At 48.2% G+C, this 71,633-nt stretch overlaps 1 protein-coding gene across 3 annotated transcripts; it reads left to right on the top strand.

Moving 5' to 3' along the window:
• The first annotated feature begins 9,289 nt into the window (after positions 1-9,289).
• zfand4 (zinc finger, AN1-type domain 4) lies at positions 9,290-51,131 on the top strand. Of its 3 annotated transcripts, XM_038782898.1 has the most exons (10): positions 9,290-9,403; positions 11,775-12,096; positions 22,010-22,085; positions 22,631-22,698; positions 32,340-32,526; positions 34,181-34,328; positions 36,825-38,012; positions 45,457-45,511; positions 47,779-47,896; positions 49,998-51,131. In XM_038782898.1, exons 2-10 carry the CDS (start codon positions 11,913-11,915, stop codon positions 50,131-50,133), a joined length of 2,160 nt encoding a protein of 719 aa, XP_038638826.1. In that variant the 5' UTR covers positions 9,290-9,403; positions 11,775-11,912; the 3' UTR covers positions 50,134-51,131. The 3 variants fall into 3 exon arrangements, with proteins under 3 accessions (XP_038638826.1, XP_038638827.1, XP_038638825.1); XM_038782899.1 differs by lacking the exon at positions 11,775-12,096 and having other exon boundaries at positions 9,302-9,403; XM_038782897.1 differs by lacking the exons at positions 9,290-9,403; positions 47,779-47,896 and having other exon boundaries at positions 11,874-12,096.
• Positions 51,132-71,633: the final 20,502 nt, after the last annotated feature.

The raw sequence follows: 71,633 nt of genomic DNA on the forward strand, positions 1-71,633 counted from the left end.
GTCATCAAACTGCTGTTGTGTCTGTCCCCTTCGCACTGATGCCTTTTGGGGTCCTGACGGATCCTGTTGAGTTTACTTAAACTTCGAGAGCGACCAAGCCTGGTAATAAATATAATTCACGTCCAGCATCTTCCAGGACGTCTTCGCTCGATCTTGGATTTATCATCTTGCCTGTGAGCGGAGTAATAACCAGCTGCCTCAGCGATAGCAAAACTGTGGCCGTTTTTTGATGGGCCTTTGAGTACTTCTGGACCAGAAGATGCGGATAAGGGAACTATGGTAGAATAATGAAGGGGGCGAGTGTGAGATAGATGGTGTTTTTTTTACTGTTGAACACAGGAAGCGTTGCTTTGCACCAGATGATGAAATATCTGAGTAACGTTGTGGCTAAGCCGTAAACGAGCGTGTTTCTTTCACCGTGAGCACTGCCTGCTAATGTGGACGCTAGTAAGTAATTGTGTGGACTGTGATTGGGTCTCTCGGGTGCAGAAATGTCGAGTTCAGTCCCCTGTCTGTGCTGCACTTCTTGTTCGCAATCCTTTGTCAGATTACTGCCTGTTAACCCTCTGCGGGAGGTCTACCTGTGAACGTTGGTTGAGGGCAGCCTGGTCAAGAAATGGAACTCCCCGACCCGAGAACGGAGGAAGTAGGTGACGGAGAAAGTGATGAAAAGGGTACGGTGATGGGAGCAGATCAGGTGGACGTGCGTATAAATAGACCAGCTGGGTCAAACGGTCTGCTTCTGAACTATTAGTTCCATGTCGATCGGGATTAGCTGTGGTTCTCCCATCCACCGGTTAGGAATGTATCAAAATGACTGCCTTTGAAATAAAAGCAGGGGAGTTTCAGAAATGGAGTTGGAATTAAATTGCAGAGGTTTATTGGTAACGGCGTTTTCACGTGGCAGTTGAATGGAACAAGCCGGCCAACAACAATTCATTTATTTCCTGGTATTAGAACCAATAAATAGTAGTCGTCCTCGTTCCCAGAATCAACCTGGCCGATTTGAATTGGAATAAAGCTGAGCAGTTAACCAATCCATTGCTGCAATCTCCATGGCAACACCTCCACCAATCAGAGTCCACTTGCCAATCTATCTGCATGCTCTCCTCATGCAGTATGAATTGTTGTTTCCCCTGTTACTGATGGTAATTTCTTGTGAGCTTTCCTGATAAGTGCAAGAGCGAAACCTTTGATCGCATGTCGCTATCGCTCTTCTCTTTGCCCCCCCCCCCCCCCCCCTCCCCCCCCCCCCCCCCCCCCACCCAGTGATGTCTATTAGCTGGGTATTAACGTGGTCCAGTCAGATCTGTAAGAAGTCTTACAACACCAGGTTAAAGTCCAACAGGTTTGTTTCAAACACGAGCTTTCGGAGCACGGCTCCTTCTTCAGGTGAATGCCGTGCTCAGGTGAAGGAGCCGTGCTCCGAAAGCTCGTGTTTGAAACAAACCTGTTGGACTTTAACCTGGTGTTGTAAGACTTCTTACTGTGCTCACCCCAGTCCAACGCCGGCATCTCCACATCATGGCAGTCAGATCTGGTCATGGACAAATAGACTGGTTGAGTGTTGAGCAACAGTTTTCAGACAGAGATAGAGGTGGAAAATGTTGGTGGGGATGGGAGAGACTCTAAAGGACTTGTCACCAGCAAACGAACGTGTCGACGAGGGCAAGGCAAACAGTTAGGATGTTGAGTACATTTTGGGGGAGGTAGATTGTGGGGACGAAAGTTGGGGGTGGAAACAATGAAGTTTGGATATTAGAAATGAGTGCGCGACGGGGCTTGTTGAGAATTAAAATCTTTTTTAAAAATGTTCCCTTCCTCCTTCCCCCTCCCACTTCAATTGGCAACATTAATTTTGTTTGAGATTCTGGATTGTGGTTCTTTTGGGGGGGGGGGGGGGGGGGGAGATTTGTTGGACCAGGTGGGAGACCATTCAGCCCATTGAGCCTGTTCCTTCATTCAATTGGATGTTTGTTGATCTCAATCTTGAATCCATTTACCTGCCTTCGATCCAAGCTCTTTTTATATCGGTAGCCATCTAGAATGGCCACTTTCAGTATATAAAATGGACACTCGCAGAGCCTGTAGGGCATATATGTCAAACTCAAGGCCCGCGGGCCAAATCCGGCCCGCGGTGGAATTATCTTTGGCCCGCCAGATAATATCTAATTACTTTTTTTTAAAATTTCGATTAGCCAATTATTTTTTTCCAATTAAGGGGCAATTTAGCGTGGCCAATCCACCTACTCTGCACATTTTTGGGTTGTGGGGGCGAAACCCACGCAGACACTGGGAGAACGTGCAAACTCCACACGGACAGTGACCCAGAGCCGGGATCGAACCTGGGACCTCAGCGCCGTGAGGCGGTTGTGCTAACCACTAGGCCACCGTGCTGCCCTAATAATATCTAATTACTATTAAAGCTGGCCCCAGCAATTGAAGCGCCTATGGCGTATGATATGGCTGATGCCGAGTTTATTCAGGTATAGTGTGAATCACAAAGTGTTGGCCTGTGGAAAAATGTTTTCATTAGAAATTACTCTGGAAAAGCTCCAGATGAAGCAATAAGAAATAAATGCAACTTTTTTTTTTATTTATTTAATATTTAATGTTGTTTTTATAGGCAATAACCTAAGCTTTATTAGTTCCAGGTTCAATTAGTTCATTTCAATAAGTTTTGCAAAAAAACATTGAACCAGTCCGGCCCTCGACTTGTCCCAATTTTTAAATTTTGGCCCACAGTGTATTTGAGTTTGACACCCCTGCTGTAGGGAAATATGGACAATACTAAGCAACAAGCAGGCACAGAGCCTGAATGTATATTTGGAAGGCAGTCAGCAGACGGAATCGAAACTCTGGGTCGATTTACATATTGATGGCCCATCTCCGGGAAACAAAGAACGAGTGCTCAGGTAGCCGATACTGTCCCTGACAGTCCGCCGCCACTACCCCAACCAGAAGACACAAACAAAGCAAGGCCAACGGCCACCTCGGACACGCCCAGCCATCACGGCACCCACCCCTTTATTGGTTTAGATCGATGGCAGTGATCAAGAAGCTGCCCAATTAATTGGGACCAAGTCTAAGGCCCGCCTGAAAGCGCCCAAAGCCCCTCCCAAGTATAAGAAGGAACCCCCGCCAAAGGTTCAGCCTCTTGGATTCGGCTGTCAAGCGGAGAGACCCTTCCACCAGCATCACCAGAAGCAGTAAGTTCAAGTTCAATGCTCGCTGCCAGATGGACGACCTTAGCTGTTCCCCTGTTACCTCTTCGAACCCAACAGCCTCAGATCCGAACAACGGCCATTGTTCCTCTGAACTAAGTGGGCACCCGAAGTTAAGTATAGGCATTAGCGATAGATATAGTTTAGCCTGTAGTGTTGTTGTGCATGAGTAGATCATACGGTGTGTAAATAAAGTAGTATTGACTTTGAACTAACTAACTGATGTATTGGCTCTTTGATCGGTATTTGGGTTGAACCTTGTGGCGGTATCGAAAGATACCTGGCGACTCATAATTAGGATTAAGAGAGGCGACCTTATTAACTGCCATATTTATAGCAAGTAAACAGAGCAACATATCCAAAATGTATCCACCTCATTGACAATTTCAATGGATCTCTTATCTACTCCTGGGGAGGGAATTCCCCATTCCCACTGGAAAAATCCTTCCCAATGACTTTCCAAAATAAATGGCCTAGTTGTAATGTTTGTTCTGGATTTCCCCAGTAGAGGCAATAGTTTCTCTGTACTTAAAGATTACAGCTGGAATTCTCATTCATTCCGCCATGGGCCCTACACCTCCCCCCCCCCCCCCCCCCCCCCCCCCCCCCCCCTCCCAAATTCATAAAGAGAATCATACTAGAGTTCAAACCTCGGAAGTGGAAAAGTTTCAGCTCTAGTCCTTTTGACTGACTTCATTGATCTGTAACCGTGGTAGCAGTGTGAGAGAGCAGCACTATAAAATATTCATTGGCTTATCATGGTCGATCATTCTCGAGACTTTCGCAAACCACTGTGAAGACTTTCAACACCGCTCTCAATCGATTAAACCCCCCCCCCCCCCCAATCCCCGGGGCAGTCTCCTGATCTTCTAAAGCGGCTTTGCTTTCTTTGGCAAAGGCTCCTAATGGATACATGATGTGACATTTGATTCTTGACTGTCTGTTTTCCCCTTTAAAGTTGTTCACTTTTTAAGCAAATAGTAGGATTGGCCTTTGTATTGTGTCTTCTGAGCTATGGGCTACCTTTATTGCAGAAAATACAAGCTCCGGGTGGAGGAGGTGACGTGTTGGTATGGATAACAGATCTGCTGGCTAGCGGGTATCACGGTGGTGCAGTAGGTTTGCGTTGTTGCCTTACAGCGTCAGGGACCCGGGTTTGTTCCAGCCTTGGCTTACTGTCTGTGCGGAGTCTGCACATTTTCCCCGTGTCTGCGTGGGTTTCCTCCGGGTGCTTCCTGCAGTCCTAAATGGTGCAGGTTAAGTGGGTTGGCTGTGTCAAGGTGTGGGGTTACAGGGATAGGTTGGGCGAGTGGGCCTAGGTGGGGTTTAGAGGGTTGGTGTAGACTCGATGGGCCGAATGACCTGCAATGTAGGGATTCTGTGGACTGATCGAGCAGAGAGTAGGCATAAATGGGTATTTTTCAGTTTAGGAAGATGTAACGGGTGTTGTGCCATAGGGATGTGTCCTGAGATCAAACTTTTCAATTTATGAATGACTTGGATGGATGGATGGTTGCCAAATTTGCTGATGTCACAAAGATGGGTAGGAAAGTAAGTTATGAAGACAATATAAGGAGGCTACAAAAAGACAGACCGGTTAGGTGAGTAGGCAAAGATCTGGCAAATGCAGTATAATGTGGGAAAATGAGAAGTTGCCCACCTTGGTAGAAAGGATAAAAATGAAGCAAAGTATCTGAATAGTCAGAGGTTGGAGAGCTCTGAGGTGGAGGAGGATCTGGGTGTCCTAGTGCATGAATCACAAAAGGCTAATAAGCAGATACAGAAAGTAATCGGGAAAGTTAATAGAAAGTTATTGATTATTGGGAGGGGATTTGAATATGAATGTAGGGAGGTGACGCTTCAGTTGCTTCAGTTTGGGGCGGCACGGTAGCATGGTGGTTAGCATAGATGCTTCACAGCTCCAGGGTCCCAGGTTCGATTCCCGGCTGGGTCACTGTCTGTGCGGAGTCTGCACGTCCTCCCCGTGTGTGCGTGGGTTTCCTCCGGGTGCTCCGGTTTCCGGGTTAGATGTGCGGGTTAGGTGGATTGGCCATGTTAAATTGCCCGTAGTGTCCTAAAAAAAAAGTAAGGTTAAGGGGTGGGGGGTCGTTGGGTTATGGGTATGGGGTGGATACGTGGGTTTGAGTAGGGTGATCATTGCTCGGCACAACATCGAGGGCCGAAGGGCCTGTTCTGTGCTGTACTGTTCTATGTTCTATGTACTGGGCTGTGAGGAGACCACATTTGCAGTACTGTATAGAGTATTGGTCACCTTGTACCCTACGGAGTATGTGGCCCGGACACTGGACAGACTGGTTGGAGGGGAATGCTTTTCCGAGCCCCCAGATGTGGATAGAGCCCCCAGGTCATTCCGGCCAAGGCCCAAGCCTCGGGAACAGGCCATCATTGCAAAGCTGCACCGGTACCAAGAGCGGGGAATGATCCTGAATTGGGCAAGACATTCTGTAAGTGGGAGGGACACTCTATCTGTCTGTACCCAAGACCTTAGGGCAGACCTGGCCACGGGCTGGGTGGCCCTTTGAGATGAGGTTTAGAATGCTGCACCCTGCCAACCTCTGGACGACTTTCCAGGACGGGGAATACTATTTCACCGCACCAGCGGACGCGGGTGCGTTCGTGCTCCAGCACAGGCTGGGAAGGCAATGAAAGCAGCAGTGAACCAGCCACCTCAGCGCATCGGTCAACAAAAAAATGTGGAGACTATTTTCACGGTACTGAACCGCCTTGTCTTCAAATCTGGGGAGCAGTATACATGGGCGGGGGGCGGGGGGGCAACCACACTAGTGGGTGAGCTAGCACGAAGAAATACAAGCAAAGGAGGGCAGTGGCATAACTCCTGAAGGGGAGAGGGTGCATGGCGATTGGGGAGGGAGGGGGGGGGGGTGGGCTGTGGAGGAAACGTGCAAGGCTGGGGGGGTGGGGAGGGGTAGGAGACTGACTGACAGATTGCACATGGCGACAAGGAGAACAAATTCACCACAAGCAGCCACTTTGGAGGACCCTCAAACAAAGTGAAGCCTTGGACTGCAGGGGCCGCATCCACAGGGCCGACACATAGATGGCGGCCATCTTGGGTGGCGCCTGGACAAACGGACACCCCAAAGCACTACCACTGGTCGATCCTGCAGGAGGTGGGGGGGGGGGGGGGGACAGAAACCCTACCCGTCAGAATAGTTACCTGGAGGAGGCACGGTGCAGTGGTTAGCACTGCTGCCTCTTGGCACTGAGGAGCCGGGTTCGATCCCAGCCCTGGGTCACTGTCTGACACATTCCCCCGTGTCTGCGTGGGTCTCACCCCTACAACCCAAAGATTTGCAGGGTAGGAGGATTGGCCTCGATAGATTGTCCCTTAATTGGAAAAATGTTAAAAGAAGTCACCTGGAACACCGGGAGTTAATGGCCCAGTGACAAGATAAAAGATAAAGAACCTGTATTGTCACAAGTAGGCTTACATTAACACTGCAATGAAAATCCTTACTGTGAAAAGCCCCCAGTCGCCACATTCCAGCGCCTGTACAGGTACACAGAGGGAGAATTCAGAATTCTCAGCTGGTACAGGATTTGAACCCGCGCTGCTGGGCTTGTTCTGCATCACAAACCAGCTGTCTAGCCCACTGAGCTAAACCAGCCTCCGGAGGCTTCGCCCACCTGAAAAGAATGAAAGCAGTCTTCCTCCAAGAGACGCACTCGAGGGAGAAGGACTGACTGCGGGTAAATGAGCTGGATGGGACAGACATACCATTCGTGATACGGGACGAGGGCTAGGAGGGTGGCCGTACTGCTCAATAAGAGGACAGAATTTACAGCGATGAGGGTGGTTATGGACCAAGTGGGGTGGTACATCATGGTTAGTGGTGTCCTGGGAGGAGCAGCAGTAGTCGTTGTAAACATGTACGCTCCCAACTGGGATGAAACGGAATTCCATCAAGACCATGGTGGTAATCCCCGACATAGACACACTCCGACTCATCCCGATTCAACTTTAACCGCGTACAGGACCCATGGACAGACAGATCAAAGCTAAAATTGGGGGGTAAAGTCAGACATGGTGAAGAAACTGGGCGTGTTCATGGAACAGATGGGGACAGTGGACCCATGGACGTTCACACTTGTTATGGGCTAGGGTTTAGAGAACTCCAAAGTGTATCCTGGAGCTCACCTGACCCACAACTTTTACTAGATTGTGGTAAAGGGGAGCACACGGCCCACTTTACAGGTGTGGTACAGCAGAAATAGAAATGTATTTTTTAAAAGAAAACAGTGTTTATTCTATGAACTCAAGTTAACCATTTTAAAACATAGTGAACATCTTAGCAACCATTAATTCAAATACAACCTGACCCACTACAACACTAAGTAATCCTTTAAGCTTTCCGTTTAACATCCATAAGACGTAAAACACCTTTTACCAGAAGCACATCAGGTTAAAGTTACTACTGTTATTAGTTTTAAATCACCAGGATCGATTTACAGTCTTTAGATTACAGAGATTCATACACCTTCTGGCTGTGACTGCAGCTATCCAGCTCTGAAAACAAAACTAAAACACACCCTGCAACAATCAGCCTAAAACAAAAGTAAAAAGCTGACAGACAGCCCAGCTCCACCCACTCTCTGACATCACTGCGGTGGTAAACACCCATTTCTTAAAGGTACACTCATTACAGATATTTATATACACACCCATTTATTAATGGTACTCTCAGGTGACACACACTCACGGGAGAAGGAGTTCTTCTCTCAGGTACACAGGGTATATTCTAGGATCGACTTCTTTGAGTTTGGAAAAGCCAGGGGAGGAAGGAGCGGAGCACTCCACAATGGTAATCTCTGACTATGCTCCACGCTACCTGGGTGTGAGGCTGGAGACGGGCCGCGCACAAACCCCACCCCATGAAGGTTGGACATGGCCCTCCTTGCCGATAAGACATTCTGCGAACAGAGGGGGAGGTCTCACCCTCCACGTTCTGGCAGGCGCTGAAAGCAGTGATGAAAGTAGAAATTATTGCAAATAAGGTGCATAGAAGTAATAAGGAGAGGGTGGATCGGCACGAACTGCTCGACTGTGTACAGGAAGTGGATGGCGGTACGCTGGCGGGGAGGGAGCAGCTGCCCTCCACGGGGGAAGCAGCTCCACCAGACACGGTCGCCGTGTCTTCTAGGAACACGGAGACAAAGCCAAGCGGCCTGCGGGCAGCCACCAGGCAGGTGGCCCAGGCTGGGGAAGCAGCAGTGGGTCAACAAGGCCTCAGCGACCTTTGACCGGGGGCTGTACTCCTCCGAACGGTGCTGGGGGGGAGGGGGCGGTCACTGGACCCACGTTGCTGTGTGTGGGTGGGTGGGAGAGGGCGGGGCTGGGAAGGAAAGGGGTGGGGCTGAGGGAGGAGGGTGGGGCTATGGGGCGGGGCTGTGAAGGAAAGGGGCGGGGCTGAGGGAAGAGGGGCAGGGTGCTGAAGGGAGGGGGTGGGGTTATGGGGCAGGGGGTGGGGTTATGGGGCAGGGGGCGGGGTTATGGGGCAGGGGCCAGGGCTGAGGGAGAAGGGGTGGGACTGTGAAGGGAGGGGGTGGGGTTAGGGGGCAGGGGGCGGGGTTACAGGGCAGGGGGTGGGGCTGTGGGGCAGGGCTGAGGGAGAAGGGGCGGGGCTGTCAAGGGAGGGGGTGGGGTTATGGGGTAGGGTTATGGGGCAGGGGACGGGATTATGGGGCAGGGGGCGGGGCTGAGGGAGAAGGGGCGGGGCTGTGAAGGGAGGGGGCGGGGTTGCGGTGCAGCGGCCGGGTTTTGGGACAGGGGGCGGGGCTGCAGGGCAGCGGGCGGGGTTGCGCGGTGGGGGGGGCGGGGCCGGGCCCCGTCACGTGCTGATTGTTGTTGGAGATGAGCGGCAACATCCGGGCCGCCTGCGCGCGGGGTCGGCCCCGCCCCCTCCTCAGAGACCCGCCCTCTCCTCGGAGCCCCGCTCCTCATTGGTTCGCGTCGCCGGTGACGTTCCAGACGGAACGCTCCCTGCTCCCTGATTGGCCGCAGCGGCCGTCAGTCACGCTGTCGTCACAAAGTCCCCCCCCTCCCCACATCCCCCCCCCACCGTGCAGGCTGGGATCCAGCGGCGCTGGAGTGAGGTCGGCCCGAGGATGTGAGAGGGAGCAGCGGGCGTAGGAGCCCGGTGAGTGCGGGCCACACCCGGGGGAGGGGGGTTATACTGACCCCCTGGGGGAGGGGAGCGTCTGTGTTACACTGATACTGACCCCCCTGGGGGAGGGTGTGTGTTACACTGATACTGATTCCCCTGGGGGAGGGGTGTGTGTTACACTGATACTGACCCCCCCGGGGGCAGGGGTGTGTGTTACACTGATTCCCCTGGGGGAGGGGTGTGTGTGTTACACTGATACTGACCCCCCTGGGGAGGGGTGTGTGTTACACTGATACTGACCCCCCTGCGGAGGGGTGTGTGTTACACTGATACTGATTCCCCTGGGGGATGGGTGTGTGTGTAACACTGATTCCCCTGGGGGAGGGGTGTGTGTGTTACACTGATACTGACCCCCCTGGGGAGGGGTGTGTGTTACACTGATACTGACCCCCCTGCGGAGGGGTGTGTGTTACACTGATACTGATTCCCCTGGGGGATGGGTGTGTGTGTAACACTGATACCCCTGGGGGAGGGGGTGTGTTACACTGATACTGATCCCCCTGGGGGGGGGAGGGGTGTGTGTTACACTGATACTGATCCCCCTGGGGGAGGGGTGTGTGTGTAACACTGATACCCCTGGGGGAGGGTGTGTGTTACACTGATACTGATCCCCCTGGGGGGGGAGGGGTGTGTGTTACACTGATACTGATCCCCCGGGGGCAGGGGTGTGTGTTACACTGATACTGATTCCCCTGGGGGAGGGGTGTGTGTGTAACACTGATACCCCTGGGGGGAGGGGTGTGTGTTACACTGATACTGATCCCCCTGGGGGAGGGGTGTGTGTTACACTGATACTGATCCCCCTGGGGGAGGGTGTGTGTTATACTGATTCCCCTGGAGGAAGGGTGTGTGTTACACTGATACTGACCCCCCAGGGAGGGGTGTGTGTTACACTGATTCTGATTCCCCTGGGGGAGAGTGTGTGTTACACTGATACTGATCCCCTGGGGGAGGGTGTGTGTTACACTGATACACCTGGGGGAGGGTGTGTGTTATACTGATCCCCTGGGGGTGGGGAGGGTGTGTGTTACACTGGTACTGATTCCCCTGGGGGAGAGTGTGTTTTACACTGATACGCTTGTGTGGTACTGCCCCCCCCCCCCCCCCGGGGGGGGGGGGGGGGGGAGGGTGCTGTCCCCCCAGGGGAAGGGAGTGTGTGTGTTACTGTCCCCCCGGTGACGGGAGGGTGTGTGTTACACTGATGCTGATCCCCCTGAAGCAGGGGAAGGTCTGACTGATGACCCCTTGCGGGTGGAATTTCAATTAAAACATTTGAGAATGGAGGTACCGTCGAACCAGGAGCCAATGTCAGCCAGTTGGAGCCGAGGATGATGGCAAACGGGACTCTGTGTGTGGCCAGTACAAATTTGGATGAGTTCAGTTTTAAAAGGAGGTGGAACAATGGAGACCAGGTTACGGTTGAGTGATGTTACGGAGGTCTTAGTGAGGACACGGGTGTGGTCAGAAGCTCCTCTGGAGTCCAGACAATGATGCACAAGTGAAAAACGGCCTGATTTTAACAACAGGCAGCAGCCAGTTAGAGGGATGGAAGTGTCTGGCCAGGGATTTTGGTTAGTATCGAGGTCAGAAGGCAATCGTTTCACTTCTTTGAATAGTTAGTTGGAAATTTCTGCTGCTCCTCCTTGGGCAGTCCCTGCAGGTGTCAGACCAGTCCAATGCGCGACCTGTAGTCTCCGTCACATGTGGTGGTCGGAGTAGCCGGGGGGGGGGGGGGGGGGGGGGGGGGGGGGGGCAAATGCTCCTTCCGCTGTCGACACTTAGCTGAAGCGTGCACTCAGCGAGGGAACCCGAGGTGTTCAGCTCCTTCCTGGATGCATTTCTCCCACTCCGGGTGATCTTGGGTCCAATTTGTGGATTGTGTGTGTGTGTGTGTGTGTGTCAGTCACATGATGACTGTGCCCCCGGTCTCCATGTGTGCGTCTTGCAGTGATGGCAGCTCTGGGTTAAGTCTGGGGAGTGCGCCTGTCAAATTATCTTACCCGTTATGTGTGTCCCTGTTGGTGTTTACTGCTGCTGGTAAAATGCTCCATCCAGTCTTTAATCCGTTGCTCAGTAACTATGTTCCATTGCAACCGTGTTCAAAGAAGTGTCTTCGTATCTATTAATTAGCTTTTGTGATAACGTCGCTGTTGCACTTTTGAGTTCAACAGTGTAGAACGGATTTAATGGCCAAGTTACAAATTTTCTCCCAGCATAGGATGTGGGAATTTGATGTTGTCATATTAGATTATTGATTCCAGCTGAATGAGAAATGTGCGTTGTAACTCAGCAATGAAGATTAATGTTCTCCGTAAGTAATTGGGTTCTTGTTCTTTGCCACCAGACCGAGAGCTTGGTTATGATCATCACCCACCAGCCTCGGCTGCTGCTCGAATGTGATTCCCGGCTGCAGCTGTCAAGGGAGCAACTTTCATCATAAGCCCCCCCCCCCTCCCCGTTTGAAGCTTCTGGATATGTTAAAATGGAAAACAAAAAGGAACCTCCCTTCTTTAATGAGGACAATTCTGGGCCAATAAGTTATAAACTCCCCTTTTATGAAACAATGGAACTTTTCATTGAAACACTCACCGGAACTTGCTTTGAACTCCGAGTGTCACCTTTCGAGACGGTCATTTCTGTGAAGGCGAAAATTCAAAGACTAGAAGGTGCAGATGATTTTTCTTTTCAATCCTCCGTTAATTTGATCACATGCTCTCAGTTTCAATTTGTGTATTTCACATGTTTGACTTTTCCAGCCTTTCCAGAGAGAGAGAAAGAGAGAGCATTTTCTCCAGCTTATCCGAACCGGGTTAGGTTGCCGTTTTGCGGACCTTTGGTTGTTTGGTAAAGGCTGGGTGGGTGATAAATCGCTGCGTGCGCACGTTCTGTTGCAGGGTTCTGCAAACTGGTGAAAATGGGCAGCTGTTCCTTCAAGCCTGCCTCCATGATGGCTGGAGCTTCACAACTGTGTTCTTCCTTTCCCCCTCTTATTTCTTTCCTGTCGCCCAGGGGAGACAAAAAGAGACATGTCCCAGGGTCGATATGTGAAAAGTACTGTGGGGAAATTACTCGCGAGCCCCTTTTGACAATCATTCAGGACATCACGTTGGCCAAATCTTTAAAAACCCTCGCTTCCCCAGCACCAGCCTACATCGTAGGGTTTTAAAAGTGATGCCTGCAGACATGTTGGATGCTCTGACTGTTTTTCCAAAATTCTCTAGATTTTGGAATGATCGCAAAATGTTTGAAGTCAGCAAATGTATAGCCAAGATTTTTTTAAAAACCAGAGAGCGAACATGGGGACCTGAAGGCCGGTCATCAGACATTGGGAACATGCTGGAATTTATTTTTCAGGAAATCTGAACAGTGCACTGAGAAAGACATATGATTAGAACAAGTCAAAATGGTTTTAGGAAAGGGAAATCCTGTTTGACAAATGTATTAGTTTATTGAAGATGTAACAGTAGGGTGGATAAAGGGGCAGCAGTAGATGTGGTATACCTGGATTTCCAAAATGTGATGAGTGCCACACAGCAGGAGTTGGGGACAGGGTTCAAAATACACGAGGGTGGCAGACATATTCACCCTCAAGAGCCTGGCAAGAATTGATGGTCAGGGTGGCAAATGAGAGAAAGGTCGCCATCCAAAGTTTGAGGATCCGCTCATCTAATCACAGATTCTATCTGTCCCATGCACACTACTGCAACTCCTCCAATTGCTGATTCCCTCCGTGCTGCTCATGCCGTTCCTTACGAGACTGAACCTGGCACAACTGCTTTGTGAAATGAGATAGAATCAGAACATTCCGGGCAGCTCGAAACTGGGCACCCAGGAGGCACTGTGGGCCATCAGAAAACTGCAGAGTTGTATTTCGCCACAACTTGTAACTCCATGTCCGGCATGTTCCTCAGTCTCGTTGCCATCAGCCAGGACATCTCAACCCTGTGTGTAAGGGAGCCTGCCAGGAGCCGCACACAGTGTACTTAAAAGAGGTGTCAATCCAATGAAGCTACAGCACAGCTCTGCATGCTAGAGAGACAGGGCTAAGCAACCCCAGAACCAATAGATCAGACCCACTGTCCTGACTTGGAATTATATTGGCCGTTTCATCGTCCTCACCGAGTCCGAATCCTGGAATCCGTACGCGACAGAGTGCTGTAGGAGGGGGACCTGCACCACATCGACTGGAATGGTTCAAGAAGGTGATTCACCGCCATTCTCCTGAGGGCGGTCAGGGGTGTGCAATAAATTATGGTTTTACCAGCAATCCCCACATCCTATGGATAAGTAAATCGACATATCAGCAATCTCACATTGAGAAGAATATTGTGGCTAGGATTCTCCAGTTGCCGACGGCGAAATTGCGTTCAACAATCAGCCGGAGAATACCTGATTCTGACCAAATCAGGGGCGGCGCCCCATCCAAAGCAGCGTACTCTAGGAGTACGTCATGCCGCGTATCGACAGCTTCAGGACATTGCCTAAGACCCGCACCCCGATGCTGCATTCCCGACCGGCCGAGTTCCCGATGACGTGGGTCACGTGGGGTGGGATTCTCTCAGGTCGGGCTGGAGAATCCCCGCGTCCGTCGCGAATTGCGCCACGCCACCCCGACGTCGACAGGCGATCGGAGAATTGCGGGGTGGCCCATGGGGGACGGCCTGTGGGGGAGAGGGGGGTCCGACCCCGGGGGGGACCTGCAATGTGGCCTGGCCCGCGATTGGGGCACACTGACTGGCGGGCCGGCCTCTCTGGCTGGCGGCCTCCTTTCTTTTCGTCTGGGGTAAAACACCATCGATCCCACGCCGGCATGGGGACATGGCCCCAGAATCGGAGAATCCCGCCCAGTGACTGTGTGCATTGGTAAAGCATACACAGAGGAAGCAAAACATCTGCTCTTTTTTGTTAAGAAAGTATTTTTGTCTTCAAATCTGAGATTCTGAAACCTTTAGTTAGAGACAGCCGGGTAAGATAGCTTCAGAGAGTCATGTACCAGTCCATCACACGAACCTGCCTCCCATCCACTGACTCCATCCGCACCTCCCGCTGCCTGGGGAAAGCGGGCAGCATAATCAAAGACCCCTCCCACCCGGCTTACTCACTCTTCCAACTTCTTCCATCAGGCAGGAGATACAAAAGTCTGAGAACATGCATGAACAGACACAAAAACATCTTCTTCCCCACTGTCACCAGACTCCTAAGCGGCCCTCTTATGGACTGACCTCATTAACACTGCACCCCTGTATGTTTCACCCGATGCCGATGTTATGTAGTTACATTGTTGCTCTATTATGTATTTTCTTTTATTTCCTTTTCATGTACTTAATGACCTGTTGAGCTGCTCACAGAAAAGTACTTTTCACTGTACCTCGGTACATGTGACAATAAACAAATCCAATCCAGTGTGGAGATAGTGGGGACATTTCTCCTTAAAATCAAAGACATGTACGTAAAATTGTCCTCGAATTTCATGTGTGTTGGATCCTCTCCAGAAATCTCTGCACTCTCACAACCAGGTGGCACTGCTTCTCTATCTTTATGCATTGCCCTCCCTCCCAAAGTCCGGGCTGCCTGTTGTCGCTCACCTTCTCTTACTGGCTTGTTGCTGGGCCTTTATTAATTTAATCTTCTGTAACCCCATCAGTCATCAACAAAAGCGGCAGCCCCCCCCCCCCCCCCCCCCCCCCCCCCCCCCCCCCCCCCCCCCCCCCCGCCTGACCATGGCATTGCAAGCTGAGATGGAGCGCGCACCTCAGCAATTTTAAACATGTTTGCGTGTGGAATGATCGCGGGCTTTTGTTTGCAGTCGGGGGAGGGGACAATGTTGTTTTTTTTTATTTTAAAAGCTACGTCAAAGGCAGACGGGAAAGAGAGACAAAAGAGCACAGGTTTGACTAAAAGAATTGGCTTCAGATGATGTCGGTGAACTTTTAATTGTGTGATGAGTCACAAATACTGTCAAATACCCCCTCTGGCACGGAAAAGTATGCAATCTCACTCCTTCAGATTTTAATTGCTGGTGTAGATTTTTTTGAAAAAAAAATTTCAACTTTCCATCTGTCTTTTACGTTGAATCAAACGTTCCAGTTTACAGTTTCTGGATTTGACTGTATGTCTGAGTGGGGATTCTTCACTCTCTGGTTCAGAAACATTTGTTGCTTGCCTGCTCGCACAGGCCGCAGATCCCCTGGAGTGGGCAGTACGCTAGATTCTGCCCGGCCCATGACTGCAAAGTCCGTGTGTACCTTGAAGCAGAACAAAAATGGTGGGTGTCGTTTGATGTCCACCAACCACAAAGTCTGGGCCATAGCCTTTGGAACCTTGTCCTGCTTTTTATTATTTATAGTTCATTCAGTATTCGCAAACACAATTTACACTTCATACAACCATGCTAAAATGCAGCATGATCTAGGCGTTCTCATGCATGCATCCCACAATGTTAACATGTAGGTGCAGCAAGTTGTAATCAGGGAAGTTAATGGAATGCTCTCTTTTATTATGAGAGAAATTGAACATAAAATTAGAATGTTTCAGTTATAAAGGACATGGGTGAGACCACATCTTGGATACGGTGTACAGTTTTGGCCTCTTTAGTTGAGGAAAGATGTAAATGCATTGGAGGCGGTTCAGAGGAGATTTACTAGATTGATACTTGGAATGAGTGGGTTGTCTTATGGGGAAAGGTTGACAAGACTGGGCCTGTCTCCTCTGGAGTTTAGAAGAGGAGTAAGGGGTGACTAGATTGAAGTATGCAAGATCCTGAATAGTCTCAACAAGGTAGATGCGGAAAGGATGTTTCCACTTGTGGGTGAGTCCAGAACTAGGGGACATTTTATAATTTGAGGGCTGTCCGTTTTTGGACAGTGATGAGAAATAATTTCTCTGAGGGCTGTGTGACTTTGGAACTCCAGGAGGTGGTGGAAGCGGGGTCGCTGAATATTTTCAAGGCAGAGTTAAATAGATTCTTGTTAGACAAGGGAGTCAAAGATTATCGGGGTTAAGTGGGAATGTGGAAATCAACGCAAACAAAGCGGCCATAGAACATTACAGCGCAGTACAGGCCCTTCGGCCCACGATGTTGCACTGTCCTGTGAAACCCCTCTAAAGTCCCTCTACACTATTCCCTTATCATCCATATGCCTATCCATAGAACATAGAAATGTTCTTATTGAATAGTGGAGCAGGCACGAGGGGCCGAATGGCCCACTGCTCCTATTTTGCACGTTTGGGTTGGACGTCAATGTTGATTAATGGTTGGATTCTCATTAGAGATGATCATTGCTTGGCACTTGTATGGTGCAACGGTTACATGCCCATCAGCCCACGCCTTGATGTTGTCCAACTCTTGCTGCATGTGGGGGTGCACTGTTTCATTCTCTGAAGGATAGCACAAGGCGCTGAATCACGAGGCAAGCCCACTTCTGACCTTAGAATGGAAGGAAAGTAATTGATGAAGCAAGTAAATGTTATTGAACCTAGGACACTGTCCAGAGGAACTGCAGTCTGAGATGATTAGCCTTTAAAAAATTGAAGAGCTTTCCCCAGTCCCCATGACTTCAGTTTTACTAATACCACTTTGATGCCAATGACAATCACTCTGGGCTCACTTCTGGAATTCAGACCTTCGTCCTTGTTCACACCATGGCTTTAATAATATCTGCAGCTGAGTACCCTTCGTAGAAGCCAAATTGACTGTCAGTGAACAGGCTATTGATAAGTAAGCATCCGTTAATAGAACTGTTGACGATTCCTTCCTCACTTTGCTGATAGAACCATGACTGACCAGGCTAGATGGTCCCCTCCATTTTGTGGATAGGCTGTACTGCATTGTCAAAATAAGGTTCAGGTTTCCCAGTGGAAGAACTTGGATAGAAATGTGGCTAGTTCTGGCACACAGGTCTTCAGTACTCCAGCCATGGTGTTTTCATGACCTGTAGCCTTTGTTATGTCCGATCCAATCAGCCGTTTCTTCAGTCACGGCTTGAATAGATGACTCAAGATTGGCATCTGTGATGGTCAAAGGATCAGCCATTCGGCACTTCTGGCTGAAGATGGTTGCGAAAACTTCAGCTGCCTTGTCGTTTGCACGCAAATGATCGATTTGCAGTCATCACTGGTGATGAGGAACACAAGAAATAGGAGCAGGATTAGACCACACGGTTCATCGAGCCTGCTCCGCCATTCAATATGATCATGGCTGATATTGGACTTCAACTCCATTTTCCCACCTGCCTCCAACGGATGTCTTTAAATGTTTATCACAGTCTCCGAAGGGATATGGCAGAGACTGAGCTGTTGGTTGTGGGGTCACATGGTCCCATATTGTCCTAAATTGTAGCTTCATTGAATTGACATCTTATTTTCAAGTAAAGCTGGCGTTGCTCCTGCTGTAGTCTTCTACAGTGCTGGAGGAATGAGGTATGCCTGTTGTTGATGGCTCACAATACCTCATGGCACTCGGTTTTGAGCTGCTGTGGCTACTTTGAGTCCATCCAATTTTGCACGGAGCTGGTACAGCAAACACAATGAAAGATGCTCTCATTGTGAAGACTTGGGCTGCACAAGGATTGCGTAGTGGTCACTCTTGCCAATATCATCATGGATTGATGCTGCTGGTAGACTGGCAAGGATGAGATGAAGCAAATATTTCTCCCCTGTTGGTTGACTTGCCATTTGCTGTAGACCCTGCCAGGGTACTTATCCCTTCATGATTTGACCACATCAATCAGTAGTGGAGCCACGGTGACACAGTCCCGGCGATGGACGCCGATGTCCCCGCTACTCAGAGCCCATTCCATTCACTTGGTGCTTCTTTCGTGTTCAGCATGGAAGAGTACTGATTCATCAACTGCAGGAGGGTGGAACATGGTACTTAGCAGGGTGTTTTTGTCTGTCCTATATTTTTTTCCTGCATGGACTGTACGCAGAACAATACATTTCACTGTAGCTTGGTGCACGTGACAATAAATCTAAATCTAGTTGCCATGACCACAAGATATGAAACAAATCATAAACCGTTTAAATTAAACCTTCCTTTCTGCTTGCTTAAAAATGGGCTTTGTTGGACCGAAAACGTGGCTACGGTTCTGGAAACCTCCAACAGTAATTTCAAACTAAAGCTTAACCCTCATCCTTGTGGAATTTCACACTTTTATCATTGAGTGAACCCACAGTGAAACAAGGGAGCAACTGTTCTTCTGTCTCCCCACGGACAAGCCATCAAAACTCATTATACCAGCACGGCTGCTAATAGCCACCATCTATCTCCTACGATGAGCAATGGAATTTTTTTTTTAAATTTAGAGTTCCCAATTAATTTTTTCCAATTAAGGACAATTTAGCGTGGCCAATCCACCTAGCCTGTACATCTTTGGGTTGTGGGGGTGAAACCCACACAAACTGGGAGAGAATGTGCAAACTCCACACGGACAGTGACCCAGAGCTGGGACTGAACCTGGCACCTCGTTGCCGTGAGGTAGCAGGGCTAGCCCACTGCGCCACCGTGCTGTGGGAGCAATGGATTTTGACCAGAGGCACTCAGACTGATTGTTAACTTGAAAGGGGCCCATCATTGGGCAGCACTGTGGCTTCACAGCGCCAGGGACCCAGGTTTGATTCCCCGTTGGGAACGTGCGGAGTCTGCACGTTCCCCCTATGTCTGCGCGGGTTTCCTCCGGGTGCTCCGGTTTCCTTCCACAGTCCAAAGATGTGCGGGTTAGGTGGATTGGCCATGCTAAATTGCCCTTAGTGTCCAAAAACGTCAGGAGGGGTTATTGGGTTATGGGGGATAGGGTGGAAGTGAGGGCTTAAGTGGGTCGGTGCAGACTCGATGGGCCGAATGACCTCCTTCTGCACTGTATAGAACATAGAACAGCACAGAACAGGCCTTCGGCCCTCAATGTTGTGCCGAGCCATGATCACCCTACTCAAACCCACGTATCCACCCTATACCCATAACCCAACAACCCCCCCCCTTAACCTTACGTTTATTAGGACACTACGGGCAATGTAGCATTACCAATCCACCTAACCCGCACATCTTTGGACTGTGGGAGGAAACCGGAGCACCCGGTGGAAACCCACGCACACAGGGGGAGGACGTGCAGACTCCACACAGACAGTGACCCAGCCGGGAATCGAACCTGGGACCCTGGAGCTGTGAAGCATTTATGCTAACCACCATGCTACCCTGCTGCCCTAATGTTCTATGTATTTCTAACGCTACATGACCTAAGCTCATTTGGAAAGTGTAATGTTGCGTTCCTGGACTCTCAGGGCAGCCTGTCAACGTAAAGCTAGAATCCAGGCTGACCAGTGTAAACCTCAAAGCCTGGTTCCCTGGGACATTCCAGCCATCGCCTGTAGAGCAGGCCAAGACTCCATATACCAACCTCATCTTGCTGTATCATCACAAACCTTTTTTTAATAAACATTTTATTGAGGTATTCTTGGTTTTAGAACAACAACAATATAAACAATGTACATGAAACTATAAACATAGTGCAAAAGCCGTCTTTAGCACTCCTTCCTCAGATATGGTGGCCAAAACTGCTCACAATACTCCAAATGGGGTCTGACCAGAGCCTTATACAGCCTCAGAAGTACATCCGTGCTCTTGTATTCTAGTCCTCTTGACATGAATGTTAACGTTGCATTTGCCACCTTTATTAACCCCCTACTCCCAACCCCCCCTTCTGCTGACGATTAATTTTCCGCAAAAAAGTCGACGAACAGTTGCCACCTCCGGGCAAACCATCATCACCAACTTTAAAGGAATTTGGCAACTCCTCCATTCAGCTACCTTCGACTTCCTACATGAAGGAACCTTCACTGGATTCCGGCATTGATGCGACTTAATATTCCTATATTTGGTTATTTTTTGATCTAAGTTGTTCCTGTCTCCTCCTCGCGTGCTGCTGTGTGTATGTAGTTACGACAACCGTCCTCTGGGTTTGACTGTTAGAATAAACAATATTTCTGATTTAACCTGAATGAAAGTTTGCTGCAAGTCACTTTAAAATCAGCCTAATAAACAGAGGGTTTGGGAAAACACATCACGGCCTATTTCAAACATTACAACCGACGGACAGACGGCAAAGAAAAAGAGTTCAGTTTGTCTGTCACCTGTCCTTAACCTGGCTCTCCCTTGACCTGGCCCGTAGATGATACAAAGATTTGTAGAGGGCCAGGTAGTATTGAGGAAGCAAGGGGGCTGCCGAAGGATTTGGACAGGCTGGGAGAGTGGGCAAATGAAATACAATGTGGAAAAGTGTGAGGTTATGCACTGAGAAGGAGGAATTTAGGCATAGACTATTTTCTAAGTGGGGACATGCTTAGGAAATCAGAAGCGCAAAGGGACTTGGGAGTCCTCTTAAGGTTAACGTGCAGGTTCAGTTGGCAGTTAAGAAGGCAAATGTAATGTTAACGTTCATGTCAAGAGGACTAGAATACAAGAGCAGGAATGTACTTCTGAGGCTGTATACGGTTCTGGTCAGACTCCATTTGGAAAATTGTGAGCAGTTTTGGGCCCTGTATCTAAGGAAGGATGTGCTGGCCTTGGAAAGGGTCCAGAGGAGGTTCACAAGAATGATACCTGGAATGAAGAGCTTGTCGTCTGAGGAACGGTTGAGGACTCTGGGTCTGTTCTCGTTGGAGTTTAGAAGGATGAGCGGGGATCTTATTGAAACTTACAGGATACCGAGACACCTGGATAGAGTGGACGTGAAGAGGATGTTTCCATTTGTAGGAAAAACTAGAACCAGAGGACACCATCTCAGACTAAAGGGAGATGAGGAGGAATTTCTTCAGCCAGAGGGTGGGGAATCTGTGGAACTCTTTGCTTTTTTTTTTATAAATTTAGATTAGCCAATTATTTTTTCCAATTAAGGGGCAATTTAGCGCGGCCAATCCACCTACTCTGCACATTTTTGGGTTGTGGGGGCGAAACCCACGCAGACACGGGGAGAACGTGCAAACTCCACACGGACAGTGACCCAGAGCCGGGATCGAACCTGGGACCTCAGCGCCGTGAGGCGGTTATGCTAACCACTAGGCCACCGTGCTGCCCTGGAACTCTTTGCTGAAGAAAGCTGTGGAAGCCAAATCACAGCTGAGTGATCCCACTGGAACTCATTGAAACTCGCAGAATACCGAGAGGCCTAGATAGAGTGGACGTGGAGAGAACGTTTCCACCAGTAGGAGAAACTAGAGCCCGAGGGCACAGCCTCAGACTAAAGGAACGATCCTTTAAAACGGAGATGAGGAGGAATTTCTTCAGCCAGAGGGTGGTGAATCTCTGGAACTCTTTGCTGCAGAAGGCTGTGGAGGCCAAGTCACTGAGTGTCTTTAAGACAGATAGATAGGTTCTTGATTAATAAGGGGATCGGGGTTATGGGGAGAAGGCAGGAGAATGGGGATTAGAAACCTACCAGCCATGATCAAATGGCGGAGCAGACTCAACGGGCCGAATGGCCTGATTCTGCTCTCGTGTCTTATAGTTTTGATGAATTAAATTAATTGTGAATGTTTTATCTTGACTTCTGATATACTTTGTGTTAATGGAACCTGTCTGTTCCCTAGGTATTCCCATAGTACAGCAACACCTGATCTGGAACAATCTGGAACTGGAGGATGAGTACTGTTTACACGACTACAAGTAAGTTGAGGTCATTTTAAAAACCTCTTCGCCACCTCAATCCGTTCCAGGTTTCTCTCCAACTTAACTCCCGACACAAGCAGAAGATTTTGAATTATTACTGAAACTTTGCAAATGTATTGTTGCAGCAGAGGCCAAGCCATACCCGAACAGGCGCCGGAATGTGGCGACTAGGGGCTTTTCACCCACTCGTGACAATAAGCGATTTTCAATTTTCATTTCCAAGCTCAGCGCAGCGGTTTTGTCGTTCCCCGGACCTTTTTGAGCTGGTTGTCTGGCTCTTATTTGCAGAATGTTGTCGGAAGACCTGAGCTCTGGCGTAACAGCACAAACCACGCAAAATGCAGCAAAAGCGTAGCAATGTAAATGCAGCTCCAGATTGGGGGCAGGGCAGTGGGTTTAAAAAAAATTTTTTTTTTAATTTTTTACAGATGCAACATAAAACTTTTAAGTCTTTAATTCGGCGTGTTGTAGCTATCTTCAAACAAACTACTGTATCTGAAGTTATAGTCAGTTTATCACAGTTTGCTGTCTTTTATTTTCAGTATATCTGAAGGTTGTACGCTCAAATTGGTGCTTGCCATGCGAGGGGGACCTATAAATACCAGAAGGGGTAAGTAAAGAAGATTCAATTGTTCTTCCGTTCCCTCTTTTTGTTTCTTTTCTCTGGAGCTTTTCCATCACCCAGCACAATGCAGCCATATATGGTGAACTTTTCATAGTTTCATAGAATTTACAGTGCAGAAGGAGACCATTCGACCCATCGAGTCTCCACTGGCCCTTGGAAAGAGCACCCAGACCTCCACCCTATTCCGGTAACCCAGTAACCCCACCTAACCTTTTTTGGACATTAAGGGCAATTTATCATGGCCAATCCACCTACCCTGCACATATTTGGAGTGTGGGAGGAAACCGGAGCACCCGGAGGAAACCCACGCAGACACGGGGAGAACGTGCAGATTCCACACACACAGTGACCCAAGCCGGGAATCTAACCTGGGACCCTGGAGCTAGGACCCTGGAGCTGTGAAGCAACTGTACCATCCATTATGCTACTGTGCAGCCCTAGCTTTCTGTTTGTGGAATCCCGCCAGTGCAGAAGGAGGCCATTCAACACATCGAGGCTGCACCGACCCTCCGAACGGACACTTCACCCAGGCCTACCTTCCTGCCCTATCCCCGTAACCCCCCACGCATTGATCATGGCCAGTCCCACGTTACCCGCACATCTTTGGACTGTGGGAGGAAACAGGAGCACCCGGAAGAAACCCATGCAGATACGGGGAGAACGTGCAGACTCCGCACAGACAGGGATCCGAGGCCAGAATTGAACCTGGCCTCTGATGCTGAGGCAGCAGTGCTAACCACTGTGCCACCCTGCCACTGAACTGTTGGTGCGACAGCATTGCTAACAGACAGGAAATGTGTGTTCGGTTATTTGTCTTCCCAGGACCCAGTCTCTCAGTTTTACAAAGAGACAGGTGAGAGCTGTTGGAACATTTTCACTTGAGGGAGTAGAATTCCAACGGTACATAGCTGGGGGGTAAAATTTCCAATGCTTTGGACGTTGGTAATTGCTTCCTAGTGTTGTTAGAGGAATGTTCCTGCACCCACGCACTCCAGGTCTGTTTGAATGTGTTGTTGGGTGTACAGATTGGCATGTAGGAACCCAAGCTCCCCAAGCCTACTGGAACATCTCCCTACCTACCGTCTTTCTCTTTCTTCCACTCACTCACTCGCTGTCCCCTCACTTTGCTCCGAGAAGTGAAAGCTTATTTCAGAATCATTCAGTGGGGAAGAAGACAGCGACCCACTAGTCCCACACTGCCCTTGCTCCCCACAAGCCCTGCACATTTCTCCATGTATCATTGCTCAACCTCAAAACTAGTCTGCGCATTTGATTTGATACTGACTATTTCCTTTTGCCCTCCCCACCGTCCCCTGCGTGTGCCTGTGCCATTGAGCCAAGTGACCCACTTGCTGCTGTAGCACCTTGGCCTCTACTTCTTGATGTTCAAGTCTGACTCTGACACACAATCCAGGGTGAAGCAACCAGGGTTTGCCACGTTGGCATTCTACTTTTAGGCCTTCCTTTTAAACTTTGCTACCAAAAGCTATTGACTGCCCCGGATGTATCAACTCTTCATGATTTTGTGGAAGTTCAGAAGATTGGCTGTGGACTAACCGTTGGTTTTGATGCGTTTGGGCCCCATAGAATCAGTACCAAATAATTAATTAGCCCCATAAAATAATGAAATGAATTAATAGAACGAATGTTAAAAGTTCAACTTGTATGCCATGCTGGAAACGCACTTGGATGCGCATTGTTTGAAAGTACTTTGTGTTTTTGGTATGAAGTTAATTGCAGTGCTGTTGGAGATGCCTCTCTTAAACAGAGCCATGTAGAATGCTGTGAAGTATGCCTTCGCCCTGCACTAATTCCTGCATCCCTCTAACTCTACTGCTTTGCCATTTCCCAAAGAACTGGCTGCCTAGGTTCTTGTCCTCAGTGTCGTGTCCTTCATTGGTCTGGGCCCCGAGCTGCAGGATCTGCTCCAGCCTTATAACCCTGTGCGTCCGCTGTGGTCTTTCCAACATTGCCCGACCTCTGACTTTGCTCCTCGTGCTCTGCCACAGGCTATGGGTCTTCGGAAGCTTTTCAAAGGCAGCAAAGTCCTCCCGAGCCCTCCACGTGGGAATCAACTTGCCTCTGGCGTGAGCATGGGCCTGAGAGAGCCCCCCCCCCCCCCCCCCGTCACTTTGTACACCACGAGTGCAGCGGAAATGTAAACTGCGAAATGTTTACATGCAATTCATGTCGAAACACTTAATTACCTTGCAAAATGTTAAATTGCGCTGATGTGACAGAGCACAACTGACATTCAGCTGTTCTAACCATCCAAGACATGGAGCCAATACCAGCCTGTGGGATTTGCTGTTGCAAGTAACTGCTGCAATTATATTGGTCCGCAATGAGTACTTATAAACTGCACTAAGTGGTCATTACGTTGCCCAACCATTGTTTTATCACTGATAAAGAATGCTATTATTGTTAGGCGTCTCTAGTCCATTTTACCATGGGTTGTGAGAACATAGAACATTACAGCGCAGTACAGGCCCTTCGGCCCTCGATGTTGCGCCGTCCTGTGAAACCCCTCTAAAGCCCATCTACACTATTCCCTTATCGTCCATATGCCTGTCCAATGGCCATTTGAATGCTTTTAGTGTTGGCGAGTCCACTACAGTTGCAGGCAGGGCATTCCACGCCCTTACTACTCTCTGAGTAAAGAATCTACCTCTGACATCTGTCCTCTATCTATCTCCCCCTCAATTTAAAGCTGTGTCCCCTCGTGCTGGACATCATCATCCGAGGAAAAAGGCTCTCACTGTCCACCCTATCTAATCCTCTGATCATCTTGTATGCCTCAATTAAGTCACCTCTTAACCTTCTCTCTAACGAAAACAGCCTCAAGTCCTTCAGCCTTTCCTCATATGATCTTCCCTCCATACCAGGTAACATTCTTGTAAATCTCCTCTGTACCCTTTCCAATGCTTCCACATCCTTCCTATTATGCGGCGACCAGAACTGTACGCAATACTCCAAATGCGGCCGCACCAGAGTTTTGTACAACTGCAACATAACCTCATGGCTCCGAAACTCAATTCCTCTACCAATAAAAGCTAACACACCTTACGCCTTCTTAACAACCCTCTCAACCTGGGTGGCAACTTTCAGGGATCTATGGACATGGACACCGAGACCTCTCTGCTCGTCCACACTACCAAGAATCTTGCCATTAGCCCAGTACTCTGTCTTCCTGTTATTCCTTCCAAAATGAATCACCTCTCACTTTTCTGCATTAAACTCCATTTGCCACCTGTCAGCCCAGCTCTGCTGCTTATCTGTGTCCCTCTGTAACGTAACATTCTTCTGCACTGTCCACAACTACACCGATTTTGGTGTCATCTGCAAATTTACTCACCCATCCTTCTACGCCCTCCTCCAGGTCATTTATAAAAATGACAAACAGCAGCGGCCCCAAAACAGATCCTTGTGGTACACCACTAGTGGACACCACTGTGGACACCAGTCAGAACATTTTCCATCAACCACCACCCTTTGTCTTCTATCAGCTAGCCAATTTCTGATCCAAACTGCTAAATCACCCTGAATCCCGTGCCTCTCTATTTTCTGCAATAGCCTACTGTGGGGAACCTTATCAAATGCTTTACTGAAATCCATATACACCACATCAACTGCTTTACCCTCATCCACCTGTTTGGTCACCTTCTCGAAGAGCTCAATGAGGTTTGTGAGGCACGACCTACCCTTCACAAAACCATGTTGACTATCTCTAATCAAATTATTCCTTTCCAGATGATTATACCTTTCCAAGACTTTGCCCACAACAGAAGTAAGGCTCACTGGCCTATAGTTACCGGGGTTGTCTCTCCTCCCCTTCTTGAACAAGGGGACAACATTTGCTATCCTCCAGTCTTCTGGCACTATTCCTGTAGACAAAGATGACTTAAAGATCAAAGGCTCAGCAATCTCCTCCCTAGCTTCCCAGAGAATCCTAGGATAAATCCCATCCGGCCCAGGGGGCTTATCTATTTTCACTCTTTCCAGAATTGCTAACACCTCCTCCTTATGAACCTCGAGCCCTTCTAGTCTAGTAGCCTGGGTTGCAAATGTTTGCCTTTGCTGTATACCTTTCATTTAGAGTAATATTGCCTTGTGACTGAACCGCCTCTGAGCGCGAGAATGCTTTTTCATTGATGCGTAAAGGCTAGCATGTTAGTCGGTTGAGTTAGTTATCTTTTAACGTTAAACTTTATTCACCAACTAGTGTTGGGGGACATCTGGCCTCCTTATGAGGTTCCTTTCAAACTGGACTTTGCTGCTAAAAGCTATTGACTGCCCCTATATCAATTTCTTCATGCTTTGGTAATCGGTGGCGGACCAACAGTTGGTTTTGATGGGTCTGGGCCCCATAGAATCAATACCAAGTAATTGATTAACCACATAAAATAATGGAGAAGTGAATTAATAGAATGAGAGGACCCAGTGTTAAAGGTTAAACTTGTATGCCACGCCAGATATTAATACTGTGAAACGTACTTGCATGCACATTGCTTGTGAGCATTTTGAGCTTTTGGTATTGGGTGGAGTGCTGGTGCAGGTGACATCTTTTAGGTTCAATGTGAAGCTGTGTCTCTTTCTGCTCCCTCGAACGTTGTGGGTGGCACGGTAGCACAACGGTTAGCACTGTGGCTTCACCGCGCCGGGGATCCGGGTTCGATTCCCGGCTTGGGTCACTGACTGTGCAGAGTCTGCACGTTCTCCCCGTGTGTGCGTGGGCTTCCTCCCGGGTGCTCCGGTTTCCTCCCACCGTCCAAAGATGTGCAAGTTAGGTGGATTGGACATTCTGAATTGTCCCTCTGTGGACCCGAACAGACGCCGGAATGTGGCGACTCGGGGCTTTTCACAGTAACTTCATTGCAGTGTTAATGTAAGCCTACCTGTGACAATAATAAAGATTATTATTAAATAAAGATTAAAAGTTCCCATTTTCCAGTTTTGAGGAAGAGCAGCAGAGTTCTTTCTGATGTGCTGGCCCATATTGATCCCTCAGCCAACATCACTAAAAACGATTGCAATGGACCATTGGGCCGGCGACACCGTGGTGAGTTCGGATGCCTTCTTGACAGTATTAGTTTTCAGGTTGGAAAATCTACTTTAACAGGAGGACAGTGTGAGGGTTTCAGCCTCCCTCCCTCCCTTGAAACCAGCAAGACTCGAGTCCTGAAGTCCGCAGGTAATACATCTTCAAACGCATGCTGACAACTGACGGAAGTACATCCACTGGCACAACCTTAAAATCCTGTAGTCGCTACTCAAACGCACCCGACACGTGACGCGCCTCTCGATGGCACATCTCTTGTTTGACTGCGTCCATCACGACCGAGTGCCGAAGGCCCAGGTTTCGAAGGTCTGGGCAACCCTCAACTGCTTGAGGGCGGACCAGGGAAGGATGTGGGCAGGAGAAACAGTTCAAGCTATGGACGGGATTTGCCCATCAACCCTGCCGCGAGTTTTTCGGCGGCCCCTCGGCGGATTTACCAGTCCCGCCGTTGTCAACGGGATTTTCCCGTCGACTGCATCCCTCGTCGCCGGGAAACCCGCGCACCATCGTGGGACCACACTATCCCGCCCTATGCCTGTGGCCTTCCAACTCAGGCCTTCGCTCATACATCGAACCTCTGCCTGATTCCCTGCGGCTACGCAGCCATTCACACTGCGTCAACTAAAGCTGTTGAATGGGTTGTTGAACTTTGGCATCAAACTGCATCCCCAGCCATACAAATTAATTAACTCAAATCAGATTATCTGGTCATTATCTCATTTCTGTTCCTGGACCCTGGTTATGTGCAAATTGGCTGCTGCGATTTGTGTTTTGCATTATAGCAGTGTCTACACTTCAGAAAGTATTTAATTGGCTGAAAGCACTTTGGGACATCTTGAGGTCAGAAAAGTCATTTTTTCTTCAAACTCTACCTGCTAGAAATCTGAATTAAAAACGATTAAATACTTAACAGGTCAGGAAGCATTTTGGAGGGAGCGAGAGAATTCTGATGAGGGGTCATCGACCTGAAACATTGGCTCGCTTTCTCTCCACAGGTGTTGCCTTGTCTTCCTCACTACTTCCTTTCTTATAAGTAATCGGGTTGGTTGAATACTGGTTTAAAACTCCTCCTTTCCAATATACAACCTCTGATGGAGCAAAGCACTTAAATTTTTTTTTACTTCAAAAAAAATGTTTGCTTCATTAGCCAATTGCTCAGTAAAACGGTCGTTGCTTTAATACTTAGTTGCCTTAATTGGTTGCTAAGATTTCTTCAAAGCGGATCTTGACTCCTATCGTAATCATGTTCGTGGTTTATATGGCTACACCTGAGGTCGGCACAGTGGTTAGCACTGTTGCTTCACAGCGCAAGGGTCCCAGTTTTGATTCCCGCTTGGGTGCGGAGTCTGCATGTTCTCTCCGTGTCTGCGTGGCTTTCCTCCGGGTGCTCCGGTTTCCTCCCACCAGTCCCGAAAGACGTGCTTGTTAAACATTCTGAATTCTCCCTCTGTGTAATCGCGGCGCCGGAGTGTGGCAACTAGGGTATTTTCACAGTGATGTCATTGCAGTGTTTAATGTACGCCTACTTGTGACAATAAAGATGATTATTTGAAGCAGCTACGAATTCTCACTTACTGCTGCTATCTTGACGTGCAAATAGTTGTTTGATTCGAGGGTTAATTGTACAAACTCCCCAGTACAAGAGCCTGTCGGAATTGCTGTACCACTAGATTCTGAAAGGCAGCGTTGGTCTTGAATCTTCCCTAATAGCCGATGTGTTCACGCGTGTAGTAGTTGACCTAATGAGAGGCAACGTGGAGGCCGCGTTTTGCAAGTTGCCACTGGACTAAAGTAAACTTGCTGAGCTGGATTTGACCCCCCTGCCTGTCTATTGTAATTCGGAATTTCTGCCTGATAGCTCAGCTTGCCTGGAATGCTGGTACTGCGAACATTAAATGTGGCTGAGTGCTGCTCGCTCTGCCTAAGTGGCACTTCACTGGAATTTGACTAAACACCACACAGACTGATACCTTAAAAGTGCATATTTCCTCATTACTGCACACAGTCTGTTGGTGTTCGGTTCCGTGAGTTGCTCTTTACTCTTCGGCATTTGAAAGAAATCTCATTTTATTGACATTATAAATACTCTTGTTTAAAATCAGTTTAAAGTGCTGATGGACGCAGTAGCAGTCTAATGCGCAGTTGCCCCTCCATTTGTAGTTGGGGAATTTCACCCCTAAAAGGAAGAGAGGCAGCCAAAATTAAATGCTCTTCTTCCTGAGGAAATCCCATTTAAGCTTTTTAGGAAATTAATCTTTTTGAGCTTTGTGGGTTTTGGGAGCACTTCGAAGCATTTCCAGTTACAACTTCTAAGGGCGGCACAGCGGTTAGCACTGCTGCTTCACAGCTCCAGGGACCGGGCTGAAATCTGGCCTTGGGTAACTGTGTCTGTGTGGAGTTTGCACTTTCTCCCTGTGTCTGCGTGGGTTTCCTCTGGGTGCTCCGGTTTCCTCCCACGGGTTGGTGTTATGGGGATAGGGTGGAGGGTGCTCTTTCCAAGGGCCGGTGCAGACTCGATGGACCGAGTGGCCTCCTTTTGCACTGTAAATTGGATGAATTCTATGAAATTTAAAGTACCCAATTCTTTCTTTTCCAGTTTACGGGCAATTTAGCCTGGCCAATCCACCTGCCATGTATATCTTTGGGTTGTGGGGGTGAGACCCTCACAGACTTGGGGGACAATATGCAAACTCCACACAGCCGTGATTGAACGTCCTCTGCGCCGTGAGGCAGCAGTGCTGACCACTGTGTCACCATAACCGCCTGGAATTCTAAGAAAATTCTAATTCTCCAGTTACAACGTCTCCAATTTAAATGCACCCACAGAAGGAGATCAATATGCTTTTTGGCTAAGCACACTTATTTAGGTGTCAATGGCTTTTTATTGCACAAACCTTTGTAACTGCTTTGTTTTGGTTTGTGTAAAACATTCGGTGCTGTGTGGCTGCGCCGCTGTATAACTTGGTCACACACAATAATTATGTTCTGAGTGGACGTAGATATGATGCTGTTGATGGCAAAAGGAATGAATGTGGGAGATTCAGAAATTCCGAAGGGCAAGCGTTTTAAAGTATTATGCGTGGTATTGGGCTCATGTTTTAGGGAAGAGTGCTGATGCGTCAGGCGCGATGCACAATCAACAGGTACTTTCCTTTACGTCACGCCCTCAACACGGCAAAATGTCCCCGGGCGCTTGGGTTTTTTGACACAAGGCCGCAGAGGAGGATTCCGAACACTTGACTCAAAGTTGATTTAAAGAAGTCTTTTTTTGGGAACATCTGAAAAGAGGAAGGAGAGAGGTGGCGACTTTTAGGGAAGGAATTCCAGAGCTTGGGTCAAGGCATTTGAAGTGGTGTGGTGATTAAAAATTAGGAATGATTAAGCTGGTAGAATGGGTTCACTGTGATGCTGCCCGATACAAGAAAGTACAAATTAAAAAGAAAGACTTGAGGCTGGGAGAATTTTGTTTTGTACCATCACTGCGCGGATTATGGGGCAATACGATAAGTGCTTAAAATTATGCAAGATTGGGACCTGCGGGAGTAGCGGATTGCTGAGGTGTTGTAAATCAAACTCCGAGCAAGGACTGAGCGAAACCTCTTTACAACAGAGTTGTGAGGCCATGAAATTCACTTCCAGGGTTGGTACTTGAAACAGAAATAGTGTTAACATTCAAGATTTAGACAGGTGGGTGAAAGAAAATGGCATAAAAAATGTGTTCAGAGGGCAGGTAAATATAATGAGGATGATTTTGTGGTGGATAGTCATGGAATGGTTTCATCTTCTCTATATTTCTCTGTTATGCCTTGACCTAATAAAATTGTGTTGGTTGAGTTATTATTGTGTTGTGATGAATGTGCTTACACGTGATGTTACTTCCAGCACCAAGTTAAAGTCCCAACAGGTTTGTTGGAATCACTAGCTTTCGATCACTTCTTCACTCACCTGATGAAGGAGCTGCGCTCCCGAAAGCTAGTGATTCCAAACAAACCTGCTGTTGTAAGACTTCTTACTGTGCTCACCCCAGTCCAACATCGGCATCTCCACATCGTGATGTCACTCGTGGCTCCTTGCACATTTTAAACCTGTTCGCGGGCAGAGTAAAGACTCTTTGGGGTGAATCCAAATGTATCCATAGATTCATCGCGTTTTACAGCACAGAAAGAGGCCCTTTGGCCCACTCTATCTATGTCAGCCATCGAGCACCTATCTATTCTAATCCCATTTTCTAGCACTGCTCACTACGGCGTTTCAAGCGCTGATCTAAATGCTTCTTAATTGTTGCGAGGGTTCCCGCCTCTCCCACCCTTTCAGGCAGCGAGTTCCAGACTCCCACCACCCGCTGGGTGAAAAATGTTTTTCCTCAGATTCCCTCTAAATCTCCTGCCCATTACCTTAAATCTCTACCCCCTGGTTTATTGACCCCCCACCTTGGGAGTTGATAAAGTAACCTGCAAGCAAGTTGACTTTAACTCCGTTCCAACCCACAACAGAGTTTGAATGTTGTAGTTCTCTAGCACAGTGCTGCCTTAAGCTACTTTCATTTATGAGAATCCATGTTTTGCAGTTCCAATGGAGGATCCCACCAGGGATATGGCTGAATACATGGAAACCAGTCGGGATGACATCTGGGATAAGATTCCTTCCAACAAGCAAGTCACCTTTCTGGTGTATCGTGAAGGGGACCAGTTGAACTTTTTCCGAGTTGTAGATCGGGGAGACGGCACTTTAACACCACTCTCTGAGTCCTTGAGGTATGAAAAATCCACTGGACTGTAAAGTCAGACCACTGAATTCACCAACTGAGTGTCGTGTGTAATATTTAGTGAGTATTTCTCGAATTGTTTGCATGAAATCTGATTACGGCCAGGCAAGGAAATGCTTTCCTTGGAGCAGTGGGGCAGTGAAAATGAAATGAAAAATGAAAATCGCTTATTGTCACGAGTAGGCTTCAAATGAAGTTACTGTGAAAAGCCCCTAGTCGCCACATTCCGGCGCCTGTTCGGGGAGGCTGTTACGGGAATCGAACCGTGCCGCTGGCCTGCTTGGTCTGCGTTCAAAGCCAGCGATTTAGCCCAGTGAGCTAAACAGCCCCTCAAATGGCTTGTATGGGAGGGGCAAGATTATAAATACATCACGCTTTTTAAAATGTATCTTTGGTGTGTGGGTAACACCGGTAAGACGGTATTTATTAATGCAGCACGGTGGCACACTGCTGCCTCACAGCGCCAGGGACCCGGGTTCAATTCCGGCCTTGGGTCACTGTGAGCAGTCTGCACGTTCTCCCTGTATCTGCTGGGTTTCCTCCGGGTGCTCCGGGTTTCCTCCCACAGTCCAAAGATGTGCTGGTTAGGTGGATTTGGATGCTAAATTGTCCCTTAGTGTCCAAAAGGTTAGGTGGGGTTACTGGGTATGGGGATAGGGTGGGAGTCTGATCCCAGGTAGGGTGCTCTTTCAGAGGGTCGGTGCAAACTTGATGGGCCGAATGGCCTCCTTCTGCACTGTAGGCGTTCTATGTTTATTGAGTATCCCTAGTAGCCCCAATGTGGCACTGGATTCATGTGTAGGGGGTTGCCCTTGTATGAATAATGAAATGTTTATTTCCGAGGCCGCCCACAACCAGATTGACTTTGTTCCGTTTTCACATGTGCAATTTGAACATGACGACCTTACGGGTGCACACCCAGTACTGTATTGGATTTAAAAGCCCTTTCCTGTGTTATGGGCCAGGGTTTAGAGAACCCCAAAGTGTACCATGGGGTTCACCTGACCCACGACTTTTACTAGATTGTGGTATGGGGAGCACACGGGCCCACTCCACAGGTGGGGTACAGCAGAAATGGAAAAGTAATTTTTAACGCCAAACAATGTTTATTCTATGAACTCAGTTCACCTTTTTTAAAACATACAGTGAACATTTTAGCAACCATCAATTCAAATACACCCCCCCCCCCCCCCCCCCCCCCCAAAAGAATACAACACTCTAACTGTTGTTTTCGCATCTAAAAGACAACACTCCTTTTTACAGAAGCGTATCGGGTTTAAATTCTCTACTGAAAACAGTTCTCACGCTGAATTCACCAAATAATCTAGAGATAGTCTTTAGATGGCAGAGAGATCAAAATTACACCCTCTTTGGCTGGCTTCAGCTTCAACAATAAAACGAAACCAAAAAACACAGACACACCCAAGCTTTTCCTCAAAGCAAAACTAAAAAGCAGAGCCAGAACCCAGCTCCACCCACACTCTTGACATCACTGCAGCCACTTGAGCAGACAAACATTTCTTAAAGTGACATTCCCGTGACACCTGTATGACCTAAATGGGTGTGAAATATTTTAGTTTCCTGTGTCTGCTGCTGCAGGTTAATTTGCCTTTTTAAATCTTTTATTTTCCTGATTTTTAAAGTGGAGGTTCAGTGTTCAACCTCTATGCAGATGACGAAGATGAATCGGAGGAGTCTCCGTCTGGGCAGCAGATTCTGGAGAATTCAATCACGATGAACAAAATGAAGCTGCTGAAAGCAAAGATGGAAAATATGAATCTTAGTAAAAAGGTATCATTGAAAGCTTGCTGTGCCATGTCCTCTACGTCCGTTCCCCTAATTCAGGAAAACCAATTTGTTATCCAAGTTTTTGGGCCTTTTTAAAGCTATCATAGTTATTGATGATTGCGCCTTCCTTTTTTGGGGGGATTTGAATTAATGCTGGAGGTTAGGCGAGCTTGGTTGTCTTATAGTTAGCCATGGGCCATTTCTTGTCTCCTGGAATCAGAGTACTTGAGCTGAATGATCATAGTTTTATTTAGGGTTAAATGCCTGGTAAGTCATTCCCATTTTGCAGCGCGCAATAAGAGAACTTAAGACAAGAGTGTGGCTGACAAATGCAAAATAGTCGCTCAATTCATACAGGTCTGTGCTCTATTGCCAGCTGACTTTCTTCCGTAATACAAAAACAATTCGAGGGTTTGGGCATTCCGTGAGATTGGGATAGCACATGTTCTAATGTTATGGGGCAGCACGGTAGCATGGTGGTTAGCATAAATGCTTCACAGCTCCAGGGTCCCAGGTTCGGTTCCCGGCTGGGTCACTGTCTGTGCGGAGTCTGCACATCCTCCCCGTGTGTGCGTGGGTTTCCTCCGGGTGCTCCGGTTTCCTCCCACAGTCCAAAGATGTGCGGGTTAGGTGGATTGGCCATGCTAAATTGCCCTTAGTGTCCTAAAAAGTAAGGTGGAGGGGGGGGGGGGGGGGGGGGGGGGGGGGTTGTTGGGTTACAGGTATAGGGTGGATACGTGGGTTTGAGTAGGGTGATCATTGCTCGGCACAACATCGAGGGCCGAAGGGCCTATTCTGTGCTGTACTGTTCTATGTTATCAAATGATGCTGAGCGTTCCGCAACCATCGCACAGCGTCCCGTTGCTAATACGAAGTGTCTTCCAAACTTTTCTTCAGTCTCATTTTTCATTAGGTCCCTCAAATCCGTTAAATGCCTACAGCTTTAATAAGAAAATAGCTCTTGGCCTCTTTATTTTTAAATGCAAAGTTTAGCTCAAGAAGCGAGAGATTCCAAAATCACCGCTGTTACTGTCATCACGTCGTTGGCATGTTGGCTGTACTGCTTAAGAGCAAGTGACGGCGGGTGCTGGAATCTGAAACAAAGACAGAAAATGCTGGACGATCTCAGCAGGTCTGACAGCCTCTGTGGGGAGAGAGAGAGAAGGGGGCTAGCGTTTCGAGTTTTGGGGCGGCACGGTGGCAAAGTGGCGAGCTTTCAGAGCTTTGCCCCATATTGTCATTGTAGCAACAAATGAAAATTTCTGGATGGTTTTCACTGAACTGACGGCCGCACGGTAGCACAGCTGCTTCACAGCTCCAGGGTCCCAGGTTTGAATCCCGGCATCCCTGTCTGTGCGGAGTCTGCACGTTTTCCCTACGTCTGCATGGATTTCCTCCGGGTGCTCCGGTTTCCTCCCACAGTCCAAAGATGTGCAGGTTAGGTGGATTGGACGTGCTAAATTGCCCCTTAGTGTCCAAAGGGGTTGGGTGGGGTTGCGGGGATGGGGTGGAGGTGTGGTCTTGGGTCGGGAGCTCTTTCCAAGGGCTGGTGCAGGCTCAATGGGCTGTATAGCCTCCTTCTGCACTGTAGATTCTATGATGAGGGTGGGAGGTTGCTGTAGGTGAATTGAAAGCATGGGCATGATCCAATAGTCACACTGCGCCCTGAAAGCAGCTGACCGTGGTGCAGTGTGGTCCCGGGATCTATCCGGTTTGCAGCACCTCGCAAGATCCAACGCGACCTCGCGAGATGTTGCAATGTTAATCCCGCCCATTGTGGGCGGGATCACTTTTTGGCAAATCTGCATATTAGAGCGAGGCAGTAAGCCTTACTGTAATGTGCAGATTGCCAAGATACCTGAGGCTTTGGGATTTGACCCCTTTTGCCTCGGAGGTCTCGGGTGAGTGCTGGTCCCCACCAATGGGGCCGGGCAAATCAGCACTCGTGGGGGTCTCCCAGGGAACTGGCTGCCCCCAGCTGCATACCCTTTGGGTAGTGCCCCGGCACAGCTGGTGCCCCCACCCTGGCAGTGTCTAGGTGGCATTGCCAGCTGGCATGGGCATTGCAGAGTTGGCACTGCCGGGGACCCGTGTTTGGGCACGGGGGGAGGTCAGGGATCACTTTGGGAGCATCCCAATCTCGCTACACTGGGGTGTTCCGGTGAGTAGAGCTCCCAACTGTTTGAAACAGGGCCTACGTGCGGCCTCGGCCACGCGTTCCCCATTGCAGCGCGAGTCACTTGCAATAACCATGAGTTTCACGACACTACCCGTAGCGGGTAACACGCGGCTAAACGCGCTCGCTATGGGATTTTGGTCCCATTTGCTTGAATCGAGCCCCGTGTTTTTTTTTAAACAAATAATTTTTTTAAAAATCTCTTCTTGAAATAATTTCTAAGTTAATACTCTTGTGAAATGGGGGGGGGGGGGGGGGGGGGTATAGAAAGTATGTATTTCAGTGGTTGTGTCTAACTTTTGTTTTGTCATCTTTCCACAAAGCCCAAGAAGATTGCCAAGGTGAAGCCAAGGCCTCCAGCGGCTCCCAGACCAACCAGCAGTTCCATCACCACAGCTCGTCACCGCCTCTTCCGTGTTCTCCCTCACAGCGGGCAGCCTCTCAATCATTCACTGTGTCTACCTCCTGTTGGTGATCCAACGCTTTCGTACCACAATGTACTGAGCTCCAATTTTGCTTCTGGCGTCAGCTTAGCTCCGCCGCCTTCTAACAGCTTCCTGCTGAAGGATGACGAGAACGCCGACTTGACCCCTCTGCTCCAGAGTGCAATCCCCACGCCTGGCATGGTTCTGCAGGGAGATATGAGAAGCTCACGGCAACAGAATATGCTTCCGCCACTTATTTCTCAGGACTTTAGGGAAGCTCCGACTATTTGCACGGATTTCGTAACCGATTGTGTGGCAGGTGGATCGCGGCTAAAGTCCCCCATCACTGAAGCGAGCCTCTCGGAAGAGAAAAGGATATCTGACGATGCTGCGAGTGTCCTTGCCTTGTCTGTAGATGCTGATCGGGCGGAAGAGGCCAGCCTACTGAGCGAAATTGGACTTAACACGTCACTGTATGAACAGACTAAGATCGAGCCTAAGCCCCCAGAGAGGGATGCTGAGGAACCAAGTGTTATCAGACCAGTGTATCCAAACATGCTGGGGTATGCTCCGATGGAATCTGAAAAATCTAGTCTGTTTCCGAAGAAGGAAAAGGTTATTTCGCAGACTCGATATGCCGAACCGGTCTCTCATAGTTCTTTAATTGCTCTCCCAACTCCAAAACCCCCAAAGACGTTTGACATAAATAGCCTGAGACCTCCTGTTTCGCAGCAGCTACTGCACGCCGCTCCGGACAATGGCTGTTTCCCCGGTGTTTCGCTGTCAAAGGCGGGCAGGTTTCGAGGACTCAAAGTCGATACCCCCGGGAAGAAAGCGGATATAATTTTGAAAGCGGAGGTGGCTGAGGTGGCCAGCAAGACGGCCAGGGAGCCCGTGGGCTCTCCGAAGGACATTGGAATGCTTGCTTCGCTGGCTCGAAGCACATCCAAGGAGAGCGTCCAGAGTAACTGTGGGGCAGGCAGGCAGCGGACATCTGGCGTTGCATTACCTGCTAGTGTTCAAAATTTCCATGAAGAGATTTTCAGAAGCATTCCTTCACCGGATCGAGTTTCAAGTACATATGTTGTAAGTGAATTCCTCTACGTTTTTGGCAACCAATTCGAGGAAACCATAAAGTCTCGCGGAAGTTGCACTCCCAAACTGGCATGCTTCGGTGCAAAGATGAGCTGTGGTCATAGAATACAAATAGAAAACAGTACAGCACAGGAACAGCCCCTTCGACTCTCCGAGCCTGTGCCGATCATGATGCCTGTTCGAACAGATGGGGCAGCACGATGGCACAGTGGCTAGCACTGCTGCCTCACAACTCCAGGATCCTGGGTTCAATTCTGACCTCGGGTGACTGTGTGGAGTTTGCACTTTCTCGCCGTTAGCCACTTCCGGGTGCTCCGGTTTCCTCCCACAGTCCAATTGCCCCTTAGTGTCCAAACGTTTAGGTGGGGTTACTCAGTTACAGGGGTCCATATCCCTCTATTCCCAACCTATTCATTTATTTGTCAAGACGCCCCTTAAACGTCACTATCGTACCTGCTTCCACCACCTCCCCCGGCAGCGAGTTCCAGGCACTCGCCATCCTCTGTGTTTAAAAAAAAAACTTCCCTCGCACATTTCCTCTAAACTTTGCCCCTTGTACCTCAAACCTATGTCCCCTAGCAATTGACCTTTCAGCCCTGGGAAAAAGCATCTGACTATCCACTCTGTCCATGCCACTCATAATTTTGAAAACCTCTATTATTCCAGTGAAAACAACCCGAGTTTATCCACCCTCGGAGCTAATACCCTCCAGACCAGGCAGCATCTTGGTAAACCTCTTCTGTACCCTCTCCCGAGCCTCCACATCCTTCTGGTCGCGTGGTGACCAGAATTGAACACCATATTCCAAGTGTGGCCTAACTAAGGTTCCACAAAGCTGCAGCTTGACTTGCCAATTTTTATACTCAATACCCTGACCAATGAAGGTAAGCATGCCGTATGCCTTCTTGACTATCTTCTCCACCTGTGTTGCAACTTTCATTGATCTGTGGGCCTGTGTGTCCAGAACTCTCTGCCTGTCAGTGTTCTGTCATTTACTGTATAATTTCCACTTGTATTAGACCTTCCAAAATGCATGACCTCATATTTGTCCGGATTAAACTCCATTTGCCATCTCTCCGCCCAAGACTCCAACCAGTTTATCTTGCTGTATCCTCTGACAATCCTCATCACTATCCACAACTGCACTAACCTTTGTGTCGTCCGCAAACTTATTAATCAGGTCATATATATACTACAAATAGCAACGGTTCCAGCACTGATCCCTGCTGAACACCATGAATCACAGCCTTACATTCAGAAAAGCACCCTTCCACTGCTACCCTCTGTCTTCTGTGACCAAGCCAGTTCTGTATCCATCTTGCCAGCTCACCTCTGAACCTGTGTGACTTCACCTTTTGTACCAGTCTGCCATGAGGGACCTTGTCAAAGGCCTTACTGAAGTCCATATAGACAACATCCACTGCAGTACCTTCATAAATCATCTTGGTCACTTCCTTGAAAAACCCAATCAAGTTGGTGAAACACGACCTCCCCTTCACCAAACCCTGCTGCCTTTCGCTAATAAGTCCATTTGTTTCCCAATGTGAGTAAATCCTGATCCTAAGAATCCTCTCCAATAATTTCCCTACCACGTAAGGCTCACTGGCCTGTAATTACCTGGATTATCCTTCAACAAAGGAACAACGTTGGCTATTCCCCAGTCCACTGGGACCTCGCTTGTAGCCAGTGAGGAAACAAAGATTTCAGTCAAAACCCCAGCAATTGCCTCCCTCATTATTCTGTGGTAGATCCCATCAGGCACCAGGGGCTTATCGACCTTAATGCTTTTTAAGCCCCCAACCCCCCCCGACTCATGATTTGGATGTGGTTATTGTCACCACCATGTCCTTCTCTTTGGTGAATACTGATGCAAAGTACTCATTTAGTACCTCACCCACTTCCTCTGGCTCCAAGCATGGATTCTCCCCCCTGTCCTTGAGTGGCCAACGTGTTCCCTGGGAATTGCACTCCCAAGTTTGAATGTGAAAAATCCAGTGCAAAGCTCAGATGAAACGATTGCGATACAAGTTTATTGGTTACCTCATGCACATTATACAGTGCACATACTGTGTCCATACTCATTAGTCAAATGACAAATTATACTTTGGCCCCTGGTGAATTTAACCCCTAGAGTTTCACTTTGCCGTTGATTTTTGGTTCCCTGAAAAGCTTGGGTGAGGCTCTGTATGTGAAGTTCATGATGGCTCTGTGTCCAGCAAGCTTCTTCCTCTACTTCAATCTGTAAGATCTCTGATGCTTGTCACTTTATAAAATCAGTACAGTTTTGCTATGATTAGCTGTGTACTCCAGTTTTTAAATTGCTAATGGATTTCCTGGCGCTCTGCAATAGAATTAGCAATTTTCTGCACAAACCAGCTTCCCGGATAAAATGACCCACGACCTGCGTCCACTCTTGATCCCCCGTTGGGGGATTTGCACAGACAATCAAAGCTCAGTTGCTGCTTTGAGAATTCCCATCCCCAACGGGGGATCAAGAGTGGACCTAGGTTGTGGGTCATTTTATGCAGGAAGCTGGTTCGTGTTGCAAGGTGGTGACCATTTCAGTTGCTGTGAGGACATATTGGGTACCGAGTCATGAACAGTGTGTCAAAGTTAGGAGGGCTTTGAACAGTGTGTCAAAGTTAGGAGGGCTTCGACCAGTGTGTCAAAGTTAGGAGGGCTTCGAACAGTGTGTCAAAGTTAGGATGGCTTCGAACAGTGTGTCAAAGTTAGGAGGGCTTCGACCAGTGTGTCAAAGTTAGGAGGGCTTCGAACAGTGTCTCAAAGTTGGGAGGGCTTATCTCTGTTGTCCTTTTGAGTGACTGAGGAGTTGCTTTTAAACGAAGGTCATTCTTGAAGGCCCAGCCACCCTCAAAGGGGAAAGCAGCCTATGGTCATCTTGGACTATGGAGACTTTACCCTTATCTTCAATGAACAGGACTTTGTATTTCTCTCCCTGTAAATGCAGTTCAAATTTTAGAAAATGCCGACCCTGGTAAAATATTTGTGTGTGTTTCTTCGCCCATTAGATTGTTTTCTGGGGCCCAGGAGCTCTTTTTAAAAACAATTGTTCGTGGAGAGTGGGCGTTGCTGGCTTGGCCTGCATTTATTGCCCACCCCTAATTTCCCCTGTTCGGAGGACATTTAAGAGTCAACCATGTTGCTGTGGGTCTGGAGTCATATGTAGGTCAGACCATCGAATAGAATCATCGAATTCCTACAGCGCAAAAGGAGGCCATGCGGCCCATCAAGTCTGCACCTACCCTGTGAAAGAACGGCCTCCACAGGCTTGCTCCTCCAACCACTCAACCCTATCCCCAGTAACCTGCACATCCCTGCACACTAAGGGGAAATTGAACATGACCTTTTCCTCTAACCTGCACATCTTTGTTCTGTGGGAAGAAACCGGAGCACCCGGAGGAAACCCACACAGACACTGGGAGAATGTGCAAACACCACAGTCACCCAAAGCAGGAATTGAACCCGGGTCCCATCTGCTGTGAGCATTAGTGAACCACGTGGGTCTTTATGACAATCGATAATGGTTTCATGGTTTGACTTTTAATTCCAGATTTTTTCAAAATTAAATTCAAATTTTACTATCTGCCGTGGTGGGATCTGAGCCCAGAGCAATACCCTGGGTCTCTAGATTACTGGACCAGTGATATTACCATGATGCCACCACTTCCCTTTTGAATCCACTTTGCTAAAAGAAAGTTCAAACCCAGGCTTGAAACCAAAGTTGCCGCACCACTTAATACCGAGACTAACAACAGATCAAAGCCACTGGTTTGGAAAACACAAACCGAACGCCCCACTGTACCCTCCTTCTGCAAACTTTATATAGTTGTAATTTCAGGAACGGACACTGAGGCAGAACTTCTAATCCAGATGTCGATAATACTCCATTGCTTTGAGAAATGGAGGTGAAGACCCCTGGGTGCAGGTTGCCCCTCAGCTGCTGGGGGGGGTAGGGGGGCAGGAAAAAGTTAGGGGGCAGGAAAAGGTAAGAGTTGTCAGTTGTGGTTTGCTGACGAGCTTGGGCTGAAGGTCATGGGTAAAGACAAAACTGTTCCATCGTTGTGAGTGCCTGAGGAAGGTAATTGGCGATGCACTGAGACTTGACTTCAACATAGTGAGCAATTGAGTATGAGGAAGAGGATCTGGCACAATAGATTTGTAACAAAGTCTTGAGACTTTGTAACAAAGTCAAAGGCATCGCTGGTCCGACTAGTATTTCTCGTCAATCCCTAGTTGCCCTGGAGACGGTGGTGGTGAGCCGCTGCCTTGGATCACTGATGTCCATGTGGTGTGGGTACATCTCCAGTTCTGTTAGGAAGGGGGGGTTTCAGGGATTTGACTCCATGACGGTGTTGGAACGGCTCCGGGTCAGGGTGAGGTACGACTTGGGGGTGGTGTTCTCATGTGTGTGCTGCCTTTGCTATCTCTAGGATAGCAGGCTTGGGAAATGCTGTGCGAGGGTTATGAAGACCAAGACCGACTTGGTCCAGAAGGCCACTGACCTCCTACTTCAATGAGGCAGCCACCAAAGGTTGCTGTGGGGAAGGATGGGAGGGTGCGGAAGGGAGCCTTGAGGCGAAAGAAAGATCAGAGATCTGCCGAAAGCCTCTGAGCCAGGGGAGAGTGAGAGAGATCTTTGAAGAGCCTCTCCAGATGTTAAGTGATTAAGTCCTGGCAGAGACCTGCGTGTTCCTGAGTTTATAACTAGGGAAACGAGGTTCTCCGAGAAGTTTCAGCATTGCAAGTTTCGTATTTTGAGCATATAATCTTTATTAGTGTCACAAATAGGCTGACATTAACACTGCAATGAGGTTACTGTGTAAAGCTCCAAGTCACCACACTCCAGCGCCTGTTTGGGTACACTGAGGGAGAATTCAGAATGTCCAATTCACCTAACAAGCACGTCTTTCGGGCCCTGTAAGAGGAAACCGGAGGAAACCCACGCAGACGCTGGGAGAACGTGTAGACTCCGCACAATGACCCCCAAGCCGTGATTCGAACCTGGGACCCTGGTGCTATGAAGCAACAGTGCTAACCACTGTGCTACCTAGATAGCTATTGTTTGGATTTACAAAATGGGTTCTTCAGCCCATCAAAGAGCATGCACATCATAGTGATGAAGGGGTGCAGACAATGTGCAACAAATTTTCTTGAATAGAAGATGGAATCCACTATGCGCTTTTGTTTAAAAATGATGTTGGCCTTGTTGGATTCGAATCCTGATTTGAGATTCTGTTAGAGGTGGGGAAGAGGAGAGTGTTTGGTTTGCAAAACGCAATCCAAGTGAAGCAGTAACATCAGCAAAAAGGGGTTGCAGATAGGGTTAGGTAGTGATTTGGATAGGTAAAGCAGCAGTGTGGCAGAGGAGATTGGTCTGTGATGACTCTCGAGAACAGGCCATTGACGAGACTGTCCGAATCAATCAGGACCCAAATGGCAATGTAAACATTCAAAAGTATTCCAAAAGATACAACCTACCCCCTCATATTGTGAAATAGAACCTCCTTTTGTGTCGCAAGATTTGCATGCAACTTAAATAATTTTAGAACAGCGTACAAACATGTGAGTGAGCGACTCCAAAGCAACACTGTTTCCCAGTCTGGCACTCACTTGTGTAACTATTTTGTAGTTTACACTTTGTTCGTCCTGCACAAATATTGAAGTACGCTGTGAACAGAGAGAAAATGATTTTTCAGAACACTCTTGAATATCTAGTCAAATTTTTGTTGAAAAATGATATCAACTTTGTCGGATTTGAGTCCTGATTTGAGATCCTGTCGGGTGGGGAAGAGGAAAATGCTAGTTTTGCAAAATGGAATCTTTTAAACCTGTGAACGGTTCAAAAAATGGGCCCACTCTGGCTAAAACCCATATCAGCTCCCAGAACTCTTGAGTGCGCGGGTGGTTAACCATTGCTGATTAGAATAACTTGAGCCCATTGTCCTGGACCCATTGAACAGGGTCGTTCCCGTGTTTGTCTTTCTGTTGTGCTGTGTTCCTCTAACCTTACCGCACGCAGCACGAACAATCCAGCAGTTTGCGGCACGGCAAGTTGTGAACCGCCACAAACTGCCCTACTCTGCTCACAACTCGGGGCGCTCGCCCTCAACTTCCTCGAAAGAATCTTCTGCAGATGTCATGTTGAAGCAGATTGTACTCTCCATGGGAAGTTAGGGCTGGTATTCAATGGCTTAAGGGTCCTTTTGGTGAGCAGGTTTATATTTCTACACCAGAAAGGGAAAACATCAAGTGCGGAGTGTCAGTCCTGCAAGTGATGAGTCGTTCTTAGAAGTTTTTAAAATTTAAAAAAAAAATGTTCCTGTGTCCCTTCTTTTTTTTTCTCTCTAAGTGCAGCAGGTAATAAGGATGGCGAATGGAATTTTGGCACTCATTGCTAATGGATCAGAGGATAAAAACAGCAATATTCTGTATCGGGCATTGGTGTGACAGCATCTGGAGCACTGCGCGTAGTTTGGTCCCCTTGAGGAAGGACGTTAATGCATTTAATCCAAACAGCAGAGGCTGTTTAGAGAAGGTTCACAAAGCTGATTCCAGGGATGAAGGGCTCGTCTTCCAAAGCGAGATTGAGCAGTTTAGGCCTATACTCATTGGAGTGCAGAAGAGTGAGAGGAGATCTAATTGAGGTATACAAGATGCAAAAGGGGATTGACGGGGTAGATATAGAGCGGGCGTTTGTCCTTGTTGGACATTCCAGAACGAGAAGCCCTGGTTTTAGGCTCAGAGGTGGCAGATTTAAAATAGAAATGAGAAGGAATTCCTTCACTGAAATGGTCATGAACCTGGCATTCTCTACCCTAGATTGCAGTGGGTGTTTAAGGAGGAGATAGATAGGTTTCTAAGTTGTAGGGTTATGGGGAATAGGCAGGAAGGCGGAGACGAGGCCGTGATGAAATCAGCTACGATCGTATTGAATGGCAAAACAAGCTCAAGGGGCTGAATGGCCGATTCTGCTCCTAGTTCTTCTGTTCTATTCTTTCTTTCCCTCTCTTTATATCTCTTTCCCAAGGTGACTTTAATTCACTCTATTTCCTGCTCCACTACTCCTCAGTTTCTTTCTCTATTGTTAAATTTCATTGGTGAAGGGGTTAAACTCTTGGTCCATTTGCCTGCCAAGGTCCCAGAGCTGGCTTTCGCTCTGTCGCTAGCTGCTTACGCCTGGAGCAACTTGCAGCACAAAGGGCTTTCCGGACTGGGGGAGCGTGAGAAAAGTAAGGTAACAAAGGCCCCACTCCAGCAGTACCTGAGCCAGGCTAGTGCGTCACTTGTCAGAGCTGTAATCACCCATCGAGATGAGTGGTGCTGAAATAACTACGTCAGACGTCATGGTTTTCTGCAACTTTAGTTTCTGTTATATGTTTAATGTACCAAATGTTCTCGTTTCTTTCACTTTCAGTCTCCCCTTGGACTTTGTGCGACCTGCAGACCCACTACAATAGGAAGACGAATAGGTAAGCTTGCTAAAATGACATGTCTTTGATTTCGTGCTGGATTGTTTTTACCTTGTGGTGTTTCTCCCCTTTTTAGACGAGTGGACGTTCCCCTATTCACACAGAGTCTCGCTCTCTGCTCATCATTACATAGTCCAGCACAGGAACAGGCCATTCTGCCCATCTGGTCCATGCCAGTCTATAGACTCCATTAAGTCAGCTCCACCCCTCTTCAATGCCCCAGAACAGGACAATTTAAGTGTGGAGTCTGTCAGTCCCGCATAACCAGCTTTCCCTCTCAGCAACTTATCTAGTTTCCTCTTGGAAATCCCATGGGCAGCTGACGGAAATGGGAAATCCCGCTGCTGGCAAGGGCGCACCGTTCAGGAGAATGCGGCTGGCAGACCAGAGAATCCCGGCCCTTATCTACCCTGCTTTTATAATCTCAAAGCCCTCCAGTTCCCCTGCGTTGTAAACCTCAACATCAAGCTGCAACTAGAATGTCTCAAAACCAACAACCTCGGGGCCCAGTCCGTGCCGGATTTCAGAGCTTGCCGGTTTTCGGGAAAAGGTCCCGAAATATTTCACGGCACCGGTAGTGTCCTGCGGTGGCACAGTGGTTAGCACTGCTGCCTCACCGCGCCAGAGATTCGGGTTCAATTCCGGCCTCGGGTGACTGTCTGTGCGGAGTCTGCACTTTCTCCTCGTGTCTGTGTGGGTTTCTTCCGGGTGCTCCGGTTTCCACCCGGGGTCCAAACGTGCAGGTTAGGGGATTTGGCCGTGTTAAATTGTCCCTTAGTGACTTAAAGGCTGGCGTGTTGGTACGGTCGCAACATAAAAACTGTTTGGTTCAGGCCGCTGGGAGAACCAGAGCAACATTTCAAGATGGGAGTTGTGCAAAGAAGTGCAACTCCCCCAAACTTCTCTGAGCTGGGTTTGGGTGGGGTCAGGGTCGCTCTGACCACCTGCGCAGGAATTGACAGGCGCGCAAAGCGTCACAACTACGCGGCACGGCCTCGTACCGATTCAGCAACTTCCTGAACAGCCCAGCAAGTTTTTTTTTTTCCCACTCATCCAACAACGCTTAAAATTGTTGCATTACCCCTTTTTCATTTAAAAAAAAAAGTCCGGTTTTCTGACACACCTAGTCTTCAGTTAGCTGGATTTGAAGTTCTGTACCTTTAAAACTGCTTCCTCATTCATATGAGTTGTATAGTACACCTCTCTACCTTCGCTCTGCTGGAGAATAAAGCCCCAACCTGTTCAATCCTCCCTGATAGATGTAACTGCTCAGTTATCCTTGAGGAATATTTTTTGCACCTTCTCCGTGCCTTGATATGGAGTCCAGAACTGCAACATGCTCCAAGTGTGGTCTAATCGGGATTCTGTATAACCTCGGCCAACTCCTGGTCACTTGACTTGAGTCATTTGAGTATTCTCAACATTTTTGTGTTTTGCATTGTGATCCCGTATCGCCCGTTCATGCTTATACTCCGCTGTCGCCTACCCTTCTCTGTTTTAATAAAACCCAAAAACGTTACTGTGGAGTTTAGCTGGTTCAATGTGAAAGGCCGGGCAGAGTGAATGTTCGCCAGGCTCAAACTGCAGCCGATATTCCGCAACAAGCACTCATTGAAATGGGGATGGGGTGTGTGGGAGCACGCACGGCTGGAGGGAAGGGAATAAGGAAGAGCTTTCATTATAAAGTTTTGTCGTCCCCACCACAAAATAGATATTTGAAAGCCGTTCCTGAAACAAAAGATTTGTGCTGGTTTTAGTCAGAAAGCAGTCGGGTAGCTGTCGAGGCTTCTGATCAGAAAACCCCTGCCCAATCTGTGCATTTCGCTGTTGTGAGCACGTATGATTCGATCCTTTTTTAAATAAGTTTATTAGAGTATCCAATTCATTTTTTTTTCCAATTAAGGGGCAATTTAGCGTGGCCAATCCACCTACCCTGCACATCTTTGGGTTGTGGGGGTGAGACCCACGCAGACACGGGGAGAATGTGCAAACTGCACACAGACAATAACTCGAGGCTGGAATTGAACCCGGGCCCCTGGAGCTGTCAGGCAGCAGTGCTAACCACTGTGCCTCCGTGCCGCCCCTTTTTATTATGCAGCATCCTTTTCGAGATTGAAACGGGGCTGGAATTCATTTGTTTCTCAAATGTTTATCGCGCTCCAAGCAGATGTTTTCCTAGGTTTCGTTCACAAAGTTAGAAGAGAAAGAAAGCTGTATAATATCTGTTCTTTAAACGTCGTTTCATGTCCGGCCGTTCTTTGTCGCAGGCACCCCAACACGTCATTTCCCACCAGTAAAGGCTGTAACCCAACCAAAAAAGAAAAATGCCAAGCACTGCTTTCTTTGCGGGAAGAAAACTGGATTGGCTACCAGCTATGAGTGCAGGCAAGTAACATGTCCACCAACCTTTGGAGTGCTCTGCCCCACGTGTATGCGTTATGCTTTTGGTGTGCTGCCCCAGGTTGGAAGCCCGCCGCTCGTTCTGTGACAGGCTAGGGAAGTGCTGTGGCGAAGAATGTTGGGATGCGGTTAAAGTTGCCATTGTTCCCAGGTTGACTCTGAAGTTAAAGAGCGTAACTTGCTGGAAATGCACAGCATGCCAGTCAGCATGCATAGAGCGAAAAGGTGGCCGGCGACGGCATTTCAGGTGTGTGCCCTGCAATGCATGTCCAGCACGTTTCCTTTTATTTCAGGTTTGCAGCTTTTGCAATGTTCCTTTTGCACATTAAACAGTGAACAATGTGTGTTCGGAACGAGTAACCTTGGCTGTTATGTTGCTGAAGGGGCGGCACGGTGGCACAGTGGTTAGCACTGCTGCCTTTCCCGCCAGGTACCTGGGTTCGAGACCGACCTTGGGTGACTGTGGAGTTTGCGGGCGGCACGGTGGGGCAGTGGTTAGCACTGCTGCCTCACGGAGCCGAGGACCCGGGTTCGAACCCGGCCCCGGGGCCACTGACTGTGTGGAGTTTGCAAATTCTCCCCGTGTCTGCGTGGGTCTCACCCCACAACCCTAAGATGTGTAGGGTAGGTGAATTGGCCACGCTAAATTGGCCACGCTAAATTGCCCCTTAATCGGGAAAAAAAAATGAATTGGGTAATCTAAATTTATTTTTAAAAATGCGACTGATAACATTGATGTGCTAATTGCATCTGGACAATCTTGAAATTTAACTTGCTTCCGGACTTATTACAAATGTATTAATTGCAGAAATTACAGAATTACTAAACATTTGAAATACTGGGGAGAGGTGAGAGATATACGTGGGAACCTTTGCCTGTGAAGTAGATTGTTTTCTCTGATTTACTATTGGAAATGTGGAAGGATTTAGATTCTCCGGAAGTGTTGACAGTCCAAGGTGCTTTCCTCATCTGCTCTCGAGTGAATATCGGTCGTCCTTGGTGTAATATTTTTCAGAATGCAAGCAATAGCTGCCGCAGGCCATATGGCCCTGCACGTCTGCTGTGACGTTCAATAGAATCACTGATCTCATACCTTAATCTCACTTAGCTGCCCACCGCCTTCTCCCTTTCCACCCCCCCTTTCCTCTATATCCTTTGATATCCCAGAGACTCCAACCATCTGTCTTAAATGTACTCGATGTATGCACACCTCTCCGGTATAGAGAATTCCAAAGATCCTTAATCCTCTTGAGTGAAGACATTTAAATGATCTTAAAATGATGCACCCCCTTATTCCGAAACTGTGTCCAAACTCTTCAGCCAGTGGAAACAGCCTCTCGCTTCTATCCTGTCAAGTCACCTCAGAACCTGACATATTTCAATGAGGCCGCCTCTCATTCTTCTAAATTCCGGAAATTACAGACCCAATTTACTCAGCTCCTCATCATGGTACAAGCCTCTCACCCCAGGAGCCAGTCTCGTGAACCATCGCCGTGCTGCTTCCAGGCACGTGTGGCCTAGAAAAAGCCACCGCCTGCAAGCTTGACAATGCCCCCGTTCATCCCTCCATTCTGTTTTCTTTAGCCAATCCTTTAGCCAATCCTTTAGCCAATCCTCCATCCCTGCTAATTCCTCAATTCCACGAGCCCCAATCTGTTTTTCCGTTCACGTTTAAGATAGCCAAAGATTGTGGACTACCAATTTTAAAATTGCCGGTTGCAATGCTCTCTTTATTTTGGCCAGAAAACATGCTGCGCTTCCTCACTAGTTTGCACCTGGTTAGGGCGCACTGGATGCAAGAGTAACCATAAGTAAGCAGATATCACCACAGAAAGAGGAGGCCTACACACAGTCCGTCCGGGCTGGATTGATGCCTATCTCCCCACTGCTAAAGGACACAAGCTTGCTCAGCACACCACACATTTCGTTTGTTAAGTTGTCCCCCGATGCGAGTTTTTTGTTTGTTTGTTTGTGATGCCGCTGCACCCCGATCGCGGCCCAAAATCAGCAGCCGGTAGCTGAGTGGACTGTAACGCGGCCTATCGTTGGGGAATTTAAAAACTAAACCCCGTTCCTCAAACTGCAGGTGCGGAAACAACTTCTGTGCGACACATCGCTATGCCGAGACTCATGAATGCACGTATGACTACAAGACAGCAGGAAGGAGATACTTGCAGGAGACCAACCCTGTTGTTAGTGCGCCCAAGCTTCCGAAAATCTGACCCCCCCGTTAGTGCTGCGTGCAACTCCTCTGGTCAAACTGTGCTAAAATGAACGAGAAGAAGTATTTAACTGTTTTGCTTAATTTTGACATTGGTCTGGAAAGACAAAATTGCCAATCGGAAGCACAAAATGGATGCTCGGTATTTATGTATTATGTAAACACTATTGTGGGTTTTTAGTTTGCATCTTAATTCTTTTTAGTAAATTGTCAGTGTGTAAAAACAGAATGAATTTCCTGAAGACTTATGCTGTGATGAACTTGGTTTCTAATGAATGCCGATGTTTTGTTAACTTTATATTCGGTGCAGTCAATGCTCCATTAGCAAATCTTTCAACGATGCACTTTATTAAAACCTTGTCACTACTGTTTGACTAAAACCCCAAGGAAGGGAGGACCTTTTTTTTTGAAGAAGAAGGCATGTGCATTACGTCTTTGTAATATAACATTTTAAGTACTTGTCTATGTTAACATTGCAAGTCCTTGTTAGAAGTATATTTATTTCACGGTGAAGTTTTTTTTTCTGTCTTTCTGCTGCTTTTATAAGATGTTGACACCATTGATGACAGGGCACAGTGACAACTGCACTTGGCTCCCATGCTGAGTTGGTCGTGCAATATCTCTAGTTTTTAAAAATTATTTTCAGTTTTATGCACTGTATCAAGTTAATCCGCCACCTCCCTGGAAACATTTTGTGAGGCGATTTTAAAACTCGTTTGTCTATCTCTTTGACCGAACCTCAGAAATTATCCGCTTCTTAATTCCTCGCTTCCATTGCCATATCAAACACATCTTGGCAGAGTGAATCTTTTTTGTATTCTCACAGTTTTTTAACGTAAAACTCTACACAGTGCTGTTGATTTGTTTTTGGCAAATAAAGAAAAAAATTAGAGTGCTGTTAACAAGATTTGAATAAAAATTGAATTTATTTGCACGTATAATTTTTCTAAAGTTTGCAGGCAACACCTAGCCGATATTAAACTAATTTATATCAAAAACACAAATGGCATTTTGGAGTTTGTACTTTGCTTTGATAACAAAGTCCATCCTATTCATGTCAGGACCCAACTTTTTAAGGAAATAATAAAATCCAAGAGTGCAGATTTGGAACTGAGACAATATCAGCTGGAAATCCGTAACTGGGTCCGTCGGCAGCCTCAAAGGGGAAGGCCGATTGGCATGTCAGACTCTCTGCCTCACGAGATGAGCTTTAACAAATACAGTCCAAAAGAGAAAGGATCAACAAAGATGATCCGCAGGATTGAAAGATGCCCATGAGAAATGGAACTACTTGAAGTCTGACATGACGGCAGAGAACCAGACGGCTGGGATAAATGGAAGGATATTTCTGTCTGCAGTGGTTCATGCAAGTTGATTTGGTTTGGTAAGCTAAGAAAAGACCTGTTGCCCCACAGTTTGGTAGCAAGGAGAAGCAGCCAGGTGGTGATGGGGGAATTGCTACTTTTCAGACTGGGTGCTATGACAGTGAATCTATAGCTCTTTGCACCTGCAGATATAGTTGCACTCTTATTGTATTGGAAAATACTTTGGTTTCAGTGAGGTCTGCTCTTGAATTGCAAGTGGTGGTAGAATGAGACTCACGGGAGGTGTATTAAACATTTCAGCTTAATTGCATCATTTAATGTCCTGTAATAGCAAAGCGCAACTTATTAACTGTCTGTTAATATACTAGGGCAGCAGTGGGCAACCTGCGGCCCATTTGGGTTCTGACTGCGACCCACAAGATATTTGGTTGACCGTTGTCCACGCACAGGGTTGCCACATTCCTCTGGTTTGATTCCGTTTTTTTCCTACCGGTATGACTGAAGTGATTTTTTTTTTTCCTACCGGTATGACTGAAGTGATTTTTTTTTCCTACCAGTATGACTGAAGTGATTCGTATGTAAAACAAGGGCAAGTGAAGTGAGGTGTGTACTGATGGCTCACAGCGCTGACTGAGAGAGCCGTGCGCTCCCTTTGCGTCCAAAGTGTAAATATTTATTTTGTTCTTGCCCTTTGACATTGATGATTGTTCTGTTAATCTATAAAGGATTGAGCATTTTCTGTAACTGCGTGTACAGCATTCGCTGCCAATTGCCGGTGTGATTCTCATCAGACTGTGCTGCTTTTAAGTTTATTTTCCTTCTGCTCCTCTCACCTTTGGTTTTGGTTGTGGCAGAATTTGTGGAGAGCGAAATGATGACATTTCAGGTGATTCACCAGAGCATCTTATTTTGTGTGACTTTAAAAGAAAAAAATAACATGAACATGACTCCTGGACCTCCATAGTATTTGTAAGGATGCCTGGTTATAGAACGTAGAACAGTACAGCACAGAACAGGCCCTTCGGCCCTCGATGTTGTGCCGAGCAATGATCACCCTACTCAAACCCACGTATCCACCCTATACCCGTAACCCAACAACCCCCCCCCCCCCCCCCCCTTAACCTTACTTTTTAGGACACTACGGGCAATTTAGCATGGCCAATCCACCTAACCCGCACATCTTTGGACTGTGGGAGGAAACCGGAGCACCCGGAGGAAACCCACGCACACACGGGGAGGACGTGCAGACTCCGCACAGACAGTGACCCAGCCGGGAATTGAACCTGGGACCCTGGAGCTGTGAAGCATTTATGCTAACCACCATGCTACCGTGCTGCCCCAAAAATCGCTTATTGTCACGAGTAGGCTTCAATTAAATTACTGTGAAAAGTAGAGGGAGTTCTGAAGATCAATGATCTGGAATGTTAATTTGGATTTATCGAACTCAAATAGCGAGGTACAGTGCAAAGTATTGTTCTGTGAACAGTCCAGACAGATCATTCCATACATGAAACACATAGGACATATGATAAATACACAATGTAAATACATAGACATCGGGTGAAGCATACGGAGTGTAGTACTACACAGTACAGAAGATTCGTGGAGAGATCAGTTCAGTCCATAAGAGGGTCATTCAGGAGTCTCTTAACAGCGAGGAAGAAGTTTTTAAAAAATATTTGTTACTGTGTGTTCTCAGACTTCTGTATCTCTTGCCCGGAAGAGGGAATAAACCGGGTGGGAGGGGTCTTTGATTTTGCTGTCCGTTTTCCCAAGGCAGTGGGAGAAGTGGACAGAATCAATGGATGGGAGGTGGGTTCATGTGATGGACTGGGCTGTGTTCACGACTCTGCAGTTTCTTGCGGTCTTGGGCCGAGTAGTTGCCATACCAGGCTGTGATGTGGCCAGAGAGGATGCTTTCTATGGTGCATCTGTAAAAGTTGGTCAGAGTCAGTGTGGGCACGATGAATTTCCTTAGCTTCCTGAGGAAGTATAGGCGCTGTTATGCATTCTTGGTTGGAACATCGACGTGGGTGGACTAGGAGCGCTTGTTGATGCACACACCGAGCAATTTAAACCTGTTAACTATCTCCACCTCTTCACCATTGATGCAGACATGGGTGTCAATGACCAGCTCTTTAGTTATGCTGACATTGAGGGAGAGATTGTTGTTACACCTTGCCACTAGGTTCGCTTATCTCCCTCCTGTACTCTTGACACAACAGTGTTTGAGATCTGACCCACTACAGTCGCATCATCAGGAAACTTGTAGATGGAGTTGGAGCCAAATTGTTTCCACACAGTCATGTGTGTACAGGGAGTATAGTAGGGGGCTAAGTATGCAGTTTGAGGACTAGCAGCAGAACATTTAAAAAGCAGTGGCAGAATCAGTCAGAGTCGGCATGGATTTATGAAGGAAACATCATGCTTGACAAATCTGTTGGAATTCTTTGAAGATGTAACCAGTACAGTTGACAAGGGGGAGCCAGTCGATGTGGTATATTAGGACTTTCAGAAAGCGTTTGACAAAATCCCACAGAAGAGATTATTGTGCAAAATTAAAGCGCATGGGATTGGGGGAAATGTATTGAGGTGGATAGAAAACTGGTTGGAGAGGAAACAAAGAGTAGGAATTAATGGGTCCTTTTCAAATTGGCAGGCAGTAACTAGTGGGGTGCCCCAGGGATCGGTGCTGGGACCCCAGCTATTCACAATATATAAATATATATATATATTTTTTTTAAATTTAGAATAATTATTTTTTTTCCAATTAAGTGGCAATTTAGCGTGGCCAATCCACCTAACCTGCACATCTTTGGGTTGTGGGGGTGAAACCCATGCAGACACGGGGCGAATGTGCAAACTCCATACGGACAGTGACCCAGGCCGGGATTCGAACCCAGGTCCTCAGCGCCGCAGTCCCAGTGCTAACCACTGCGCCACCGTGCTCCTCTTCACAATATATATTCATGATTTGGATGAGGGAACAAAATGTAACATCTCAAAGTTTGCAGATGATACCAAGTTAGGGGGAGGGTGAATTGTGACGAGGATGCAGGGATCCTACAGCATGATCTGAACAGGTTGGGCGAGAGGACAAATCAGTGGCAGATGCAGTATAATTTGGATAAGTGTGAGGTTATTCACTGTGGAAGCTAAAGCAGGAAGGCATTGTAGCCACGTCCCGATTCCAAAATGGACATTCGCAAAGAGTAAAGGGAAAAATGGACAGTACTAGGAAAACAAGCAGGTGCAAGGTTTGCCTGTGGCTTGGAACTTGCAGATCCCAGACAGAACTGATACTACAAGCCATTAACATAGTAATGAGCTATCCCCGGGGACAAAAGAGAAACATTTAAACAATCGGTACCAGGGCAGACTCCCCGGCGCCAGTGGAGACTAAAACAAAGGTAGGCCAACGGTTACCTAGGGCCCGCCCAGCGATCAAGGAATGACCCCTTTATTGGAGAGATTGGGACATGGTCCAATTAATTGGGACCAAGTTCAGGATCTGCCCAGAAGGGCGCGAAACCTTTTGGGGTATAAAACAGAGTCCCCAAGGTCAGAGCGCTCTCTTAAGAACTCTTGAACTTCTTCTTCACATTGGCCTTTGGCTCTCAGCGACAAGAGGCCCGCCAAGCACCAGCCAAGTAAGTCTTAAGGTCAACGCACGCTACGAGATAGGCGCTCCTAGCTACTATTCTATACCAGTACGAAGCCAGCTGTATCAGAACCGGACAACGGCCATTGTTCCTCTGACTGAGTGGGCGCCCAAAGCTAACTATAGGCTTTTAGTAGTAGTTGTAGTTTAGTGAGCAGAGTTTGTGCATGAGTAATAATTGACTGTGTAAATAAATGTGCATTGATCAGTATTCAGTTTTGAACCTTGTGGTGGTATCAGAAAGATACCCAGCGACTCTAGAGCAAAGGTAATTAAAACAGAGCAAATTAAGGAAAGCATAACGAGCAACAACAGGTTATGACCCGAATGGTTGTAAATTGGGAGAGGGGAGTGTGTAGCGGGACCTGCGTGGCCTTGTCCTTGTGCACCATTCGCTGAAGGTAAGCATGCAGGTGCAGCAGGCGGTAAAGAAGGCTAATGGTATGTTGGCCTTCATTGCGAGAGGTTTCGAGCATAGAAGCAGGGATGTGTTGCTGCAATTATACAGGGCCTTGGTGAGGCCACACCTGGAGTATTGTGCGCAGTTTTGGTCTCCTTTTCTGAGGAAGGATGTTCTTGCTCTTGAGAGAGTGCAGCGAAGGTTTACCAGACTGATTCCAGGGATGGCGGGACTGTCATACGAGGAGAGATTGACTAGTTTAGGATTGTTCTCGCTGGAGTTCAGAAGAATGAAGGGGGATCTCATAGAGACTTATAAAATTCTAACAGGACATGGTAGATGCAGGGAAGATGTTCCCAATGATCGGTGTGTCCAGAACCAGGGGCCACAGTCTGAGGATTCAGGGTAAACCATTTCAGACAGAGATGAGACATTTCTTCACCCAAAGAGTGGTGAGCCTGTGGAATTCATTACCACAGGAAGTAGTTGATGCTAAAATATTGTATATATTCACGAGGCGGCTAGATCTCGCACTTGGGGAGAATGGGATCAAAGGCTATGGGGAGAAAGCAGGATTAGGCTATTGAGTTGGATGATGAGCCATGATCGTGATGAATGGCGGAGCAGGCTCGAAGGGCCAAAAGGCCTCCTCCTGCTCCTATCTTCTATGTATCTATGGAGGAGGTTTTGTTGTTTATCCTTACTGATTGTGGTCGATGGGTCAGGAAGTCAAGGATCTAGTTACAGAGGAGCCAAGATCTAGGTTTTGGAGCTTTGATATGGTCTTGGCTGGGAATATGGATGTTAAACATGGAGATACAGTCAATGAATAGGAGTCTGACGTAGGAGTCCTTATTTATTTATTGATTTATTTATTCCGTAAACCCCCCCCCCCCCCCAGTCCTCCCCTTTTAATTATTTTGAAATATTCTTTATTGACATGTTTACATATTGTTCACTATGAAAGCAGTGAGGGTGACTGTGCCGATTACACTGGACAGATTAATTTCCTTTTTGTCGGTTCCTCGCCTCACCAACCCCTTCCTTCGTTGTTTCATAGAACATAGAACAGTACAGCACAGAACAGGCCCTTCGGCCCTCAATGTTGGGCCGAGCATTGTCCGAAACCAAGATCAAGCTATCCCACTCCCTGTCATTCTGGTGTGCTCCATGTGCCTATCCAATAACCGCTTGAAAGTTCCTTAAATGTCTGACTCCACTATCACAGCAGGCAGTCCATTCCACACCCTAACCACTCTCTGAGTAAAGAATCTACCTCGGACATCCCTCCTATATCTCCCACCCTGAATCTTATAGTTATGCCCCTTTGTAACAGCTATATCCACCCGAGGAAATAGTCTCTGAACGTCCACTCTATCTATCCCCCTCATCATCTCATAAACCTCTATTAAGTTGCCTCTCATCCTCCTCCGCTCCAAAGAGAAAAGCCCTAGCTCCCTCAACCTTTCCTCATAAGACCTATCCTGCAAACCTGGTAAATCTCCTTTGCACCCTTTCCAATGCTTCCACATCCTTCCTATAGTGAGGTGACCAGAACTGCACACAATACTCCAAATGTGGTCTCACCAGGGTCATGTATAGTTGCAGCATAATCCCGCGGCTCTTAAACTCAAGCCCCCTGTTAATAAACGCTAACACACTATAAGCTTTCTTCACGGCTCTATCCACTTAAGTGGCAACCTTCAGAGATCTGTGGTCATAAACCCCAAGACCTCTCTGTTCCTCCACATTCCTCAGAACCCTGCCGTTGACCCTGTAATCCGCATTCAAATCTTTTCCACCAAAATGAATCACCTCACACTTATCAGGGTTAAACTCCATCTGCCATTTTTCGGCCCAGCTCTGCATCCTATCAATGTCTCTTTGCAGCCTACAACAGCCCTCCACCTCATCCACTACTCCACCAATCTTGGTGTCATCAGCAAATTTACTGACCCCCTTCAGCCGCGTCCTCCAAGTCATTGATAAAAATCACAAATAGCAGAGGACCCAGCACTGATCCCTGTGGTACACCGCTGGTAACTGGTCTCCAGTCTGAAAATTTTCCATCCAAAAGGAAAAGGGCCTTTCACTGTAAAGTCATTAATTATTTACAAGTGGACAGTGCCCTCCCTCCCTACACCCCCCCCCCCCCATCCCCCTCATCCCCTTTTGTTGCCCCTGCCCCTCTTTTCTCTCCCCCTCCCTGTTTTTGCACTTCCCTCGGAAGTTCCCTTTCCTGTCCTCTTGTTCTAGGCTTTCTGGCCTCTATGTCGATTGTTCTCAGGGCCCTCCCCTCTCCTTTCCCCAGTGGTCTACCCCCTCTCCCCTTTTTCCTCCCCTATCCATTTCCTGTATGCTGCCTGTGGTGCCGTTGGCTCGTGGAACAAGTTGGTGAATGGCCTCCACGCTTTGTGGAAGACCTCCTCTGACATTCAGATGGTGAACTTGTTCTTCTCCAGGTAGAGAAATTCTGAGAGGTCAGCCAGCCAGTCAGCAGCTGCGGGTGGTGTTGCTGATCACCAGCTGGGCAGGATTCTCCGGCGGAGACAATCAAAGGCAAGGGCGTCGGCCCTCTTCCTCATGAGTACTTCAGGCTGGGCACGGCACCACCCTCATCCCCACAACCTTGGACATTGCCTCGAGGGAAGTCGTCCAAAACCTGACCGGTCTGGGGTAGGCCCAGAACATGTGGGTGTGGTTGGCCGGGTCTCCCTGGCACCGTTCACATTTGCCCCTCGCCTCCGGAAGGAGCTGCTCATTCGAGTTCTCGTAAGGTGCGCTTTGTGCGCACCACTCCCAGCTGCGAATGGCCTCGTGCATGAGGAGGTGGAGTTGGGCCTTATCAGTGCTTCGTTGCAGATTCCCCACCCAAGCTCCTCAACCCATTTTTCCCCGAGTTTCGTCCAGTGGCCTTTCTAAAAGCCGTCCTTGCAGCTCCCCACGGTTTCCTCTCCCCAGACTGTCCGTGTCCAGTAACTCTTCTAGCATCGCACTTTTTGGGGTGGGTGGGTAGATAGTCACCTTGTGGAGAAAGTTCCTGACCTGTAGATGTCAGAGTTCGCTCCCGTTCGGTAGGCCCAGTCCCCTCCGTGAGCTCCTCTAAGGTCCCGAATCTGTCAGCCGTGTAAAAGTCCCTAACCGTCCATGTCCGCCGTCCTGTTTCCTCCTCTTGAAGGTGGCGCGAGCAAGGCTGGCGCAAACCTACGGTTGCTGCAGGTGAGGCCCATGGCAGACATTTCGGCCAGCCTGAAATGTTGCCTCATCTGGGTCCAGGTTCTCAAGGTCTCTGTTGTTATCTCTGGGTTGTTGCCCGTGCCACGTGATAGTGAGATGAGGAATAGGGAGAGAGAGCAATTAAACACGTGGCTACAGGGATGGTGCAGGAGGGAGGGATTCAGATTTCTGGATAACTGGGGCTCTTTCTGGGGAAGGTGGGACCTCTATAGACAGGATGGTCTACATCTGAACCTGAGGGGCACCAATATCCTGGGGGGGAGATTTGTTAGTACTCTTTGGGGGGTTTTAAACTAATTCAGCAGGGGCATGGGAACCTGGATTGTAGTTTTGGGGTGCGAGAGATTGAGAGTAGAGAGGTCAGGAGCACAGTTTTGACTTTGCAGGAGGGCGGCAGTGTTCAGGTCTGTGGTTTGAAGTGTGTCTATTTCAATGCCAGGAGTATACGAAATAAGGTAGGGGAACTGGCAGCATGGGTTGGTACCTGGGACTTCGATGTTGTGGCCATTTCAGAGACATGGATAGAGCAGGGACAGGAATGGTTGTTGCAGGTTCCGGGGTTTAGGTGCTTTAGTAAGGTCAGAGAAGGGGGCAAAAGAGGGGGAGGTGTGGCGCTGCTAGTCAAGGACAGTATTACGGTGGTAGAAAGGATGCAAGATGGGGACTCTTCTTCCGAGGTAGTATGGGCTGAGGTTAGAAACAGGAAAGGAGAGGTCACCCTGTTGGGAGTTTTCTATAGGCCACCTAATAGTTCTAGGGATGTAGAGGAAAGGATGGCGAAGATGATTCTGGAAAAGAGCGAAAGTAACAGGGTAGTTGTTATGGGAGACTTTAACTTTCCAAATATTGACTGGAAAATATATAGTTCGAGTACATTAGATGGGTCGTTCTTTGTACAATGTGTGCAGGAGGGTTTCCTGACACAATATGTCGACAGGCCAACAAGAGGCGAGGCCACATTGGATTTGGTTTTGGGTAATGAACCAGGCCAGGTGTTAGATCTGGAGGTAGGTGAGCACTTTGGAAACAGTGACCACAATTCGGTGACCTTTACATTAGTGATGGAAAGGGAGAAGTATACCCCGCAGGGCAAGAGTTATAGCTGGGGGAAGGGCAATTATGATGCCATTAGACATAACTTAGGGTGTGTAGGTTGGAGAAGTAGGCTGCAAGGGTTGGGCACACTGGATATGTGGAGCTTGTTCAAGGAACAGCTATTGCATGTTCTTGATAAGTACGTACCAGTCAGGCAGGGAGGAAGGGGTCGAGCGAGGGAACCGTGGTTTACCAAAGAAGTGGAATCTCTTGTTAAGAGGAAGAAGGAGGCCTATGTGAAGATGAGGCGTGAAGTTTCAGTTGGGGCGCTTGATAGTTGCAAGGAAGCGAGGAAGGATCTAAAGAGAGAGCTGAGACGAGCAAGGAGGGGACATGAGAAGTCTTTGGCAGGTAGGATCAAGGAAAACCCAAAAGCTTTCTATAGGTATGTCAGGAATAAAAGAATGACTAGGGTAAGAGTAGGGCCAGTCAAGGACAGTGGTGGGAAGTTGTGTGTGGAGGCTGAGGAGATAAGCGAGATACTAAATGAATACTTTTCGTCAGTATTCACTCAAGAAAAAGATAATATTGAGGAGGAGAATGCTGAGACCCAGGCTATTAGAATAGATGGCATTGAGGTGCGTAGGGAAGAAGTGTTGGCAATTCTGGACAAGGTGAAAATAGATAAGTCCCCGGGGCCGGATGGGATTTATCCTAGGATTCTCTGGGAAGCCAGGGAAGAGATTGCTGAGCCTTTGGCTTTGATTTTTAGGTCATCATTGGCTACAGGAATAGTGCCAGAGGACTGGAGGATAGCAAATGTGGTCCCTTTGTTCAAGAAGGGGAGTAGAGATAACCCCGGTAACTATAGGCCGGTGAGCCTCACGTCTGTGGTGGGTAAAGGTCTTGGAGAGGATTATAAAAGATACGATTTATAATCATCTAGATAGGAATAATATGATTAGGGATAGTCAGCATGGTTTTGTGAAGGGTAGGTCATGCCTCACAAACCTTATCGAGTTCTTTGAGAAGGTGACTGAACAGGTAGACGAGGGTAGAGCAGTTGATGTGGTGTATATGGATTTCAGTAAAGCGTTTGATAAGGTTCCCCACGGTCGGCTATTGCAGAAAATACGGAGGCTGGGGATTGAGGGTGATTTAGAGATGTGGATCAGAAATTGGCTAGTTGAAAGAAGACAGAGAGTGGTAGTTGATGGGAAATGTTCAGAATGGAGTTCAGTTACGAGTGGTGTACCACAAGGATCTGTTCTGGGGCCGTTGCTGTTTGTCATTTTTATAAATGACCTAGAGGAGGGCGCAGAAGGATGGGTGAGTAAATTTGCAGACGACACTAAAGTCGGTGGAGTTGTAGACAGTGCGGAAGGATGTTGCAGGTTACAGAGGGACATAGATAAGCTGCAGAGCTGGGCTGAGAGGTGGCAAATGGAGTTTAATGTGGAGAAGTGTGAGGTGATTCACTTTGGAAAGAATAACAGGAATGCGGAATATTTGGCTAATGGTAAAATTCTTGGTAGTGTGGATGAGCAGAGGGATCTCGGTGTCCATGTACATAGATCCCTGAAAGTTGCCACCCAGGTTGATAGGGTTGTGAAGAAGGCCTATGGTGTGTTGGCCTTTATTGGTAGAGGGATTGAGTTCCGGAGCCATGAGGTCATGATGCAGCTGTACCAAACTCTGGTACGGCCGCATTTGGAGTATTGCGTACAGTTCTGGTCGCCTCATTATAGGAAGGACGTGGAAGCTTTGGAACGGGTGCAGAGGAGATTTACCAGGATGTTGCCTGGTATGGAGGGAAAATCTTATGAGGAAAGGCTGATGGACTTGAGGTTGTTTTCGTTAGAGAGAAGAAGGTTAAGAGGTGACTTAATAGAGGCATACAAAATGATCAGAGGGTTAGATAGGGTGGACAGCGAGAGCCTTCTCCCGCGGATGGAGGTGGCTAGCACGAGGGGACATAGCCTTAAATTGAGGGGTAATAGATATAGGACAGAGGTCAGAGGTGGGTTTTTTACGCAAAGAGTGGTGAGGCCGTGGAATGCCCTACCTGCAACAGTAGTGAACTCGCCAACATTGAGGGCATTTAAAAATTTATTGGATAAGCATATGGATGATAAGGGCATAGTGTAGGTTAGATGGCCTTTAGTTTTTTTTTTCTCCATGTCGGTGCAACATCGAGGGCCGAAGGGCCTGTACTGCGCTGTATCGTTCTATGTTCTATGTTCTATCACTGGGCTGGTGAAGTGGTTTGCTGGCAGGGATGGGAGCGCTGTCGTGGCAAGTGCCGCCCGAGGGGCGTCCCTGTACATGAGGAGTCCATCCTCCCCCATCCCCTGTTTGGGTTCATTACTCAGCCCCTCACTCCACTGTGGCTGTATTGCAAGTTCGGGAGGACCCGGCTCTGCATGGTTCTTCTCCTCTCTGGTACTGTTTAGGGGATTTTTGGATTCTTCCACACACTACCCCCCCCCCCCCCCCCCCCTTCCCTTCCCACAAACACCGGGATCATCTTATCTACTGAATGAATAAAGGCCTTGGGGGTGTAGATCGGCCGAAGCACTTCATAATGATAAGTGTCAAGGGCCACCGGAGGCACGTTGCCTGGTTCTTCTTTCGATATGATGGTGGTCTTCTTGAAGCAGGTGGGAACCTCGGGACGGAGTAGGGAGGGGTTGAAGATGTTCGCAGACCCACCTGCCAATTGTTAATGTTAACTCTTGTTTCTCCCTCCACATATGCTGACTGGCCTGCTGAGGATTTGCGAGCATTTTTCTGTTTTTATTGCTGATTCCCAGCATGCACCATATTTTGATTATGTGCTATCTATTTCTGCTTCTTTCAGCGTCTGGACTTCGGCGCACTCTTGGTTCTAGGAGGAGGCAGCAGCTGTTTTGGGTGTAGTTGTTCAGTCATGCTATGTGTGGTGGTGTGAGTGGGAGCACTGCCATTGGTGCAGAGCATTGGTTTCCCATTGGCTCTGGCTGGTCATGTGCCTCTCGTCTGATTGGCTAGGACTAGTCATGTGACTGCTCACCAATTGGTCGAGAGGCAAGTAGACCCCGCCTCCGAGGCGGGGTATAAGTACCCAGAGTTCCCGGCGGTCGGCCTTTCTCTGTAGTTGACCACCGGGCTAACAACTAGCTGATTAAAGCCACAGTTTGGATCTTCATCGTGCCTCGCGTCCAATTGATGGTACATCAATATGATCCTCAGCCCAGGCTTCCCATGATGCAGGGAGATGGTTTGTATTTGATGCTGGGTTTCTGCAGCCAAAATTTGTACACCAGCGTTCCTGGTCAAAGAGAGAAATTTGTCCCCCTTGTTTTTAGTCCCAAGAAAGTATTTAAATTTGATGCACTCTCATTTTATTAACTATTTTTATTCCCCAGTATTTACATCAAAAACAATGTGTTTTTTTCCTTTGCTGTCCTTTTATGTTTTTTCAAAATTTAAAGCCTTTTTTTGTCCCCCAAAATTTAAAGCCAATCATTATTTCACTTCATACAGCCAGCAACCTTCGAGTAATGAACTGGTTTTTGAAAATGCATTTTAATTTCAAACATTTGTTTCGAAAGTTCCATTCTGTTAATCGGGGGATATGGAGAGCGGGCGGGAAAGTGGAGTTGAGGGAGAAGATCAGCCATGATCTTGGAATATTGCATTCAATTCTGGTCGCCACGCTTCCAGATGGATGTGGAAGCTTTGGAGAGGGTAGAGAAGAGGTTTACCAGGATGTTGCCTGGCATGGAGGTCATTAGCAATGAGGAGAGGTTGTTCTCACTGGAACTACGGAGGTTGAGAGGCGACCTGATATAAGTTCACAAACGTATAAGGGGCATGGACAGAGTGGATAGTCAGAAGCTTTTTCCCAGGGTGGAAGAGTCATTTACTAGGGGGCATAGGTTTAAGACACGAGGGGCAAAGTTCAGAGGGGATGTGCGAGGGACTTTTTTTTACACAGAGGGTAGTGGGTGCCTGGAACTCGCTGCCGGAGGAGGTGGTGGAAGCAGGTACGATAATGACGTTTAAGGAGCGTCTTGACAAATACATGAATAGGATGGGAATAGAGGGATACGGACCCTGGAAGTGTAGAAGTTTTAGGTTAGACGGGCAGCATGGTCGGCACGGGCTTGGAGGGCTGAAGGGCCTGTTCCTCTGCTGTACTTTGTTCTATGTTCTTATGCAGTGCGGATGTAATTTTGTAAAAAAATTTTAGTTTTACCATTTGTCTCATTGATTCTGTCTTAAAGATGCGGACAATTATTATTTTCCTCCCTTTAGTTGGCCCAAAAGCTCCTTATTGATGGGGCAGAGTTTCCTACTAATTGAATACAAGGAATAGGAGTAGACCAGTTGGCTCATCAATATGATCATGGATGACCCCGGGCTCCAACGCCCCTTTGCTACCCTCTCTCTGGAGTAGAGTTCACCAAAGGTTCACAGCTGTGTGAGTGAAGTAATTTCTCCTCATCTCAGTCCTACTCGATCAGTCCCTTATCCTAAGTCTGCGCCCTCACGTTTTAGATTCCCCAACCAGCAGAAACAACCTCCGAGTCCGGCCCATCACTCCCCCTCCCCCCCCCCTTCCAGAACCGTGTGCCTTTCAATGGGAGCGCCTCACACTCTTCTAAACTCCAGAGGACGTAAGGCCCAGTTTGCTCAACCTCTCCACCACCTCCTCCTCCTTCATCCTTCAAGGGCGGCACAGTGGTTGGCACTGATGCTTCAGGATCCCAGATTCAATTCCGGCCTTGGGTCACTGCCTGTGTGGAGTTTGCACGTTCTCCCCGAGTCTGCGTGGGTTCCTCCGGGTGCTCCGGTTTCCTCCCACAGTCCAAAGACGTGTGGGTTAGGTGGATTGCGCAAACTAATTTGCCCCTTAGTGTCCAAAGATGTGCAGGTGGTTAGGAGGGGATAGGGAGGCGGATTGGGCCTAGCTACGGCTCTCTTTCTTAGGGTCGGTACAGGCTCGATGGGCCGAATAGCCTCCTTCTGCATTGCAAGACTTCTAATTCTCTCCCAGGGAACAATCTGGTGAACCTTCGCTACACCGCCTCCAATGCTAGAATGTCTTTTCTTAAATAACGGAGATCTATTCTTGGTAACACACTCTAGGAAAGATGTTAAACCTTAGAGAGGATATAGATATGGTACCAGGGGTGAGAGACGTTACTTATGTGAAGAGACTGGGATCGTTCTCATGAAGATAATTTTTATGGGGACATTAAATAGAAGCATTCAAAGTGATTAGGAATTTTGATGGAGTAAATGAAAAACTGTTTCTGGTGATTGACGAATCTGTAACAAGAGGACGCAATTTAAGTTGATGGACACAAGAATAGTAAGTGACAGAGGTGAGGGTGGTGGTGGTGGGAGTAGTGTTATTGTGATCTGCAACATACTACTTGAAAGGGTGTCAGAAACCTGTCCAGTCGTGACCTTTTGATAATTAGATGGATTTTAATAATAATAATCGCTTATTGTCACAAGGAGGCTTCAATGAAGTTACTGTAAAAAGCCTCTAGTCACCACATTCTGGCGCCTGTTCGGGGAGGCCGGTACGGGAATTGAACCCGCGCTGCTGGCATTGTTCTGCATTACAAGCCAGCTGTTGAGCCCACTGTGCTAAACCAGCTGCTCAGAGAAGTGTGAGGTCATCACATTTAGGGAGTTGCAGGGTGTACACAATAGAACATAGAACAGTACAGCACAGAACAGGCCCTTCGGCCCTCGATGTTGTGCCGAGCAATGATCACCCTACTCAAACCCACGTATCCACCCTATACCCGTAACCCAACAACCCGCCCCTTAACCTTACTTTTTAGGACACTATGGGCAATTTAGCATGGCCAATCTACCTAACCCGCACATCTTTGGACTGTGGGAGGAAACCGGAGCACCCGGAGGAAACCCACGCACACACGGGGAGGACGTGCAGACTCCGCACAGACAGTGACCCAGCCGGGAATCGAACCTGGGACCCTGGAGCTGTGAAGCATTTATGCTAACCACCATGCTACCGTGCTGCCCCCAATAAATGGGAATATACCAAGAGGGGTAGATGAAGTGAGAGATCTCGGCGTACAGGTACACAGGTCCCTAAAGGCAGCCGTTCAAGTAGACCAGGTTGTAAAGAAAGCAGATGGAACGCTCTCCTTCACTGGCAGAGGTATAGAATATAAAAGTGAGGATATAATGTGAGAATTGTACAAAACACTGGTCAGACCACAGTAATAATACTACTACTGTAATAATCTTTATTGTCACAAGTGGGCTTGCATTAACACTGCAATGAAGTTACTGTGAAAAGCCCCTAGTCGCCACATTCCGGCGCCTGTTCGGGGACACAGAACTGGAGTATTGTGCGCAGTTCTGGTCACCACATTACAGGAAGGAGGTTATTGCTCTGGAGAGAGGGCAGAGGAGGTTTACAAGAATGTTGCCAGGGGAGAGGTTGGGGTTATTTTCCTTTGGACAAAGACTGGGGGGTGACTTAATTGAGGTCTACAAAATTATAGAGGGAAGAGATAGAGAGGGCAGGATAAAATAGTTTCCCTTGGTGGAGAATTCTAGAACCAGGGGACGTAGATTCAGGATAAGTGGCAGCAGGTGCAGAGGGGACTTGAGGAAGAACCTTTTTTGCACAGAGGGTAGTGGGAGTCTGGAATTCGCTGCCCGAGTTGGTGGTGGAGGCAGAGACCCTAAACTCTTTTTAAAAGGATCTGCACATGAAGTGCTGTTAGCTACTCTTTTAAAACGTACCTGGATCTCCTGCTCTAAGCTACAGGGCTAAAGACTGGGTGCAAAACGGCGGGATTAGAAAGGGCACCTGGGTGTCCACGGGCCGGCATGGACAAGATGGGCCGAATGGCCTCCTTCTGTGCTGTGACGTCTGTGGTTCCAAGTACTGGAACAGAGAAGATTGACTGGGTTATGAGGAGCCTAACAGGGGATAGCTCGTTCAAAGAGCTGGCACGTGATGAGTTAGATGGCCTCTTTTGCTGCTGTGTCATTCAATCGAGCAGACAGGGAAGAACCTGTTACCTCTGGAAAATGGGTGGAATTTAAGTCATTAGCAAAAAATAAATTAGTTTTTTTCTACCTGAGGGTGGTGAAAGCAGATTCCCTCCGATTTAAAAGGGCTATTGATTGGAAATGTCCCAAGAATTGCAATGGTGCAGCAGGAGGCCATTCAGCCCATCGGCTCTGCACTGACCCTCTGAAAGAGAACACCAGCTAGGTCCACAGCCTCGAGCGAGCTCAGTAAACCCACCTAAACATTTGGACACAAGAGGGGCAATTTAGCACGGCCAAGCCACCTAACCTGCACACCTTGAAATGAAAAATGGCTTATTTTCACGAGTAGGCTTCAAACGAAGTTACTGTGAAAAGCCCCTAGTCGCCACATTCCGCCACCTGTTCGGGGAGGCTGGTACGGGAACTGGACTGTGGGAGGAAACCGGCGCACCAGGAGGAAACCCACGCAGACACGGGGAGAACCAGCCTTCACGCCCTTTCTCCAGGCATATTCGGCCCCATTGAGATCGAGCGACAGAGGACAGGTTAGAAACAAAAACTTGGAATCTGCAGCTTTAATTTTGACTAATAAGGGCTGGCACAGTGGTTAGCACTGCTGCCTCACTGCACCAGGAACCTGGGTTCAGTTACGGCTTTGGCTTACTGTGCGGAGTCTGCACGTTCTCCCCATGTGTGTGTGGGCTTCCTCCGGGTGCTCCGGTTTCCTCCCACAGTCCAAAGATGTGCGGGTTAGATGGATTGGCCATGATAAATTGCCCCTTAGAATCCGAAGGTTGGGTGGGGTAGCCGGAGTTACGGAATGGGCCTATTTAGTGTGCTGTTTCTGAGAGTTGAAGCAGACTCGAAGCGCTGAATAGCCGTCTTTTGCATTGCAGGGATTCTTATGATCCTATGATTTGGGATGGATAACGTCCTAATTCTCAAGCGAGGGAGTGAGGACCTGAAAGCTTCAAACTCATTACATCCCCAGTGAAACAGACGGGGCGAGAGAACTGATGCCTGAGATTTGGGCAGCAGGGTAGCACAGTGGTTAGCACAATTGCTTCACGGCTCCAGGGTCCCAGGTTCGATTCCCGGCTGGGTCACTGTCTGTGCGGAGTCTGCACGTCCTCCCCGTGTGTGCGTGGGTTTCCTCCGGGTGCTCCGGTTTCCTCCCACAGTCCAAAGATGTGCAGGTTAGGTGGATTGGCCATGCTAAATTGCCCTGAGTGTTCAAAATTGCCCTTCGTGTTGGGTGGGGTTACTGGGTTATGGGGATAGGGTGGAGGTGTGGGCTTGGGTAGGGTGCGCTTTCCAAGAGCCGGTGCAGACTCGATGGGCCGAATGGTCTCCTTCTGCTCTGTAAATTCTATGATTCGAGGACGGTTAACCACACTAACAAATAGGCTTCTTTAAACAATTCATTGTTCATTTAAGCAGCAGATTTTGCCACCTGCACAAGACTCACCAGGTGGTTTAGTTCAGTTAAAAGGCAGACCTGTACCAGAGCAAAACAACAGCAATGTGGCCCAATATATATATATATAAGCTTGCAAACAATCAATCTGTTGTTTGCCAAATAAGCATCTAACGACTGACTTGTGCCAAGTTTTTTTTCGCTGCTGTGGAGAATTCTTCAGCTTCTATCCGCTCATCGCCCCAGGACTTTGGACCCCCTTCGAACTGGCAGCTAAGTTCCCCCTCCTGCGATGCCCCTTCATTTGCCTCCCCTCCGCCCCTTTTTTTCCCTAATCGGGCTGACATTTTCTTCCCCCATCTGCTGTTCCCGCCTCCGATCATGTCCCTTTCCGTTGTGCAGAGTCTACCACGAGGGAATGGCCTGATTAAGGAGGAAAAGGGCCTCATTCTCCAGCAGCAGTTTAACGGTCGGAGGGCGGGGGGGGGGGGGGGGGGGGGGGGGGGGGGGGGGGAGGAATCCTGGAGAGATGACCCTGCAAGCCCTTGTCAGGATACCTGACTCACTATGGAAATGTATTCTTTCTGCACTTGCCCCCCCTCGTTCTTTTCCCAGCATCTTAAATCAGCCCCCTTTCGTTTGTTAGGGGAATGAACAGATGGGCGGTACGGTGGCGCAGTGGTTGGCACTGCTGCCTCACAGCGCCAGGGACCCAGGTTCGATTCCGGCCTTGGCTGCCTGTGTGGAGACTGCACGTCCTCCCCGTGTCTGCGTGGGTTTCCCCCGGGTGCTCCGGTTTCCTCACACAAGTCCAAAGATGTGCAGGTTGGGTGGATTGGCCGCGCTAAATTGCCCCTTAGTTTCCCAAAGGTTAGGTGGGGTTACGGGGATAGGGTGGAGGCGTGGGCTTAAGTAGGGTGCTCTTTCCAAGGGCCGGCGCAGACTCGATGTGCAGGGTAAGTGGATTGGGCATGCTAAATTGCCCCTAAATTGGGAGAAAAAGACATGTTACAACACCTTGGGCTAGTGTGCGGTCATTTCCAGCCCCACTTTACCCGGAGTCAGAACACAATTGAAATTAATGAATAATTATTAAAAACACTCAAAATCTTAGTAGCCCAATAATGACTGTCACCAGTGTAATGTTATCTATAGTGTAGGAAGTATAAAGGGTTAACAAGATGATATTCATGTATCTCAACACTAGATGGCGCCACAGCGTAGTCATATAAATATACTGTGACTCCTGGGATTCTGGGAGAAGATGTTAGTGAAAGGTTGAGATAGGGGGCGGAATTCTCCGACCCCCCTGCAGGGTCGGGGAATCGCCCGGGCCCGCGCAAATCCCGCCCCCGCCGTGGCTGGAATTGTCCGCCACCCGGGAATCGGCGGGAGCGGGAATCACGCCGCGCCGATCGGCGTGCCCCCCGCGGCGATTCTCCGGCCCGCGATGGGCCGAAGTCCCGCCGCTGACAGGCCTCTCCCGCCGGCGGGAATTGGAGCCCCTCTGGTACCGGCGGGATTGGCGGCGCGAGCGGGCCCCTGAGGTCCTGGGGGGGGGGGGGGGGGGGGGGGGGGGCACGGGGCGATCGGACCCCGGGTAGGGGAGAATCCCGACCCGGGTCTTCATTGTATTGGAGAGAGATTAGACAGCATAGTTAGATATTCTAGATTTCTGTAGGATAGATTTAATTAGCAAGTTGTGCAAATCATTTAAACTAGTGTAAATAAACTAGTTTTGTTTGAAATACATAGTTTGATGTTCTTTGTCAGCACTCCGACTTTTAACCATCTTGAGGGACTCAACAGGGAACATCACAATCAAGTCTGATAAGTTAAACACAATTTTATTAATAACAGTAACTATAATTAAATATGCAGCCAACACCAGGTTAACTATTAGGAGTTATTGGGTACAGGGGTGGGGTGGCTTAAGTGGGTTGGTGCAGACTTGATGGGCCGAATTGTATGTTCTATGTTTAAACGTCGACCAGGAGACAATGATCAGCCGTCAGCCGATGAGATTGATAACAGGCATGTGAGTCGAGTGTCTAATTGTACCGGTCATGTATCAAAACATTGCATCATTGAGATAGGTAGCAACGTTTCAAATTAGGTGGCTATTTGTCCAGTAAAAATAAACTGGGCGGGGGAAGGGTGTGCAGGGATGTGGTGGGTGGATGTTGGTGAGGGATAGTGAGGGAGGGGATGGTAGTTAGACGGCACGGTAGCACAGTGGTTAGCACTGTTGCTTCACAGGTCCAGGATCTCAGGTTCGATTCCCGGCTTGGGTCACTGTCTGTGCGGAGTCTGCACGTTCTCCCCCGTGTCTGCGTGGGTTTCCTCCGGGGGCTCCGGTTTCCTCCCGCAGTCCAAAGATGTGCAGCTTAGGTGGATGGCCTCCTTTTGCACTGTAAATTCTACGATGGTGGGAGGGAAGGGCGGAGGGCTGGGCTGTGGGGAAATTCCTGTGTTCATTTCCACCTCCATCACAGACACTGACAGGTTACTGAGTTGCTGATTGATGTTGCTGTTCCCGGTGCTTAAATATTTCGTTGCAAACCACCCCGCTCGATACATTTACCTCCCGTCAGCAATCCGTTTTGCCACAGGAATGCAAAGCTGTTTGCTGCAAAGAAGCAGAGGTGGCTATGGGCCGGGAGCGATTGGATCTGTGGGTGTTAGTGCCTGACTGGTAATAAAAACCTTTGAATCTTAAAGGGTGTAATTCAATACCATGGGGTGAATGCAACTTAAGACGGCTGAAGAAATCTTTGAGAAGCAACCGTGTATTATACTCGATTATTACTCCTTTGTTCAAGTTGAGATTTCCAGTGGCGAATGTTATCCAAGTGGGGGTGAATGTGACTGTTAATTTACAGACCCCACATGAAGTATAAACTAAGCCTTGTTATGTAGTTTGCCTTTATCATGTACATTGCTGAAAGCAAAGGTGGATGAAGGCTCTCCCAAGCAGTCCAAACTGCATCAAGAACAGGTCATGAAAACAGAAAGATTACTCCCAGTGTGTTTCTTGCCAAACCCTTCCCCTTATACCTTGCGGGGGCAGAGGTGGGAATGCCGCTATCCAGTGATGCTACACGTTGTGAAATTACCTGGAGGGCGATATCTTCAAAGAGAGAAATGAAGGTCAGGGATATGTAGTGTTGTAGAGCTATCTCTGATCCGCACACACATGGATCAAGTAGACTTCTGTTGGCTAACGTGTTGCTGGCTGTGATTAAATGGGGACTCCAACCAACACATCCATCCTTCTGTCTTCCTACGCCAATTGGATGAGGAGAATACTCAATCGTTAACCAATTTTTGACTCAGTCAAACAACCTTATTCTCCCCAGAGAGCCGTGGAATCCTTACAGTGCAGAAGGAG

Source organism: Scyliorhinus canicula, chromosome 22 (genome assembly GCF_902713615.1).
Source record: "Scyliorhinus canicula chromosome 22, sScyCan1.1, whole genome shotgun sequence".
Lineage (NCBI taxonomy): Eukaryota > Metazoa > Chordata > Chondrichthyes > Carcharhiniformes > Scyliorhinidae > Scyliorhinus > Scyliorhinus canicula.

Coding starts and splice junctions, on each gene's coding strand:
- zfand4 (XM_038782898.1), top strand. CDS start 11,913: ATGGAAAACAAAAAGGAACCTCCCTTCTTTAATGAGGACAATTCTGGG. Junction 22,086..22,630: donor TACTGTTTACACGACTACAA/GTAAGTTGAGGT, acceptor TTTTATTTTCAG/TATATCTGAAGGTTGTACGC. Junction 22,699..32,339: donor ACCTATAAATACCAGAAGGG/GTAAGTAAAGAA, acceptor CATGTTTTGCAG/TTCCAATGGAGGATCCCACC.